Source organism: Somniosus microcephalus, chromosome 31 (assembly GCF_052327205.1).
Source record: "Somniosus microcephalus isolate GS21.2 chromosome 31, FLI_Smic_1.0, whole genome shotgun sequence".
NCBI lineage: Eukaryota > Metazoa > Chordata > Chondrichthyes > Squaliformes > Somniosidae > Somniosus > Somniosus microcephalus.
The window spans coordinates 23,362,077-23,434,165 of NC_141017.1; the positions used below are offsets into that span (position 1 = coordinate 23,362,077).

At 47.2% G+C, this 72,089-nt stretch overlaps 1 long non-coding RNA gene across 1 annotated transcript; it reads left to right on the top strand.

Moving 5' to 3' along the window:
* Nucleotides 1–6,921: 6,921 nt before the first annotated feature.
* On the top strand, nucleotides 6,922–54,235 carry LOC147097641 (uncharacterized). The gene is made up of 3 exons (XR_015074297.1): nucleotides 6,922–7,425; nucleotides 25,647–25,710; nucleotides 53,947–54,235. It is a non-coding gene; the product is annotated as an uncharacterized LOC147097641 (long non-coding RNA).
* Nucleotides 54,236–72,089: the final 17,854 nt, after the last annotated feature.

Consider the following 72,089-nt stretch of genomic DNA (forward strand, 5'->3'; position numbering starts at 1 on the left):
TGGTATATTATGGGATTTTATAGTGAGGACTGTCGTATATTATGGGATGTTATAGTGAGGAGTGTGGTATATTATGGGATTTTTACAGTGAGGACTGTTGTACATTATGGGATGTTATGGTGAGGACAGTGGTATATTCTGTGATGTTATAGTGAGGAGAGTGGTATATTATGGGATGTTATATTGAGGCGTCTGGTATATTGTGGGATGTTATAGTGAGGAGTGTGGTATATTATGGGATGTTACAGTGAGGAGTGCGGTATATTACGGGATGTTATAGTGAGGTGTGTGGTATATTATGGGATGTTATAGTGAGGTGTGTGGTATATTATGGGATGTTATACTGAGGGCAGTGGTATATTATGGGATGTTATAGTGAGGACTGTGGTATATTATGGGATGTTATAGTGAGGACTGTGGTATATTATGGGATTTTATAGTGAGGACTGTCGTATATTATGGGATGTTATAGTGAGGAGTGTGGTATATTATGGGATGTTATAGTGAGGACTGTGGTATATTATGGGATTTTATAGTGAGGACTGTGGTATATTATGGGATGTTATGGTGAGGAGTGTGGTATATTATGGGATGTTATAGTGAGGAGTGTGGTATATTATGGGATGTTAAAGTGAGGAGTAAGGTATATTATGGGATGTTATAGTGAGGCAGTGTGGTATATTATGGGATGTTATAGTGCGCAGTGTGGTATATTATGGGATGTTATAGTGAGGAGTGTGGTATATTATGGGATGTTATAGTGAGGCAGTGTGGTATATTATGGGATGTTATAGTGAGGAGTGTGGTATATTATGGGATGTTATAATGAGGCAGTGTGGTATATTATGGGATCTTATAGTGAGGAGTGTGGTATATTATGGGATGTTATAGTGAGGCGTGTGGCATATTATGGGATGCTATAGTGAGGTGTGTGGTATATTATCGGATGTTATAGTGAGGACTGTGGTATATTATGGGATGTTATCGTGAGGAGTGTGGTATATTATGGGATGTTATAGTGAGGACTGTGGTATATTATGGGATGTTATAGTGAGGACTGTGGTATATTATGGGATGTTATAGTGAGGAGTGTGGCATATTATGGGATGCTATAGTGAGGTGTGTGGTATATTATGGGATGTTATAGTGAGGAGTGTGTCATATTATGGGATGTTATAGTGAGGCGTCTGGTATATTATGGAATGTTATAGTGAGGACTGTCGTATATTATGGGATGTTATAGTGAGGCGTCTGGTATGCTGTGGGATGTTATAGTGAGGAGTGTGGCATATTATGGGATGTTATAGTGAGGAGTGTGGCATATTATGGGATGTTATAGTGAGATGTGTGGTATATTATGGGATGTTATAGTGAGCAGTGTGGCATATTATGGGATGTTATAGGGAGGAGTGTGGTATGTTATGGGATGTTATAGTGAGGAGTGTGGTATATTATGGGATGTTATAGTGAGGCATCTGGTATATTATGGGATGTTATAGTGAGGAGTGTGGTATATTATGGGATGTTATAGTGAGGAGAGTGGTATATTATGGGATGTTATAGTGAAGACTGTGATATATTATGGGATGTTATAGTGAGGTATGTGATATATTATGGGATGTTATAGTGAGGAGTGTGGTATATTATGGGATTTTATAGTGAGCTGTGTGGTATATTATGGGATTTTATAGTGAGGGCTGTCATATATTATGGGATGTTATAGTGAGGAGTGTGGTATATTATGGGAGTTTTATAGTGAGGACTGTTGTGTATTATGGGATGTTATGGTGAGGACAGTGGTATATTCTGTGATGTTATAGTGAGGAGAGTGGTATATTATGGGATGTTATATTGAGGCGTCTGGTATATTATGGGATGTTACAGTGAGGAGTGCGGTATATTATGGGATGTTATAGTGAGGTGTGTGGTATATTATGGGATGGTATTGCGAGGCGTGTACTATATTATGTGATGTTATAGTGAGGACTGTGGTATATTATGGGATGTTATAGTGAGGAGTGTGGTATATTATGGGATGTTATAGTGAGGCACAAGGTATATTATGGGATGTTATAGTGAGGACTGTGGTATATTATGGGATGTTATAGTGAGGAGTGTGGCATATTATGGGATGCTATAGTGAGGTGTGTGGTATATTATCGGATGTTATAGTGAGGAGTGTGTCATATGGGATGTTATAGTGATGACTGTCGTATATTATGGGATGTTATAGTGAGATGTGTGGTATATTATGGGATGTTATAGTGAGGAGTGTGGCATATTATGGGATGTTATAGGGAGGAGTGTGGTATATTATGGGATGTTATAGTGAGGAGTGTGGTATATTATGGGATGTTATAGTGAGGAGTGTGGTATATTATGGGATGTTATAGTGAGGACTGTGATATATTATGGGACGTTATAGTGAGGCGTGTGATATATTATGGGATGTTATAGTGAGGAGTGTGGTATATTATGGGATGTTATAGTGAGGAGTGTGGTATATTATGGGATGTTATAGTGAGGAATGTGACATATTATGGGATGCTATAGTGAGGTGTGTGGTATATTATGGGATGTTATAGTGAGGAGTGTGTCATATTATGGGATGTTATAGTGAGCTGTGTGGTATATCGGATGTTATAGTGAGGAGTGTGGTATATTATGGGATGTTATTGTGAGGAGTGTGGTATATTATGGGATGGTATTGCGAGGCGTGTACTATATTATGGGATGTTATAGTGAGGACTGTGGTATATTATGGGATGTTATAGTGAGGAGTGTGGTATATTATGGGATGTTATAGTGAGGCACAAGGTATATTATGGGATGTTATAGTGAGGACTGTGGTATATTATGGGATGTTATAGTGAGGAGTGTGGCATATTATGGGATGCTATAGTGAGGTGTGTGGTATATTATCGGATGTTATAGTGAGGAGTGTGTCATATGGGATGTTATAGTGAGGACTGTCGTATATTATGGGATGTTATAGTGAGATGTGTGGTATATTATGGGATGTTATAGTGAGGAGTGTGGCATATTATGGGATGTTATAGGGAGGAGTGTGGTATATTATGGGATGTTATAGTGAGGAGTGTGGTATATTATGGGATGTTATAGTGAGGCATCTGGTATATTATGGGATGTTATAGTGAGGAGTGTGGTATATTATGGGATGTTATAGTGAGGAGAGTGGTACATTTTGGGATGTTATAGTGAAGACTGTGATATATTATGGGATGTTATAGTGAGGTATGTGGTATATTATGGGATGTTATAGTGAGGAGTGTGGTATATTATGGGATTTTATAGTGAGCTGTGTGGTATATTATGGGATGTTATAGTGAGGTCTGTGGTATATTATGGGATTTTATAGTGAGGACTGTCGTATATTATGGGATGTTATAGTGAGGAGTGTGGTATATTATGGGATTTTTACAGTGAGGACTGTTGTACATTATGGGATGTTATGGTGAGGACAGTGGTATATTCTGTGATGTTATAGTGAGGAGAGTGGTATATTATGGGATGTTATATTGAGGCGTCTGGTATATTGTGGGATGTTATAGTGAGGAGTGTGGTATATTATGGGATGTTACAGTGAGGAGTGCGGTATATTACGGGATGTTATAGTGAGGTGTGTGGTATATTATGGGATGTTATAGTGAGGTGTGTGGTATATTATGGGATGTTATACTGAGGGCAGTGGTATATTATGGGATGTTATAGTGAGGACTGTGGTATATTATGGGATGTTATAGTGAGGACTGTGGTATATTATGGGATTTTATAGTGAGGACTGTCGTATATTATGGGATGTTATAGTGAGGAGTGTGGTATATTATGGGATGTTATAGTGAGGACTGTGGTATATTATGGGATTTTATAGTGAGGACTGTGGTATATTATGGGATGTTATGGTGAGGAGTGTGGTATATTATGGGATGTTATAGTGAGGAGTGTGGTATATTATGGGATGTTAAAGTGAGGAGTAAGGTATATTATGGGATGTTATAGTGAGGCAGTGTGGTATATTATGGGATGTTATAGTGCGCAGTGTGGTATATTATGGGATGTTATAGTGAGGAGTGTGGTATATTATGGGATGTTATAGTGAGGCAGTGTGGTATATTATGGGATGTTATAGTGAGGAGTGTGGTATATTATGGGATGTTATAATGAGGCAGTGTGGTATATTATGGGATCTTATAGTGAGGAGTGTGGTATATTATGGGATGTTATAGTGAGGCGTGTGGCATATTATGGGATGCTATAGTGAGGTGTGTGGTATATTATCGGATGTTATAGTGAGGACTGTGGTATATTATGGGATGTTATCGTGAGGAGTGTGGTATATTATGGGATGTTATAGTGAGGACTGTGGTATATTATGGGATGTTATAGTGAGGACTGTGGTATATTATGGGATGTTATAGTGAGGAGTGTGGCATATTATGGGATGCTATAGTGAGGTGTGTGGTATATTATGGGATGTTATAGTGAGGAGTGTGTCATATTATGGGATGTTATAGTGAGGCGTCTGGTATATTATGGAATGTTATAGTGAGGACTGTCGTATATTATGGGATGTTATAGTGAGGCGTCTGGTATGCTGTGGGATGTTATAGTGAGGAGTGTGGCATATTATGGGATGTTATAGTGAGGAGTGTGGCATATTATGGGATGTTATAGTGAGATGTGTGGTATATTATGGGATGTTATAGTGAGCAGTGTGGCATATTATGGGATGTTATAGGGAGGAGTGTGGTATGTTATGGGATGTTATAGTGAGGAGTGTGGTATATTATGGGATGTTATAGTGAGGCATCTGGTATATTATGGGATGTTATAGTGAGGAGTGTGGTATATTATGGGATGTTATAGTGAGGAGAGTGGTATATTATGGGATGTTATAGTGAAGACTGTGATATATTATGGGATGTTATAGTGAGGTATGTGATATATTATGGGATGTTATAGTGAGGAGTGTGGTATATTATGGGATTTTATAGTGAGCTGTGTGGTATATTATGGGATTTTATAGTGAGGGCTGTCATATATTATGGGATGTTATAGTGAGGAGTGTGGTATATTATGGGAGTTTTATAGTGAGGACTGTTGTGTATTATGGGATGTTATGGTGAGGACAGTGGTATATTCTGTGATGTTATAGTGAGGAGAGTGGTATATTATGGGATGTTATATTGAGGCGTCTGGTATATTATGGGATGTTACAGTGAGGAGTGCGGTATATTATGGGATGTTATAGTGAGGTGTGTGGTATATTATGGGATGTTATACTGAGGGCAGTGGTATATTATGGGATGTTATAGTGAGGACTGTGGTATATTATGGGATGTTATAGTGAGGACTGTGGTATATTATGGGATTTTATAGTGAGGACTGTCGTATATTATGGGATGTTATAGTGAGGAGTGTGGTATATTATGGGATGTTATAGTGAGGACTGTGGTATATTATGGGATGTTATAGTGAGGAGTGTGGCATATTATGGGATGCTATAGTGAGGTGTGTGGTATATTATGGGATGTTATAGTGAGGAGTGTGTCATATTATGGGATGTTATAGTGAGGCGTCTGGTATATTATGGAATGTTATAGTGAGGACTGTCGTATATTATGGGATGTTATAGTGAGGCGTCTGGTATGCTGTGGGATGTTATAGTGAGGAGTGTGGCATATTATGGGATGTTATAGTGAGGAGTGTGGCATATTATGGGATGTTATAGTGAGATGTGTGGTATATTATGGGATGTTATAGTGAGCAGTGTGGCATATTATGGGATGTTATAGGGAGGAGTGTGGTATGTTATGGGATGTTATAGTGAGGAGTGTGGTATATTATGGGATGTTATAGTGAGGCATCTGGTATATTATGGGATGTTATAGTGAGGAGTGTGGTATATTATGGGATGTTATAGTGAGGAGAGTGGTATATTATGGGATGTTATAGTGAAGACTGTGATATATTATGGGATGTTATAGTGAGGTATGTGATATATTATGGGATGTTATAGTGAGGAGTGTGGTATATTATGGGATTTTATAGTGAGCTGTGTGGTATATTATGGGATTTTATAGTGAGGGCTGTCATATATTATGGGATGTTATAGTGAGGAGTGTGGTATATTATGGGAGTTTTATAGTGAGGACTGTTGTATATTATGGGATGTTATGGTGAGGACAGTGGTATATTCTGTGATGTTATAGTGAGGAGAGTGGTATATTATGGGATGTTATATTGAGGCGTCTGGTATATTATGGGATGTTACAGTGAGGAGTGCGGTATATTATGGGATGTTATAGTGAGGTGTGTGGTATATTATGGGATGTTATACTGAGGGCAGTGGTATATTATGGGATGTTATAGTGAGGACTGTGGTATATTATGGGATGTTATAGTGAGGACTGTGGGTATATTATGGGATTTTATAGTGAGGACTGTCGTATATTATGGGATGTTATAGTGAGGAGTGTGGTATATTATGGGATTTTATAGTGAGGACTGTCGTATATTATGGGATGTTATAGTGAGGAGTGTGGTATATTATGGGATGTTATAGTGAGGAGTGTGGTATATTATGGGATGTTATAGTGAGGACTGTGGTATATTATGGGATTTTATAGTGAGGACTGTCGTATATTATGGGATGTTATAGTGAGGAGTGTGGTATATTATGGGATGTTATAGTGAGACGTCTGGCATATTATGGGATGTTATAGTGAGGAGTGTGGTTCATATTTCACGCGGAAGATTGTTCATAAAATTAAAGTATATGTCACCTTGTGCAGTTGGTGTCTGAACTATTCGTTACTGAGTCTTTTTCTGCATTGTACATTATTACTTCAAATGCAAATTCTTTCTGGCTGCAGCAATCCTTCCGAGCATGCCAGCTAAGGTCTGGTGACTCAAAGGGTTAATGGATGGCAGGCTGCCAAAACACACACGGGCATCTAGCGACATCTAAAAAAAGCCAAACTGTTCCATTCTCCCGGCCCCCGGCCCAATACCCAGTCGATGCTTTTGGTTTAACCAATCCCTTAACGACGTCTGCAGACCACCGCCTCCGCCACCCCCCCCCCCCCCAAAACCCTCCGCTCCTCCTTCCCCTTCTAGTTCCCGCCTCACACATCAGGGGCGTATAAAGCAGGCAAGGATTAATGTTCAGCTGGGAGAGCTCCATCATTGCCTCAGCTGAACTATATTCAGATGTGTGACAGGCAGCCAAGCAGTCTGGCTTCCTTTCAAAAACACAGCTCGCAGCCAGAAGAAAGAAAGCGGCCCAGCTTTTTTTTTCCAACCGAGTGAAAGGCAAGGAAGCAGAATGTGGGACCGCGGAAGAACCTGCTGAGGGAAAAAAAAATCCTCTGGTGGAACAACTCCACGTTTGTCTCTCTTGCAGTAAGTACATCAACTTCATAATTCAATCACCTTTCTTTTAATTTAAAAAAAAGACAGATTCGGCGCTCCCCCCCCCCCCCCGCAATGTGCCAGTTCTAAACCCACCCCTGGCATAAGTTGCTGTGTACATTCATTCCTGTTTTGGCTGACAGAAATATTAATTAGCGTCACGTTTCCAGTAGATCTCCTCTTGGCCGCAAAGTTTTATTCGCTCACTTGTAAAATATTTGAAGTTTAAAGAGAGCGCTGGCGTTGACCCCTTTGCGTAATTTATAATGAAAGCGAACAGGGGGGGACCCCCCCCCCTCACCCCATCACATTTTTTATTACCACATTTTTGGAAGCAGAGTTCAAAACAGTTGTAAACTAATAATGCGGCTTGAATGTGGTGAGATGTGCTCCGGGGTCTGGGGTTGATAAGGACGCACAGTTAGCGAGAGTTACCAGAAAAAAATGGAACAGCAAATTGAAAAAAAATTAAGCTTCCTCTTTCGTTTGTTTTCCTGCCCTCCCATCTCCTCAAGATGTCTCAGGTAATCTGCATCCCCCCTCCCTCCCTTTGCAGTGTCGCCTGTGCATTTATTCCACACAGGTTTGTGGATCCTGCTTCCTCTCCTTAACAAAGGAAAATATACACGGCTTAAACATGGGATTTTTCTGCTCCGCAGGTTTCCATGACTGTGACACTATGATTAAGTGGGAGGTTTCAGTGAAAATGTGCCACAGATGTGTAGACCCCATGTCTGCAACATTTTGTGTTTAACCCTCTCTCACCATCCTAGTTTCAGTCAGTGTGTATCCCACCCTGGGCACTGTGACATGTAACCTGGGACGAGTGCGACTGTCTTTATGAACTGTTTCTCGGCCGTGGCAAGAAGATTTGTCCAGGGCTAAAATCTACTGGGGGGTGACTAAAGACAAAGATCACTGGCTAACCCTGTCGCCATCGTTAAAGTAGATTAACTGGCCTCTCCGTGCCCTCCACTTCTCTGTACAGCTCTGCAGACCCCACTGATTCATGCTTTGGTAGGATGGCGGTAGCCAGTCAGTACCTGGCCAAGCAGTCATTCTTCAGGCGTGATCAAGGGCAGCAGCAGATGTCAGGCTCTTCCGCTGTGGAAGGCATCACATTCAAGCCCTATCCTAATGTCCACCAATGTGAACGTTCTCTCGGGGGAGGGAAGGGGGCGTGGGGAGGGGTTGGGTCACCGTAGAGGGATTGATAGCAGGAACGGCGGCTGTTTTTCCTCCCCATTCTCACCCCTGTCCATTTCTCTCTCTCCATCTCACTCTCTCTCCATCTCACTCTCTCTCCATCTCACTCTCTCTATCTCACTCTCCCTCCATCTCACTCTCTCTCCATCTCACTCTCTCTATCTCACTCTCTCTCCATCTCACACTCTCTATCTCACTCTCTCTCCATCTCACTCTCTCTCCATCTCACTCTCTCTCCATCTCACTCTCTCTCTATCTCACTCTCTCTCCATCTCACTCTCTCTATCTCACTCTCCATCTCACTCTCTCTCCATCTCACTCTCTCTCCATCTCACTCTCTCTCTATCTCACTCTCTATCTCACTCTCTCTCTATCTCACTCTCTCTATCTCACTCTCTCTCTATCTCACTCTCTCTCTATCTCACTCTCTCTCTATCTCACTCTCTCTCCATCTCACTCTCTCTATCTCACTCTCTCTCTATCTCACTCTCTCTCTATCTCACTCTCTCTCCATCTCACTCTCTTTATCTCGCTCTCTCTCTATCTTACTCTCTATCTCACTCTCTCTATCTCACTCTCTCTCTATCTCACTCTCTCTCTATCTCACTCTCTCTATCTCACTCTCTCTATATCTCACTCTCTCTCTATCTCACTCTCTCTCTATCTCACTCTCTCTCCATCTCACTCTATCTCACTCTCTCTCCATCTCACTCTCTCTCCATCTCACTCTCTCTCTATCTCACTCTCTCTCCATCTCACTCTCTCTCTATCTCACTCTCTCTCTATCTCACTCTCTCTCTATCTCACTCTCTATCTCACTCTCTCTCTATCTCACTCTCTCTCCATCTCACTCTCTCTCCATCTCACTCTCTCTCTATCTCACTCTCTCTCCATCTCACTCTCTATCTCAATCTCTCTATCTCACTCTCTCTCTATCTCACTCTCTCTCCATCTCACTCTCTCTCTATCTCACTCTCTCTCTATCTCACCCTCTCTCTATCTCACTCTCTCTCTATCTCACTCTCTCTCTATCTCACTCTCTCTCTATCTCACTCTCTCTCTATCTCACTCTCTCTCCATCTCACTCTCTATCTCACTCTCTCTCTATCTCACTCTCTCTCTATCTCACTCTCTCTCCATCTCACTCACTCCATCTCACTCTCTCTCACCTCACTCTCTCTCTATCTCACTCTCTCTCTATCTCACTCTCTCTATTTCACTCTCTCTCTATCTCTCTCTCTCTATCTCACTCTCTCTCCATCTCACTCTCTCTCTATCTCACTCTCTCTCGATCTCACTCTCTCTCTATCTCACTCTCTCTCTATCTCACTCTCTCTTCATCTCACTCTCTCTATCTCACTCTCTCTCTATCTCACTCTCTCTCTATCTCACTCACTCTATCTCACTCTCTCTATCTCACTCTCTCTCTATCTCACTCTCTCTTCATCTCACTCTCTCTATCTCACTCTCTCTCTATCTCACTCTCTCTCTATCTCACTCTCTCTCTATCTCACTCTCTCTCTATCTCACTCTCTCTTCATCTCACTCTCTCTATCTCACTCTCTCTCTATCTCACTCTCTTTCTATCTCACTCACTCTATCTCACTCTCTCTATCTCACTCTCTCTCTATCTTACTCTCTCTTCATCTCACTCTCTATCTCACTCTCTCTCTATCTCACTCTCTCTCTCGTCACTCTCTCTCTATCTCACTCTCTCTATCTCACTCTCTCTATCTCACTCTCTCTATCTCACTCTCTCTATCTCACTCTCTCTCTATCTCACTCTCTCTCTCTCACTCTCTCTCTATCTCACTCTCTCTCTATCTCACTCTCTCTCTATCTCACTCTCTCTATCTCACTCTCTCTCTATCTCACTCTCTCTCTATCTCACTCTCTCTCTATCTCACTCTCTCTCTATCTCACTCTCTCTCCATCTCACTCTCTCTCCATCTCACTCTCTCTCCATTCTCACTCTCTCTCCATCTCACTCTCTCTCCATCTCACTCTCTCTCCATCTCACTCTCTCTCTATCTCACTCTCTCTCCATCTCACTCTCTCTCCATCTCACTCTCTCTCCATCTCACTCTCTCTCCATCTCACTCTCTCTCCATCTCACTCTCTCTCCATCTCACTCTCTCTCCATCTCACTCTCTCTCCATCTCACTCTCTCTCCATCTCACTCTCTCTCTATCTCACTCTCTACCTCACTCTCTCTCTATCTCACTCTCTCTCTATCTCACTCTCTCTCTATCTCACTCTCTCTCTATCTCACTCTCTCTCTATCTCACTCTCTCTCTATCTCACTCTCTCTCCATCTCACTCTCTCTCCATCTCACTCTCTCTCCATCTCACTCTCTCTCTATCTCACACTCTCTCTATCTCACTCTCTCTCTTTCTCACTCTCTCTCTATCTCACTCTCTCTCTATCTCACTCTCTCTCCATCTCACTCTCTCTCCATCTCACTCTCTCTCCATCTCACTCTCTATCTCACTCTCTCTCTATCTCACTCTCTCTATCTCACTCTCTCTCCATCTCACTCTCTCTCTATCTCACTCTCTCTATCTCACTCTCTCTCCATCTCACTCTCTCTCTATCTCACTCTCTCTCCATCTCTCTCTCTCTATCTCACTCTCTCTCTATCTCACTCTCTCTCCATCTCACTCTCTCTCTATCTCACTCTCTCTCTATCTCACTCTCTCTCCATCTCACTCTCTCACCTCTCTCTCTCTATCTCACTCTCTCTCCATCTCACTCTCTCTCCATCTCACTCTCTCTCCATCTCACTCTCTCTCCATCTCACTCTCTCTCTATCTCACTCTCTCTCCATCTCACTCTCTCTCTATCTCACTCTCTCTCTATCTCACTCTCTCTCTATCTCACTCTCTCTATCTCACTCTCTCTCCATCTCACTCTCTCTCTATCTCACTCTCTCTCCATCTCACTCTCTCTCCCTCTCACTCTCTCTCCATCTCTCCATCTCACTCTTTCACTCTCTCTCCATCTCGCTCTCTCTCCATCTCACTCGCTCTCCTTCTCTCTCCATCTCACTCACTCACTCTCTCTCCATCCCCTCTCCCTCTCTCTCCATCTCCCTCTCTCTCTGCCTCTCACTCTCTCACCCCTCTCACTCTCTCTCCATCTCCCTCTCCCTCTCTCACTCTCTCACCCCTCTCACTGTCTCTCCATCTCCCTCTCCCTCTCTCCATCTCTCCATCTCACTCTTTCACTCTCTCTCCATCTCGCTCTCTCTCCATCTCACTCGCTCTCCTTCTCTCTCCATCTCACTCACTCACTCTCTCTCCATCCCCTCTCCCTCTCTCTCCATCTCCCTCTCTCTCTGCCTCTCACTCTCTCACCCCTCTCACTCTCTCTCCATCTCCCTCTCCCTCTCTCACTCTCTCACCCCTCTCACTGTCTCTCCATCTCCCTCTCCCTCTCACTCTCTCACCCCTCTCACTCTCTCTCCATCTCCCTCTCTCCCTCTCACGCTCTCACCCCTCTCACTCTCTCTCTAGCTCCCTCTCCCCCTCTCTCACCCCTCTCACTCTCTCTCCAGCTCCCTCTCTCCCTCTCACTCTCTCACCCCTCTCACTCTCTCTCCATCTCCCTCTCTCCCTCTCACCCCTCTCACTCTCTCTCTAGCTCCCTCTCTCCCTCTCTCACCCCTCTCACTCTCTCTCTAGCTCCCTCTCACCCCTCTCACTCTCTCTCTAGCTCCCTCTCTCACCCCTCTCACTCTCTCTCTAGCTCCCTCTCTCCCTCTCTCACTTTCTCTCCAGCTCCCTCTCTCCCTCTCACTCTCTCACCCCTCTCTGCTCCCAGCAGGTTACCGACACTGCGTACTCCTAACATTCTCTTTAAATGTGCACAAACTGTGCTTTCCACCATTTTGTTCATGCCTCTGTGAGGATTATTCACATCCTACCAGCTCCTGTAAAGCACAGCAATGTTCAGAAGCCGGCGGACTCGGGAAAGCACAGTGCCCACACAATAGAGCAGTCTCTGGCGGTCGAGCTCCAATTAACCCCGTGAGACCCACTGCACCGAGACCTAAAGTGCAACGAGGCTGCAATTTGGGCCGTTAATTACACAGCTGGCTCGGCTCATTTCAGTGATTCCCACCTTCCTAATGTTCAAAAACTGCACAAAGAAAGGAGAACCAGTCTGCAGTTAGCCCCGCGACAGAAACGTGGGTGTGAGGGGCTTGCAGGGACTGAGACAGCGCCAGTGTCCAAATGGTTAATGCCCTCTCAGCAGGCAGACCCAGTGAAGCAACAAAATCCTGATCGGATCACATCAAGAGTGGGGAACGTGCAATCCAACGTGTGATTGTCTTCAGTTTACCTCTGCATCCGATGTAACAGATGGGAGGACAGCATAGAGTGGGATCTGTGGGTTACACATAAATGTGATTTGCGACTATGAACTTGACATGATTAAGAAAGTGACTGCAAATTGATTTCTGATTATAAACTGACAGCTGATTACAAAGCAGTTGGCTTGTGCTGCTAAACTGAGGGGCGATGATGAGGATTATGAAGAATTGTGCGGCTGACTCTTAAGATGACGTGCCATTATAAACTGGTGGGATGTGCAGCAGCGCGATCTAACCGCGTCTGGCTGTCGGCAGCCTAACGGGGCGTCGAGCTAGATGTGTTATTCGGGGGAGCAGATAAAAGGGATTCGACTTAAATTGGGGGGGGTGTCGGTTAACCTGCTGCTTACTGTACAGGGCTGCGGCACGGTGCATGTGCAGTCAAGATATCCTCCTTAGACTGTGAATGGACTCAACACTACAGGGGAACACGGGCCCTGGGGGAGGGGGACAGGGGCTTCAAACTACATCTGCTGCCAGAGTAAAAATACAAAGCAATTTTTACTTGGAATTTAGTGAAGGAGTCTTGTTATTATGCATTCTGAGAACCAAACCAAAACCACGTTTGAAAATTTACCAGGGGTAGGAAACTTAAGGGGGAAAGATTTATTAAAGGGTTCAAGGGATATGGGGAGAAGGCAGGGACAGGGTACTGAGTTTGGATGATCAGCCATTGAATGGCGGAGCAGACTCGAGGGGCCGAATGGCCTACTCCTGCTCCTATCTTCTATGTTTCTATGTTAAAAAGACTTGCGTTTATGTAGTGCCTTTCGCGGTCACGGGACGTCCCACAGCGCTTCACAGCCAGGGAAGCACTTTTTGAAGTGTGGTCACTATTGTAATGTGGGAAACGCGGCAGCCACTTTGCGCACAGCAAGCTCCCACAAACAGCAATGCGATAATGGCCAGGTAACCTGTTTTTAGTGATGCTGGCTGGGGATAAATTCTGGCCGGGGAAAAATTCTTCAAAATAATGCCGATAAAAAGAAAATCAAAAGACTTGCATTTATATGGGGCCTTTCGTGACTGCTGGGCGCCCCACAGCGCTTTACAACCAATGAAGTACTTTTGAAGTTGGAATGTAGGAAACGTCTACCAAAGAGGGCCTCGATTTAACGTCTCATCCAAAAGACGTTAATGGGTTCAAGCCAGCATCTTTTAAAAAAAAATGTTTAAGACAATGGTTTCCCCAGAAGCTATGCATTCTCTGGTACTGCACCAAGGGGTCATTCTTCATGTTGGTGGGGACAGATATCACACAGCCCAGCCCAATCCTGGCTTTGCCCCGGTGTCCTGGGGCCAATATTTATCCCTCAACCAACATAACAAAAACAGATTATCTGCTCATTATCACAGTGCTGTTTGTGGGAGCTTGCTGTGCGCAAATTGGCTGCCGCGTTTCCCACATTACGACAGTAACCACACTTCAAAAAGTACTTCATTGGCTGTAAAGCGCTTTGAGACGTCCGGTGGTGGTGAAAGACGCTATAGAAATGCAAGTCTTTCTTTTTCTTTCTTAATTCTATCCACACACACGTTCCGCTAGAAGCCACCCTATAGCAATCAGATGTGGGACCCCAGGCTGATTTCCAAGCCCCTCCGTAGCCCACTGGCTTCAACTGCAACCCAGCTGATATCAGTGAGCCCAGCACAGACTCTAGGGACAAACCACATTCCATCAAATACGACCGGGAACCGACTGGAATCCAAGTCATGCCGATGACACATTGACAGGGAAATGCCTTGAGAGTGGGTGGCTCCAGTAGAAGACCAGGCACGGGTGTGGTGGGCAGACCAGACTCCCTCTGCGCTGTCATTTCTAGGATTGTGCGACTGGTGAAGCGCTAACCTGCTGAAGCTCTGCTAACTGCAATCCTCACCCTCAATATTTTGTTTGCTGTCTGAATGTTAATGGCAATGCCAATATTTACCAGCCTAGTTGGTGAGGATTAACTCTGGACTGTGGGTTAAATCTGGATTGTGGGTTATTTCTAATTCTAACTGCAATTATATAGGGCCCTGGTGAGACCACACCTGGAGTATTGTGTACAGTTTTGGTCTCCTTACCTAAGGAAGGATATACTTGCCATAGAGGGAGTGCAGTGAAGGTTCACCAGGCTGGTTCCTGGGATGGGGGGATTGTCCTATGAGGAGAGATTGAGTAGACGAGGCCTATATTCTCTAGAGTTTAGAAGAATGAGAGGTGATCTCATTGAAACATACAAAATTCTTACAGGGCTTGACAGGGTAGATGCAGGGAGGATGTTTCCCCTGGCTGGGGAGTCTAGAACCAGGGGTCACAGTCTCAGAATAAGGGGTCGGCCATTTAGGACTGAGATGAGGAGAAATTTCTTCACTCAGAGGGTGGTGAATCTTTGGAATTCTCTACCCCAGAGGGCTGTGGAGGCTCAGTCGTTGAGTATATTCAAGACAGAGATCGATAGGTTTTTGGATATTAAGGGAATCAAGGGATTTGGGGATAGTGCAGGAAAGTGGAGATGAGGTAGAAGATCAGCCACGATCTTATTGAATGGCGGAGCAGGCTCGAAGGGCCGAATGGCCGACTCCTGCTCCTATTTCTTATGTTCTTATTTCTTATGATACCCAAAATTAGAAAACTTTTGAGTCTGATGTGAGTGAGGGAGCTGAATTAATACAGGTAATAAAATAAAAATTTGTTTCTGCTGAACGAACTTGTGTGAAGTACCTTGAACAATTTCAACAAAGTAAAATGCCATCTGAAAGCATGGATTATTATTTATTGTTACTGATATCTGTAGTGTTTCCCTCACTCACACCCATAGTAATTTCTCAGTTCGGCTCCCTAGCAATGTTGCTCATGCTTATGGTTTTAAGAAAACAAATTAACAAGTGCACACCGAGATTAAATGATAGTCAAGTTAATGTTAATGTCAAAATATAAATTGTGCCTGAGTTGAAAGAAAGAAAGACTTTCATTTATATAGTGCCTTTCATGACCTCAGGATGTCCCAAAATGCTTTACCAATAAAGTACTTGTGCAGTGTAGTCACTGTTGTAATGTAGGAAATGCAGCAGCCAATTTGCCCACAGCAAGCTCCCACAAACAGCAATGTGATAATGACCAGATAATCTGTTTTAGTGATGTTGGTTGAGGGATAAATATTGACCAGGACACCGGGGATCATTCCCCTGCTCTTCTTCAAAATAGTGACATGGGATCTTTTACATCCACCTGAGAGAGCAGACGGGGCCTCGGTTTAATATCTCACCCAAAAGACGGCACCTCCGACAGTGCAGCACTCCCTCAGATTCTGCACTGGAGTGTCAGCCTGGATTATGTGCTCAAATCTCTGGAGTGGGACTTGAACCCACAACCTTCTGACTCAGAGGTGAGAGAGTGCCGCCCACTGAACCACAACTATGCAATAGGGGCAGAGAGTGGATTCATAGGAACGTAGGAATTGCTAGATGAAAAAAGCCCACGGTCCATTTAGTTCGCCTTCTACCATCCTGGTAGTCGCACGATACAATGATAATGGAGTTGGTGGCCAGTCCTAGCAATCAATCGCTATCGATTAGTGGACAACAGACCTAGACACTCATGGCTGGAAATCTTGCACATTCTTTGCTGATGGTGAAAAGTGACTAACAATCTTAATAACGTTTATAACTAAGGATTTGATCGCCCTTGGCGTTGCACATGGGGAGTGAAGATCAAGTGTAGTCTTCAGGTGAAGAGGCATTAGAGGGCGGGGATAATTGGACCAGGACGTGCAGACATTTTAACAAGGGGATTGAATACATTCCGTCAATTTAATATTTCTACAAATGTTATATTTTTCTTATACATTCCTATATCCACGTTTCTAATAGAAACTACCCAAGTAACTTGCCACATTGTAATTACAGCATCTTGCCAGTGGTTGTGCTGCAGTGCCTTCACTGGAGGGAGAGTGTAATTACAGCATGACAAGTTTACATAGATAGTTCCCATTATAAATGTGAATGTAGGGATTTATAAAGGGGTAAGTGGCCAGGAGGTGGATGCAGAGATGCATATATATTATGTTAAAAAGAGAGATAATACCACTACATCATAAAACATTGAAGTAAGTAAAAAAAGACGACTTCTATTTATAAAGCAAACCAGTTAACAGTTTAGAAATTTCTGGACAGCCCATTCAAACTGCAAAAAAATCACGAGGAACAGCCTTAACCCTACCTACAACCATCTAACCTCAGTCTCCTGCTCACTCCCATACCCTTTAATATCCCATCCAGTCTAATCCCACTCTCCTGCTCGCTCCCCACACCCTTTAATATCCCACCCAGTCTAACCCCACTCTCCCCCTCACTCCCCATACCCTTTAATATCCCACCCAGTCTAACCCCACTCTCCCCCTCACTCCCCATACCCTTTAATATCCCATCCAGTCTAACCCCACTCTCCTGCTCACTCCCATACCCTTTAATATCCCATCCAGTCTAATCCCACTCTCCTGCTCGCTCCCCACACCCTTTAATATCCCACCCAGTCTAACCCCACTCTCCCCCTCACTCCCCATACCCTTTAATATCCCACCCAGTCTAACCCCACTCTCCTGCTCACTCCCCATACCCTTTAATATCCCATCCAGTCCAGCCCCTCTCCCACTCACTCCCCATACCCTTTAATATCCCACCCAGTCTAACCCCACTCTCCCCCTCACTCCCCGTACCCTTTAATATCCCACCCAGTCTAACCCCACTCTCCTGCTCACTCCCCATACCCTTTAATATCCCACCTAGTCTAATCCCACTCTCCTGCTCACTCCCCGTACCCTTTAATATCCCACCCAGTCTAATCCCACTCCCCTGCTCACTCCCCATACCCTTTATTATCCCATCCAGTCTAATCCCACTCCCCTGCTCACTCCCCGTACCCTTTAATATCCCGCCCAGTCTAACCCCACTCTCCTGCTCACTCCCCATACCCTTTAATATCCCACCCAGTCTAACCCCACGCCCCTGCTCACTCCCCATACCCTTTAATATCCTACCTACAACCATCCATTAAACATTCTTCTGCCTGTTTCTGAAAACTGCATGGTTGCACAAGTTGTTTCCATTTCAGTCGAGTGTTTCTGTCGCTTGCTGAGTTCTGGTCATGTCAATTTCGAGCGTGGTTTCACCCTGTATAGAAGTCAATCAGCCTTGGGGTGCACCTGTAGTCACAACCTTTAACAGGCGGTTCCCAACCCCCGCCCCAATGGCTGGCAGCAGTAAATACAAAGCAGTGCCTTCCTTGCCCCGACTTCATTAATTCTGGGGTTGGAGGCTGCCGCCCACCTTCAAGTTAAGATTGTGCTTGAGACGGTTTCTTGCCGCCAGTTTGTATTCTTCCCCTCCTGAGCCTTGCTCAGTGCGATTCCGCGTGCACTGGATGCGCTGCAGTACCTCCCCGAAATCGCCAGGTCCCAGTGTGTAGACACAAACAGCAGAGGTACCGTGTGCCGATTCCTCCCTCCTCCCAGCACCGGGAAGCACTGGCGCCATGCAACAAAAAACCTCTGCAACTGCAGCCGGCTGAGCCGATCAGGCTGCCCGTCGAACCCTTCCTCACCGGGTCGCCAACCCTCCAGGATTGGCCCTGGAGTCTCCAGGAATTGAAGGTTAATCTCCCGGACATTCCGCTGTCAGCCACACCCGGGGGGAAAATCACAGGGGCATTAAAAAAATGTGATTTTCTTTCCCTCTTCGTTTTCTTTCTTTTGTTAGTTATAACAATATTGGAGACGGTGAGGGGGGTGCGGGGAATAAAACTGTTTGACCCGGCGGGGTGGTTGGGAGTGGGAGGTCGTGTGACAAAACCGCCAGGAATACAGCCAACCAGAGTTGGCAACCCCCAGTTGTACAGAGCCTTGGTGTGACCACACCTTGAGTATTGTGTGCAGTTTTGGTCACCTTATCTGAGGAAGGATGCTCTTGCCATGGAGGGAGTGCAGCGAAGATTCACCAGGCTGATACCCGGGATGGCAGGAATGACGTATGAGGAGAGATTGTGTCGATTGGGCTTATATTCGCTGGAGTTTAGAAAATTGAGAGGGGATCTCATCGAAACCTATAAAATTCTGTCAGGCCTGGACAGACTAGATGCAGGAAGGATGTTCCCAATGGTCGGGGAGTCCAGAACCAGGGGTCACAGTCTAAAGATAAGGGGTAAGCCATTTAGGACTGAGATGAGGAGGAATTTCTTCACCCAGAGAGTGGTGAACCTGTGGAATTCTCTACCACAGAAGGCAGTGGAGGCCAATTCATTAAATATATTCAAGAAAGAGTTGGATATATTCCTTAAGGCTAAAGGGATCAAGGGATATGGGGAGAAAGCAGGGACAGGGTACTGAGTTTGGATGATCAGCCATGATCTCATTAAATGGCGGAGCAGGCTCGAGGGGCCGAATGGCCTACTCCTGCTCCTATCTTCTATGTTTCTATGTTTCTATGGTCCACACAAGGCAGTGCGATTGGCCGCTCAACCATTCGCCATTTTGAGAAGTGCCGCTATTAAGACAGAAACGAGTTTGGGGGGGGTGACTAGGGATTGTTTTACTTTTAAAAGTCTTTCCCCATCTTTTCCCTTCAAGTGTCAGCCGTGGCTCAGTGGGCAGCACTCTCTCTCGTGCCTCTGAGTTCAAGCTCCCACTCCAGAGACTTGAGCCCAAAAAACTAGGCCCACACTCCAGTGTTGTGCTGAGGGAGTGCAGCACGGTGGCATAGTGGTTAGCACTGTTGCCTCACAGCGCCAGAGACCTGGGTTCGAATCTGACCTCGGGCGACTGTTTGTGTGGAGTTTGCACATTCTCCCCGTGTTTGCGTGGGTTTTCTCCGGGTGCTCCGGTTTCCTCCCACAGTCCAAAGATGTGCGGGTTAGGTTGATTGGCTATGATAAATTGACCCTTAGTGTTAGGGGGATTAAATACGTGGGGTTACAGGGATAGGGTGGGATATGTGTTGGTGTAGGGGTTACGGGGATCGGGTGGGATATGTGTCGGTGCAGGCTCGATGGGCCGAAATGGCCTCTATCTGCACTGTGGGGTTTCTGTGAGGTGCCGCCTTTTAGGCAAGCCCAGGGTCTGTCTGCTCTCTCAGGCGGACGTTAAAGATCCCACGGCATTATTTTGAAGAAGGGCAGGGGGGAGTTCTCCCCGCTGTCCTGGCCAATAGTTATCCCTCAATCAACATCACTAAAACGCAGATTATCCCATTGCTGTTTGTGGGAGCTTGCTGTGCGCAAATTGGTTTCCTACATTACAACAGTGTCTACACTTCAAAAGTATTTAATTGGCTGTAAAGCGCTTTGGGACTTCCTGAGGTCGGGAAAGGCGCTATAGAAATGCAAGTCTTTCTTTCTGTTCCTTGTCTTTGTCCCACCTGGGGCAGGAAGGCTGGATGGCTGAGCTAGGCCCAGGCCGCTCTAAAAGCCTCCGCGAGGAGGTGTTCAACGTGACCACTACACCCTCTCACCGATCCCGTGCTTTCCCTTTCCCTCCCACCCCAGCACCCACCACCACCCACCCCACCCCGCCCTTCACCCAGTGGGGATGCAGCTGGACCTTGCACGGCCAGATCCACACCACGGCATTCCTGAGCCTCGACGTAATGTTACCCCGCCTCACCCGAGCTCCCAGCCTGGCACGTGGCTGCACCAGTGGACTGTGCCAAAAAAAGCACAGCGGGCTTTAAGTTAGCTGAAAGAAAACGGTAAAATATCTGGAGAGCAGGAAATGGAACTCTGGCTACCGTGGGTCACCGGCCAGACTCTTTGATCCTTGTATTTCAATCTGACAATGCAGAAATGATCCTTTAAATTCAAAGGAAAATCTATTTCATTTGATTTAAATGTATTATAATGACCCTCTATCACGGCGCTCCCTCCCACAACTGATGCAGTGTAGTGTACTGTCGTTACATTATACTTGAGGTTGAAAATTCATAATTGCTCTAAGTTCTGCAGCTTAGCTGAATATAGAACTACCGTCTCTGTAATTTATACCTCAAAGTATTCATTTACCAAAACAACTTCCCCCTTTATTACAGAGCCCAGGGTCGGTACCAAGTTTGGGGTCGAAGGTCGCAGACTGTTCGGGTCACTGCGCTGGGGCGCGGGTGACTGAAGGTGTTAGGAAAACAGCCTGAGGGGGGGTTTTGGGGAGAACAGTCACCAGACACTGTCTAGCAGATAAGGGAAGTGCGGGAGTGAAGTCAGGTTATTTGACTCGCCCTGGACCTGCTGCACTCGCTCTGTGCTGGGAGGCATCGGAACTGGGTTCAGTAAGAATGTCCTTAATATCTCACCGCGCACAGCAAGCGGGATAAAAACTTTCCTCCATTCTCGATCAGGCCCTTGGTCGGCACGGGAGCTGACCATTTTCTTTATCGCTCTCCTGCCAGTGTGGCAAACTCCCCCGTGGAATTGGGAAAGAGGTCTATTTCCTTTATAAAAGGAAAGAAAGACTTGCATTTATATAGCGCCTTTCACAACCACCGGACGTCCCAAAGCACTTTACAGCCAATGAAGCACTTTTTGAAGTGTAGTCACTGTTGTAATGTAGGAAACGTGGCAGCCAATTTGCGCACAGCAAGCTCCCACAACATCAATGTGATAATGACCAGATAATCTATTTTAGTGATGTTAATTGAGGGATAAATATTGGCCAGGGCACCAGGGAGAACTCCCCTTGCTCTTCTTTGGAATAGTGCCATGGAATCTTTTACGTCCACCTGAAAGAGCAGACAGGGCCTTAGTTTAACGTCTCATCCGAAAGACGGCACCTCTGACATTGCGACGCTCCCTCAGCACTGCACTGAGAGTGTCAGCCTAGATTTATGTGCTCAAGTCCTTGGACTGGGACTTGAACCCACAACCTTCTGACTCAGAGGCAAGGGTGCTACCTACTGAGCCACAGCTGACAGAGCCACAGGTAAAAATGTTACGACAGTTGTTGTATGTCACTAGAGAGCACGGGGATTATTTTTCCGATCGGGGAAGTTCAGGTACGGAAGCTTGATGCGCTTGTGCTACAGAGCTCCGTGTACTATTTAAGCTTTAAGCTTTCGTAACTCGAGTCTCACCGATCGGAAGATCTACCCTTACAGCTCCATAGGTAATCGGCACATTGGCGATCTCAGTGAATGCGTCACAGAGCGATAAGGATGTGAACTTGTGTCCACAGTTCCCCAAACAACAACAAATTGCATTTATATAGCGCCTTTAACGTAGTAAAACGTCCCAAGGTGCTTCACAGGAGCGAATATCAAACAAAATTTGACACCGAGCCACATAAGGAGATATTAGGACAGGCTTGGTCGAAGAGGTAGGTTTTAAGGGGCATCTTAAAGGAGGAAAGAGAGGTAGAGAGTCGGAGAGGTTTAGGGTCCAGAGCTTAGGGCCCAGACAGCTGAAGGCACGGCCGCCAATGGCGGAGCAATTAAAATTGGGAATGCGCAAGAGGCCAGAATTGGAGGAGCGCAGAGATCTCGGAGGGTTGTAGGGCTGGAGGAGGCTACAGAGATAGGGAGGGGCGAGGCCATGGAGGGATTTGGAAACAAGGATGCAAATTTTAAAATCGAGGTGTTGCCGGACCGGGAGGCAGTGTAGGTCAACGGGCACAGGGGGTGATGGGTGAACGGGACTTGGTGTGAGTTGGGACACGGGCAGCAGAGTTTTGGATGAGCTCAGTTTACGGCGGGTGCACAGTGGGAGGCCGACCAGGAGAACATTACATGGAGAATTACTCCATCTGAGAGCAGCCAATAGATTGTGGGATCATACCCTACCATGATTGAAGAAAGAGATGGGGTAATTGAGGAGAAATAGTGTAGCAAATATACTGGCCTCTGTTCATATGTGTTTTTTTTAATTCATTCATGGGATGTGGGCGTGACTGGCAAGGCCAGCATTTATTGCCCATCCCTAGTTGCCCTTGAGAAGGTGGTGGTGAGCCGCCGCCTTGAACTGCTGCAGTTCGTGTGGTGAAGGTGCTCCCATAGTGCTGTTAGGGAGGGAGTTCCAGGATTTTGACCCAGCGACGATGAAGGATCGGCCGATATATTTCCAAGCCAGGATGGTGTGTGACTTGGAGGGGAACTTGGAGGTGGTGTTCCCATGCGCCTGCTGCCCTTGTCCTTCTAGGTGGCCGAGGTCGCGGGTTTGGGAGGTGCTGTCGAAGAAGCCTTGGCGAGTTGCTGCAGTGCATCTTGTAGATGGTGCACACTGCAGCCACGGTGTGCCAGTGGTGGAGGGAGTGAATGTTAAAGGTGGTGGATGGGGTGCCAATCAAACGGGCTGCTTTGTCCCGTACCATTTAATTACACAAAGGTTTCCAATCCTGAGCCCTTGTAATTAAGAGGGAGGGTATCCGTAAAGCATTTAGTAACATGGTCGTAGAGATTAATTGAAACTCCCATAAACTGTTTATTTTTAATTAAATCTAACCTCTCTCTGCCAAACCTGTAAGTTAGCTTATTATTGAAGTCTGGTTAAAATCTGAGGAGCAATTGAAGCAGGGGGTTTGACTGGGGAAACAAAATCCAGCTAAACTGGTGACATCACATCAGGAAGCAGCCTCTATAAATCTCCAGCTTTTGTCCCGAGCCTTTGTCAGTTGCAAGCATTAGGAATTGTAACGAGCGAAATGAAAGCAATTACCATGTGTAACAATTACATCCTGTGTTCAGCAGCAGCACTACCCCAGTCTCCGTTTGTAAAGCTACAGGATCCCTTTTTTTTTGTTTGCCAGGATTGTCAGTTTGCGGTCAATTTTATTCATTTTGGAATCAACTTTACTGAACAGTGACCCTTGCACAGAAGAGGTGGGAAAGACAGGGTTCTGGAGCCGAGAGAGGAAGGGAAAGATAGGTTGCTGCAGATAGGAAAAAAAGGAAAGGAAGACTTTAGTTTATACAGTGCCTCTCGTGACCTCAGGCCATCCCAAAGTGCTTTACGGTGAATGAAGCACTTTTTTGAAGTGGAGTCACTGCTGTAGGGTGGGAAACGCGGCAGCCAATTTGTGCACAGCAAGCTCCCACAAACAGCAATGAAACAAATGACCAGGCAATATCTTTTGGTGTTGGTTAAGGGACAAATGTTTGCCAGTGTCAGCCGTGGGCTACACCATTGCCCCTGAATCAGAAGGTCGAGGGTTCAAGTCTCACCCCAGAAGACTTGAGCACATAAATCTAGGCTGACACTCCCAGTGCAGTGCTGAGGGAGTGCCGCACTGTCAGCGGTGCCGTCTTTGGATGAGACGTTAAACCGAGGCCCCGTCTGCTCTCTCAGGTGGATGTAAAAGGTCCCGTTGTAGGAATTGTCTCTAATTCCTATCTAAGAACCGAGTTCGACTCAGGCGTTCAAACAAACGAGTTTTAATGCAGAACTAACGAGTTTAAACAGTTTGTACAGGAGAACCACGCAAACAGGTCTTTGCTGGTCGGAGGCTCCACGAGGACTGCCAGGGCGGTCCCGTGGATGGCGTCATGATATCACGTTTCTCCCGCGCTTGGGTGGTCACGTGATTAGCGGCATGACGTCATCGCGTTTACCCGCGCTTTGCCGCAGTCTTAAAGTCTTTACGAGTCCTCCCAACATTTATTCCAATGTTGGGAGGACTCGTAAAAATCAACATTTCATTGTGCAGTACACACGTCTGCTGCATATATGACAAATAAAATTGAATTGAATTGAATTGAAAGGGACCACACCCCGTACATGCAAACAGTACGTACAAACACAGAAATCACTAACAGACTGGTACAAGCTTAGGTTGGAGTAAAACCTCATTAAAGGGAATTATGTACAGTTGCTCAAAGTCCCTCAGTGGCTCTGCCACACCGTGGCACTATTTCGAAGAAGAGCAGGGGAGTTATCCCCGGTGTCCTGGCCAATATTTATCCCTCAATCAACATAACAAAAACAGGTTCTCTGGTCATTATCACATTGCTGTTTGTGGGAGCTTGCTGTGTGCAAATTGCTGTGTTTCCTACATTGCAACAGTGACTACTCTTCAAAAATAAGTACTTAATTGGCTGTAAAGCACTTTGGGACATCCGGTGGTTGTGAAAGGCACTATATAAATGCAAGTTTTTATTCAGGACAACTCCCCTGTTCTTCTTCAAGTAGCACCATGAGGATCGTTTACTCACTCCCTCAGCACTGCACTGGAGTGTCAGCCTAGATTTTTGTGCCCAAGTCTCTGGAGTGGGACCTGAACCCACAACCTTCTAACCCAGAGGCAGAGAGTGTTACCCACTGAGCCACAGCTGACACTGGCTAACATTTATCCCTTAACCAACCCCCAAAAAACATTGTCTGGTCATTGCAGTAGAAATTGATGAAAAAGATGAGAGAGAAATATCATCAATTTCAGGTCAAAAAGAAGAAATGTTTCTTAGTTTGGAGTGGAGAGTGTTACTGATCCACGAGCAGTAACAAACAAAATATTTTGCTACGCTGATTAAATTTTATGGTGACAAGTGAAAAAAAAATCAATGCTTTTCCCATCTTTGGGAAGAGCTTAAAAACATCTCGGATAGTTGAGTCTGGTTAGATTCCCAAATGCGGTTCATCCACAAAGCATGGAGCTGACATCTTTCTTTCTTTATTTGACATAGAGTCAATACTGGGGGACCACAACACCAGAGCAATTCTCAGCTGCAGGACTGAGCTGCAATCGATGTAAGTATCTCAACAATTTCCCCAATACACTGCAACTGCTTCAGATGAGAGCAAGAGAACAGTAACAGGACACCCCATAGACCCAAACGCCTGGCCAACAGAACCATGAATAGCCACAGAATCCCAATGGGCTAACCCCCTTCCCATTCAGTCATTATATAGAATCCCAATGGAACAACCCCCTTCCAATTCAGTCATTATATAGAATCCCAATGGGCTAACCCCCTTCCCATTCAGTCATTATATAGAATTCCAATGGAACAACCCCATTCCCATTCAGTCATTATATAGAATTCCAATGGAACAACCCCATTCCCATTCAGTCATTATATAGAATTCCAATGGAACAACCCCATTCCCATTCAGTCATTGTATGGAATCCCAATGGAACAACCCCATTCCCATTTAGTCATATCGACTCCCAATGGATCAAACCCCTTCCCATTCAGTCATATCGACTCCCAATGGACCAAATCCGTTCCCATTCAGTCATTATATAGATTCCCAATGGACCAAACTCCTTCCAATACAATTATTATATAAATTCCAATGGATCAAACCCTTTGCTTTTTACTTCCACCGTACATAATTTTGTAGAATAAACACCTTCCTATTCACTCCTACTGCACATAATGACAGTGTATGGACCCTGTCCCACTCATTCTCAATTTATAGACTCCCAATGTACCAAACCCCTTCTCATACACTAATTGTACACAATTCCAAGGGATGAAACCTCTTCCCATGCACTCCCATCATGTGGACTGCCATTGCAGCAAACCCTATCCCATTTCCAACACAGTTAGCCACGTCCTGAAGTCGACTAGAGACAATCGCAGAACATTTCAGAAGTTTGAGACTGCGTGTAGAATCTAATTCTGTTCAGTGTCTTGTGCTTTGAATCGAACTGCTGACTGAATGATTAAATGGGCTGTGAGGGACCAATTTGTCAATTAATTAGTTTTACCCAGAGCTTGTAAAAATCCTAATCCAAGCGAGAGTCTAACCATCGCCCCATGACATTCAATAGCATTACCATCGCTGAATCCCCCACCATCTACATCCTGGAGGTCACCATTGACCAGAAACTTAACTGGACCAGCCACATAAATACTGTGGCAACAAGAGCAGGTCAGAGGGTAGGTATTCTGCGGCGAGTGTCTCACCTCCTGACTCCCCAAGGCCTTTCCACCATCTACAAGGCACAAGTAAGGAGTGTGATGGAATACTCTCCATGTGCTTGGATGAGTGCAGCTCCAACAAAGCACTCAAGAAGCTCGACACCATCCAGGACAAAGCAGCCCACTAGATTGGCACCCCATCCACCACCTTAAACATTCACTCCCTCCACCACCGGCGCACCGTGGCTGCAGTGTGTACCATCTACAAGATGCACTGCAGCAACTCGCCAAGGCTTCTTCGACAGCAGCTCCCAAACCCGTGACCTCTTCCACCTAGAAGGACAAGGGCAGCAGGCGCATGGGAACACCACCACCTCCAAGTTCCCCTCCAAGTCACACACCATCCTGACTTAGAAATATATCGCCAATCCTTCATCGTCGCTGGGTCAAAATCCTGGAACTCCCTCCCTAACAGCACTGTGGGAGTGCCTTCACCGCACGGACTGCAGCGGTTCAAGAAGGAGGCTCACCACCACCTTCTCAAGGGCAATTAGGGATGGGCAATAAATGCTGGCCTTGCCAGCGACCCCCACATCCCATAAACGAATAATAAAAAAATAATCCTGATCCAAGGATAACTTTCCTTAACAAATGTGCTGTAGCTTAGGGTCCAACATCACCAAACATCCCACGGCACCTGTAAGACCTGAATAGGGTCACTGGGAGTAAAATATGCATGGTGCAATAGATTCGAGTATAAAATTAAGTGGCTTGTATTGGGGCTCTTGCACATTATTTCAAAAGGAAACAGAACATTTTGGGGATATGCCGATGTTTTCATGCTATATTATATTCTAAGCCATATTTACAAAGTTTCCTGGAAAAGACTGACCACAGGGCTTCCTGATAACTCACTAAATAAATGCAGTGCCTGGTGTAAAACATGGACCAGGAAGATCCCATATTCAACCCTCAGTCTGTGCTGAGCTGACTAGTTTCAGCTAGGCTGGCTGCTCCACAAATAGCCTCAGAACCTCCCAAGTTAGGAAAGAAAAAAAGAAAATCCCAGTTTCGGTCACGGTCCGACATTCCCTGCCAACCCTCCAGGCTTGCCCTGGAGTCTCCAGGAACTGCAGATGAATCTCCAGGACATCGCTGGGCGCAACCCAGGGAGAAAAACCATAGAATAGCACAGCACAGAAGGAGGCCATTCGGCCCATCGAGTCTGCACCGGCTCTTTCGAAGAGCAATCCAGTCAGTCCCACTCCCCCGCTCTTTCCCCATATCCCTGCAATTTTTTCTCCTTCAAGTATTTACCCAATTCCCTTTTGAAAGCTAGGGGCATTAAAAAAAATCAGTTGCTGTCAACACTTTTTGTTATAGCAGTTCTAAAAATGTTGGAGTTGGGAAAGGAAAGGCTGGTTGACTGACAGTCAAGAATCATCCAATCAGGTAACGAAGAGTCTGAGAATGGACATGTTGGGCAACCAATGGGGTGGGGGGGGGAGCAGGGCAGTTGGAGGGAGGAGGTCATGTGACGAAAGCAGGATTACATCCAGCCAGAGGTGGTAACCCGAGCTCGTATGTGAACACAAGGTCAGCTGTGACCCCACGGACAAGTCGCCTACTCACTCTCTAGGCTTGCAAATCAAAAATGGCCGACCAGCACTCATGCAACCATAGCCCAGAAAGAGTTTGGGATCTTCAGGAGAGAAGGTAGACAACTTGGAAGGAAACGGAACCCACTGGGATTATTTGCCACAGTGTTGTTTGTAAGACAGCAGATTGCGTACGGCTGGCTATGCCTGGGCCGCCTTGTGCTGCCTCTCTGTTGCGAATAGAGGTCCAGTTGCTTTAGATAGTTGGACAATACATTGAGAAGAACAGGAAAAGCAATAAAGCTTGGTTAATGACATGACACAGTCCAATTCTGTAAGATTCGGGTCAGGCAAGTGGGTGTTTTGGAGCATTATACAGAAGAATTGTATCCATTCTGAACTGAATGTCCATTGTGGCTGAGGAATGAACGGTTTTATGTCCCACAATACCTCCTGATTGATATTGTGCTGACATTGCAGTACTCCTTGAATATAGTTGTACAGCTTTCTTTTCTTTGTCCTATTTTATTTCCCTGTCCTCTCCTTTGCTTCCCTCTCCCATGTCACAGTCCCCAGTCAATGGGTGATGGGTCCCCAGTCATGTATCAGTGCCATTCTAAACCTCCCGACCGGAAGTGAATGGGAATTGTTGAGTATGTTGGACAGTATGAGTGCATTGTAAAAATGCTCTCGGACGTGGCGAGAGCATGACAAAAATATTGTCTTCTGAGTTCATCTTCCCCAGATTGGTGACCAGTCTTTTAGCACCAATCAATTCATGGAATAGAATTATAGGAGACCATTCAGTCCATCGTGCCTGTGCCGGCTCTTTGAAAGAGCTCTCCAATTAGTCCCACTCCCCTGCTGTTTCCCAAAATCCCTGCAAATTTTTCCTTTCCAAGTATATAATTCCTTACAATTGATAATAAAATGATCAGATTTTCACCCTGTAAAACCTGGACACATTAGCCTTTCCTTACTCCTTCAATTACGAGACTTTAATTGTGTCATCTAACCACTTCTTCTTGATTTACCTCATCTTATAGAACCATAGACTAGTACAGCACAGAAGGAGACCATTCGGCCCATCGAGTCTGCGCCGGCTCTTTCGAAGAGCAATCCAGTTAGTCCCACTCCCCCGCTCTTTCCCCAGATCCCTGCAATTTTTTCTCCTTCAAGTATTTATCCAATTCCCTTTTGAAGGCTACTATTGAATCTGTATCCACCGCCCTATCAGGCAGCGCATTCCAAATCCTAACCACTCGTTGTATAAAAGAGTTTTTCCTCATGTCGCCTCTGGTTCTTTTGCTAATCACCTTAAATTTGTACCTTCTGGTTAGCGACCCTGGAGTGTCAGCCTTGTCTCAGTGGGCAGCACACACTCTCTCTCTCACCTCTGAGGCAGAAGGTTGTGGGTTCAAGTCCCACTCCAGGGACTTGAGCACAAAAATCTAGGCTGACACTCCCAGTGCAGTGCTGAGGGAGTGCTGCACTGTCAGAGGTGCCGTCTTTCAGATGAGACATTAAACCGAGGCCCCGTCTGCTCTCTCAGGTGGAGGTAAAAGATCCCATGGCACTATTTCAAAGCGGAGCTGGGGAGTTCTCCCCGGTGTCCCGGCCAATATTTATCCCTCAATCAACATCTAAAACAGATTATCTGTTCATTATCACATTGCTGTTTGTGGGAGCTTGCTGTGCACAAACTGGCTGCCCCATTTCCTACATTACAACAATGACTACACTTCAAAAGTACTTCATTGGCTGTAAAGCGCTTTGAGACGTCCAGTGGTTGTGAACGGCGCTATAGAAATGCAAGTCCTTCTTTTTCTTTTTTCTTCAGCCATTGGAAACAGTTTCTCTTTATTTACTCTATCTAAAACCTTCATGATTTTAAACACCTCGATCAAGTCTCCTCTTAGCCTTCTCTGCTCCAAGGAGAACAACCCCAGCTTCTCTGGTCCATCCACGTAACTGTATTCCCTTCTCCCCGTCACGTTTCAACCTTGGTGACGTATTATTCTACAGGCCTTGGCTACTGATCTAGGTTTCCCAGTTAAAGAAATACATTATGTAGCAAACCCAAAACACCTCACTGGATGAGTGAGAGAAAGAAAGAAAGACTTGCATTTCTATAGCGCCTTTCATGACCACCGGACGTCTCAAAGCGCTTTACAGCCAATGAAGTACTTTTTGAAATGTAGTCACTGTTGTAATGTGGGAAACGCGGCAGCCAATTTTCGCACAGCAAGCTCCCACAAACAGCAATGTGATAATGACCAGATAATCTATCTTTAGTGATGTTGATTGAGGGATAAATATTGGCCAGGACACCGGGGATAACTCCCCTGCTCTTCTTCGAAATAGTGGGCGTGGGATCTTTTACATCCACCTGAGAGGGCAGAAGGGGGCCTCGGTTTAACGTCTCATCCGAAAGTCAAAATTATTAGGTGGCTCAGTGGGCAGCACTCTCTTGCCTCTGCGTCAGAAGGTTGTGCGTTCAAATCCCATTCCATGAGACTTGAGCACAAAAATCCAGGCTGACACTCCAGTGCAGTGCTGAGGGAGTGCTGCACTGTTGGAGGTGCCGTCTTTCAGATGAGAAGTTAAACCGAGGCCCCGTCTGCCCTCTTGGGTGGACGTAAAAGTGACCACGGTGCTATTTTGAAGAAGAGCAGAAGAATTCTGCCTGGTTTCCTGGCAAATATTTCTTCTTCTTCTTAGGCAGTCCCTCGGAACCGAGGCTGACTTGCTTCCACATTAAAAATGAGTTCTCAGGTGACTGATGAGCCCAATGTGGGACCTACAGTCTCTGTCACAGGTGGGGCAGACGGTGGTTGAAGGGGCGGGTGGGTGGGGTGCTTGGGTTGACGTGCGCTCCTTCCGCTTGCTCCAGGCGAAGAGACTCGAGGTGTTCGGCGCCTTCCCGGATGCTTCTCCTCCACTTTGTGCGGTCTTGGGCCAGGGATTCCCAGGGTGTCGGTGGTGGGGATGTTACACTTTTTCAAGGAGGCTTTGAGGGTGTCCCCTTGAAGCGTTTCCTCTGCCCACCTGGGGCTCTCTTGCCGTGCCGGAGCTCCGAGTAGAGCGCTTGTTTTGGGAGTCTCGTATCGGGCATGCGGACATTGTGACCCGTCCATCGGAGCTGATCGAGCGCGGTCAAAGCTTCGATGTTGGGGATGTTGGCCTGGGCAAATATTTACCCCTCAACCACACCTAAAACAGATTATCTGGTCATTATCTCATTGCTGTTTGTGGGATCCTGCTGTGCGCAAATTGGCTGCCATGTGCTTTAAATTACAACAGTACCTACACTTCAAAAGTACTTCATTGGTTGGAAAGCACTTTGGGACTTTGAGGTCGTGGAAGTTGTTATCTTTCTTTCTTTCTATTCCAGCTACATAGGACACCTGGTTCCTGATACATCAGAAAGCTCTGAATAAAAAAAAAACATATTTAAGGTGGTATAGCACCTTATCACATCAGCAAATTATTTCAAAGATCTCACAATGGATTACTTTTCGAGTCGAGTGACAATTAAGTGGGCAAATGAGGCAGCCATTGAGTACTGGCCGTGTCCAACATACAAATAGCGATAACGGATCAGTTAATCTTGTTTGATGGTATGAGATGGAACAAATTAAAAAAGACAAATCTCATTCATATTATGGATCAATGTGGGTTCCAGTTCTGACGGAAGTTCTGAAATTAATAACTTGCCGTTGTGTTTGATGATGTGAGCTGGTTGATTAAGGAGACAGACAGTTGATGTGTTAAAGGGCAATCTTTAACATTTGAATATTTCTCTCTTACAAGGAGCCCTCTGACAATTAACCACAAATTAACGACAGCGTTTTTCCACGATTTATGTTTTCAAATGTTTGATATTATAACCTTGGACTAAATTTAAAAGAAAATTAAATTGAAGCTTTACCTAGTATCCAATGAATTCTGATCAAATTAATTTTTTTGATAAGTAATAAAAATGTGCTTTTGTGCAGGTTATTCGGACAAAATTCATCTGTTTTAGTACTGTGACACACACACTGAGAGAGAGAGACCGCAGAAAGAGAGACCGAGAGAAAGTGAGAGTCAGAGAGGAAGATGGGCTCGCGCAGAGAGAAAGACCATCAGCGAAAGGCATAAACAAAGGGAGAGATATCGAGAGAGGGAGACTGAGGGAGATAGCAGAGGCAGAGAGAAAAAACTGAAAGAGTGTGACACACATAGTGAGATAGTCTGAGAGACAGAGTGCAAGGGAAAGAGGTAGAGAGAGGCAGAGGATAGAGATACCGAGAGCGAGAGGGATGGACATCGACAGGTACAAAAGGAAAACAGAGACAAGCAGGCAGGGAGAGAAACCAAAGAGACCGAGAAAAGGGAAAGAAAGATAGAGACAGAGAGAAAGAGAGATACATGCTCACAGAAAAGCAGAGAGAGAGATTTGAGACAGTCAGACAGAGACACACAATGGAAGAGACAAAAGGCAGACTGAGAAAGAGAAAAAGGGACAAAGGAGATAGAGGGGAAAGAGTACAAGACAGAAAGAGAGGGAGGAAAAAAGAATGAACAGGTGTCAAGGCAAATAATCCCCGAGGAGCTGTCTAGACATTTTTAATGCCTTATTATCCAGCAATGTTGGTGAGGGTTGACCTTTAACCTCCCCCCCCTCCCCCCACCTACAGCAGCAGGTGCTGTTGCTGCCTTTGCCCAGCTCGGGGACCCGGATGACCGGGTGGCGGAGCAACATCGCTCCCTCCCATCACCGCCACAATGGGTCCCTTTGTCACTGTGGTGGCTGTGTTTAAATACTGCTCTTATTCAGTGCAACTCCATGATTTTTAGTCTTTCCCCCCCCTCCTCCTCCTCTCCAGTCTCCTTAAGCAAGCAGGGAAGTGAGACGGGGGAGGGGAAGGGAAGAGGCATGAGTGTTACACATTGAATATTAAAGAGTCTCACAGTCAATAAGTTCTCATTAATCTGTCTAGTCTCCAAATAGTCTATTGATATAGCTTTGTGCTTCATCTCTGCCGCCAGACCCTGATAGACTGCTCTATATAAAATAAAATGAAACATTTAATGGCACAACCGTCTCATTTGTCGGCTGCCCGTGTCCCGAACTCGCACCAAGTCCTGTTCACCCGTCACCCCCTGCGCTCGCTGACCAACATTGGCTCCCGCTCCGGCAACGCCTCGATTTTAAAATTTGCATCCTTCTTTTCAAATCCCTCCATGGCCCTCGCCCCCTCCCTATCTCTGTAATCTCCTCCAGCCCTACAACCGTCCGAGATCTCTGCGCTCCTCTAATTCTGGCCTCTTGCGCAATCCCCGATTTTAATCGCTCCACCATTAGCGGCCGTGCCTTCAGCTGTCTGGGCCCTAAGCTCCGGAATTCCCTCCCTAAACCTCTCCGCCTCTCTCTCCTCCTTTAAGACGCTCCTTAAAACCGACCTCTTTGACCAAGCTTTTGGTCACCTGTCCTAATATCTCCTCATGTGGCTCGGTGTGAAATTTTGTTTGATAATCGCTCCTGCCAAGCACCTTGGGACATTTTACTACATTAAAGGCACTATATAAAAGAAAAGAAAGACTTGCATTTATATAGCGCCTTTCACGACCACCTGACTTTACAGCCAATGAAGTACTTTTTGAAGTGTAGTCACTGTTGTAATGTAGGAAACGCGGCAGCTAATTTGCGCACAGCAAGCTCCCACAAACAGCAATGTGATAATGACCGGATAATGTGTTTTAGTGATGTTGATTGAGGGATAAATATTGGCCCAGGACACCGGGGAGAACTCCCCTGCTCTTCTTCGAAATAGTGCCACGGGATCTTTTACGTCCACCTGAGAGAGCAGACTGCGCCTCGGTTTAACGTCTCATCCGAAAGACGGCACCTCTGACAGTGCAGCAGTGCACTGGAGTGTCAGCCTAGATTTTTGTGCTCAAGTCTCTAGGGTGGAGACTTGAACCGCACAACTTTCTGATTCAGAGGCGAGGGTGCTGCCCGCTGAGCACGGCTGACACCTTAACTGCACGTTGTTGTTGCGTCTGGAGCAGGGAGCAGGCTTCCTGCGTGTGATCTATTGTACACTGCAGTGGGAGTGCGTGAAGGAGTCTCAGCACCAGGTTCTGGGGTTTGGCCAACAGGTAGAAACTAAAGGCGGATCACCCCATGGCCGGGACAGCGCTGATCAGCTATGGTTGACAGATGCTGCGACATTCACTGTCCAGGATTACAGGCGCCAGGACACTGGCTGCCGAGGGCTCGCGTGCAGCGATCCATACAGTGACTTTATTCGCTCGGCGTGATGCGCGCTGAATCGGCCTTCAGCAAAGAATCTGTTTTTCACTGCACTCCCCTCCCTCCCAAAAGCCCCGAGTTGCACCCGGGCACTGGGGCCCTCCGGGGTGCTTCCTCCGTCTCCATATACCAGCCGACACGGTGAGTGACAGCAGGCTGTTCAACCGTACAGTGCATCGCAACCTAGCCGGATCTTGTCCTTATCAAACATTGGAAGGATATGTGGACAGGGTTAGATGAAGCGGGGTGGGAGGGGGCTCGTGTGGAGCATAAACAGCGGCATAGACCGAATGGCCTCTTTCTGTGCTGTAAAGAAAGACATGCATTTCTATAGCGCCTTTCATGACCACCAGATGTTTCAAAGCGCTTTACAGCCAATGAAGTACTTTTTGAAGTGTAGTCACTGTTGTAATGTAGAAAACGCAGCAGCCAATTTGCGCACAGCAAGCTCCACAAACAGCAATGTGATAATGACCAGATAATCTGTTTTTGTTATGTTGGTTGAGGGAGAAATATTGGCCCCAGGACACGATGTAACATCCACGGACTCTCCAACAAGAGCCAATGGGTAATAGCAGGTAGGAGCAGGGGCCCTGGCTGATTTAGCGCTCCCCCCAGCCCAGAAGCACCCCATTAGAGTGGGCCGACTCTCGCCCCCAATTGATTGATCACAGACCAAGGATTGATCCGGGGCTTCTTGCTGGCCTGTACGGCTCGGTTCCATAGCACCAAGTGCGTCTACCCACCGGGGGAGCCGCGGTTATTTTCCTGAGGACGCCAATGCGGCCAACGAAGTTCACGGAGTTGTCCAGGCGCAGTTCCCGTGTTTTTTTCCCGTTGTTCGCCAACTGAAAAGAAAATATTGTTGCCATTACGGAGAAAACCCTTCCGGAGAGAAAGGCGGGGCGAGGGCTGGTGAAAAGAGATCGCTGCTGCCGAACAGAGCCGCGCTGGGAAAAGAGAACCTGCAGCAGCAAAATGCAGTAGACGCCCATTTTAATTCATTTTCTTATTTTTATTAATTTTTTTATTTTTATTAATATTTTATTTATTATTAATTTTTTTAATTTGTATTATTTTTAATTTTATTAATTTTTATTACATTTTTAAACTTTTATTAATTTTTTTAAAACAATTTAAGTTTTTATTAATTTTTTATTTTTATTATTTTTTATTTTTATTATTTTTTGTTGTTGATTTTTTTAAATTTTTATTAATTTTTTGTTTTTATTAATTTTTTAATTTTTGTTAATTTTTCTCTCCTTTCCCTTCACAAGGAGCTCACGCGCCATACAAATAAATCTCCGCAACCCTCCCCCTGTGAAAATATCATACATTAATACTTAAATCAGCCCCGCGCTACTATTATACATTATTAAACTGAGGTACAGAGGGATCTGGGGGTCCTTGTACATGAATCACCGAAAGTTAGCAAGCGGGTACAGCAAGTAATTAGGACGGCAAATGGAATGTTGGCCTTTATTGCAAAGGGAATGGAGTATAAAAGTAGGGAAGTCCTGTTACAACTGTACAGGGCGTTGGTGAGACCACACCTGGAGTACTGCGTACAGTTTTGGTCTCCTTATTTAAGGAGGGATATACAAGAAATTTCGCGATATCCGGCACCGACGGGACCGGCATGATGCCGATCTATGAAAACTTCCAGACAGACCAGCACTAATGTTGAAGGATACGGAGGTTTTCATCTCTGTATCTGACAGCAAACACTGTTGTTTAGCAACAGCATGTAAACAGTCGGCCCATACCTTGGAAGTGTCTCTGTAGCTTAGCAACAGCTTCAGAGAGGCTTTCCAGAGACTGACTGTTTAAAAAAATGCTAGGAGAAGAAAAAAAAGAAAAAAAACCTAACAAAATGGCTGCTGATTTCTGCCATTAGATCGAGGTTTCCGGACATACAACCTCCGGATAAACCAAAGTTTCCTGTACTTGCATTGGAGGCAGTTCAGAGAAGATTCACGAGGTTGATTCCGGAGATGAAGGGGTTGTCTTATGAGGAAAGGTTGAGCAGGTTGGGCCTGTACTCGGAGTTTAGAAGAATGAGAGGTGATCTTATTGAAACATATAGGGCTAAAAATTCAGTTTGGGGCGCCAAGCTCGCCTGGGCGCCGGAATTACCACTGCGCGCGGAGCCACTTGCGCCATCGGGATATTCAGTTTCTGCGCCCCAAATGGAAGCCGGCCGCTAAATGAGGCTTCCCGCGCCCCGCTTGGGGCGCTGAAACTGAAAATCGGTGCGCAAAGTGCCGCAGCGCCACCCGCTGCGGCACGGCACTCTGCGGTACTGCAGGCCTTCCTCCCACTGTTAAGGGGGAGGTGGCTGCAACAGCGAGATCCCCGCTCGCGAGTGCCGGCAAATGAGCCCGGCACCAAGGAGAAGTGCCGGGCTCTCGGGAAACAGCCGGCAATGCCGCGGTGGGGGGGGGGGGTGTAGGAGGCCGGGGACTGAGGTGCGGGCAGGCGGCCGCCGAAAAAGCGGCCTGCCGCACCTCCACCTTAACTCGCTCCACTACCGCCACAGGTTGGCCCCTGTGTACCAGTCGCTATTTGCAGCCGGCGCGGAAGAGGCGGGCGCGACCTAATATGGCGTTCGGGGCGGTAGCGGGGCGCTGCGCACACCGATGACGTCATCGGTGGCGGCGCAGCGCTACAGGCTAACGCTGCCATTAGCGCCCCGCTAAATATCGTGGTGGTTGTGGCCAGTGGCGCTAAAGCCTCTGAGTGGCCTCTTTGGGCGCAAACTGGTGGCGCAAGCAACTGAATTTCTAGGCCATAAGATTCTGAGGGGGCTTGACAAGGTAGATGCAGAGAGGATGTTTCCCCTCGTGGGGGAATCTAGAACTAGGGGGCATAATTTCAGAATAAGGGGGCACCCATTTAAATCGGAAATTAGGAGGAATTTCTTCTCTCAGAGGGTTGTGAATCTTTGGAATTCTCTTCCCCAGAGAGCTGTGGAGGCGGAGTCATTGAATATATTGAAGGTGGGGATGGACAGATTTTTGAACGATAAGGGAGTCAGGGGTTATGGGGAGCGGGCAGGGAAGTGGAGTTGAGGCCAAGATCAGATCAGCCATGATCTTATAAAATGGCGGAGCAGGCTCGAGGGGCCGAATGACCGACTCCTGCTCCTACGTCTTATTGTTCTTATAAACCAACCCATAGCTCCATAGATTCAGGCATGCGATATGACTATATTATTATACATTCATACTTAAACCACCACAGATTTATGCGCAGAACGCTCTGCGCAGCTTCCGGTGCGTTGGCAGCAGTCACTCCGTTTTCCTAATGGGAGAGTCTCAAATCTGAGCCCACCCTTTGTGATCCGGGTCCCAGAAGAAGCGGAATTTTCAGTCCCTGGAGCCGCCTGTTCTAACCACCCCTTGGTAGCTGCCTTAAATCGGCAAATCCCATTGGACCTGAAGCTTAGACTTGGCTCCCTGCAGTGCCAGCTTTATATCTGACGGGTATTTCTTCAAGGGCCATGCTCTTGGCTTGTGCAGCCACTTCACCTACACTGGATGTTGGTTAAGAACAAGGCATCCATCCACCAGCCAGTGTTGATCTACACCGTTGAGCTTCTAGTCCCAACTTATTCTGTAAACGCCAGAATGTAATCCGGGCGCTGAACCTCTGCCCGCCTCCTTTCTCCGCTCTGCTCCGTTTATATTTCACGGGGAACATAACGGGGTGAGATTCCACGAGGTTCGCCCGCCGCAACTTTGGCGGAAGAGACACGGAACCCCCTCCGCTGCACCCCCCCACCATTGAAATTCACGCCCTCCCTAGACTTTACTGATACTCCACTGCAGACTATTAGGTAAATTCAGCGGTTCCATGAACCCCAGCATGAAGCCGTATTTGAAGGGAGTGTGCGTTGGAGATAGGGCTACGACACCGTGCGCTAATTCCCCCCTCCCGCCACGCGTGGCTCTCCCCAGGGAGCGTGGGGGCGCCGAATTTACTCTTCCCCATTTCAGTTGAAGCCGCGCCAAGCACCGTAATCCTCTCACGCACGTGTCGCCAGCGACTGCACCGGCAACCACTTCTAAGGCTAAAACTGGCTCAACATTAAAATTAAAAACTCCATGAAATGTACACTCCACCCGACAAATCAGAACATGGCTTCTCTCTTACAATTTAATCAAAGTGGACACAAATGTTGGCCTTTATTGCAAGGGGGATGGAGTATAAAAGTAGGGAAGTCTTACTACAACTGTACAGGGCGTTGGTGAGACTACACCTGGAGTACTGCGTACAGTTTTGATCTCCTTATTTAACGAGCGATATACTTGCATTGGAGGCAGTTCAGAGAAGGTTCACGAGGTTAATTCTGGAGATGAAGGGGTTGTCTTATGAAGAAAGGTTGAGCAGGTTGGGCCTGTACTCATTGGAGTTTAGAAGAATGAGAGGTGATCTTATTGAAACATATAAGGTTCTGAAGGGGCTCGACAGGGTAGATGCAGAGAGGATGTTTCCCCTCTTGGGGAAATCTAGAACTAGGGGGTATAGTTTCAGAATAAGGGGTCACCCATCTAAAACGGAGATGAGCAGGAATTTCTTCTCTCAGAGGGTCGTGAATCTGTGGAATTCTCTTCCCCAGAGAGCTGTGGAGGCGGAGTCAGTGAATATATTTAAGGTGGAGATAGGCAGAGTTTTGAACGGCAAGGGAGTCAAGGGTTATGGGGAGCGGGCAGGGAAGTGGAGTTGAGGCCAAGATCAGATCAGCCATGATCTTATTGAATGGCGGAGCAGGCCCGAGGGGCCGAATGGTCGACTCCTGCTCCTGTTTCATATGTTCTTATGTATTTAAGCTCTTGGGATAATTGACATTTGTGCTGCTGGGGCTTTGCTCACTGTGAGCCCGTAGGAAAGGAAAGAGCTTACAGTTATACAGCGTCTTTCACAACCTCAAGACAGTCCAAAGTGCTTCACAGCCAATGAGGCAGTTGGAAGTATAGTCGCCACTGCAATATAGGGAAACGCAGCCGCTATTTGCGCACAACAAGATCCCACGGGCAGCTCTGAGATAGTGACCAGGTAATCTGTTTCAAATCAAATCAAATCAAATCAACTTTTATTGTCATTGTTAGTGCACAAGTGCAGTACAACGAAATGTAGGCTTGCGGCTCCCGAGAGTGTCCAATTTGGATTAGGACACTTAAACATTTCAACATACATTTGTACATATATATTAGCATAAATATGACCATAATAAAGTGCATCGGCAGATGTGCAGGCTTTAGTGTTTATTTGTGGAGTTCAGTAGGATGACAGCCCTGGGAAAGAAGCTGTTCCTAAATCTGGTCGTACGGGTGCGAATGCATCTGTAGCGTCTTCCAGATGGTAGGAGGGCGAACAGACTGTGGCTGGGGTGGGTAGGGTCTTTGATGATGGTCCGTGCCCTCCGTAGGCAGCGTTTCTGATATATATGTTCTCTGGTCGGTAGCCGGGTGCCGGTAATGCGTTGGGCAGTTGGTTGAGGCCTCCCTGACTCCTCATTGAAATTGTGCCGTGGGATCTTTTACATGGAGGGAGCAGGTGGGGGCCTCAGCTTACCGTCTCACGGACGGGAATACGGCCATACTCCCCGTGATTCCCCGCAATCACCCTGGATGGAAAAATTCCCTAAACATGCACGCCTGCACTGGGAACTCGGGTTAATAAGATTATCCCTCGTGCAGCCACACCGGCCCAGCTGCATTTGTAGGCAAGGCAGCGTCTGAGCGCCTTAATTAGATTCCGGATGTAACCCACTCTGCGTTCGTGTTCCATCCACTGCAGAGAGCGGAGCCACTGAGGGATTTCTTTTGAAAAATACAAGGGTTTGCGGCCTGCGATCGTTCTGCTCCTGTGCACAAAATACGTCAATCATATAATCAAAATGGCTGCCATGCTTCCCAGAACGCACCGTGAATCCGGTGCACTGCCAATATCTAGTTAAAGAAAACAGCAAATTGAGCAAAGTTCCCGGAACATCTCAGTGTAATAAACAGTTAAAGAGCATTATTTGACAGTGATGTAAAGTTGAAATTGTTTCGTTGCGAAATTGGTAAAACAAATTACCCAGGGGTACGTTGCTGATCTGTGTGTGGTAGTTCTGTGAGACGGCTGGTTTAGATAATCTGCGGGAGAGTTTGGAAGGTTTGTTTTTAACAGTACGTTGGCCTGCGGTTTTTCTTCCTTTGGGTTTTCTCTCCTATCTGGACTATTCCAATGCACTCCTGGCCGGCCGTCCACCTTTGCACCCTCCGTAAACTTCCAGCTCATCCAAGACTCTGCTGCCCGTTATCATAACTCGCACCAAGTCCCGTTCACCCATCACTGATCCCTGTGCTCGCTGACCTACATTGGCTCCCGGTCCGGCAACGCCTCGATTTTTAAAATTCTCGCCCCTTCCCTATCTCTGTAACCTCCTCCAGCCCTACAACCCTCTGAGATCTCTGCGCTCCTCCAATGCTGGCCTCTTGAGCATTCCAGAGTTTAATCGCTGTACCTTTGGTGGCCGTGCCTTCAGCTGCCTCGGCCCTAAGCTCTGAAATTCCCTCCCGAAACCTCTCCGCCTCTCTCCCTCTCCCTCTCTTGTTTTAAGACGCTCCTGAAAACCTACCTCTTTGATCAAGCCTGTCCTAATATGTCCATATGTGGCTCGGTGACAAATTTTGTTTGATAATGTTCCTGTGAAGCGCTTTGGGATGTTTTACTACGTTTAAAGGCGCGAAATAATCATAGAATCATAGAACTGTACAGCACAGGAGGAGGCCGTTCGGCCCATCGAGTGTGCGCCGGCTCTTTCGAAGAGCAATCCAGTTAGTCCCACTCCCCCGCTCTCTCCCCGTATCCCTGCAATTGTTTCTCCTTCAAGTATTTATCCAATTCCCTTTTGAATCTGTATCCACCAGCCTATCAGGCAATGCATTCCAAATCCTAACCAAACTATTGCCTGAGCAGTGCGGGGCGCGGGAGACCATGAGGTCTTCCCGGATGGACGAAGTAAGGTGGGCTGAATGGCCTCTGTCATACATAGTGATCTGGTGATTGTGTGACTGAGGCTGGTGAGAATGTGCCCCAACACTGGGGGTTTTCCACACCTCAGGCTGGATTTTGCCGACGCTCAGAGGGCGGGTTTGGAGGGGGGTCCACTGTCAAAAATAGCAAAGATTGACAGCAGGTAGGAATCCCGCTGTCAACCCTCCTCCACTCGAGTCTCCCAGGTGTCGGGTCTGTCTGCGCAGAACTGAGGGTGAGTGTGAGGGGTGGCTAGTGAGATGGGGATGTGATAATGTAGATAGGGAGGGATGGGTGGAGGTGCAAGGTAAGTTGGTGTGAGTAAGGCTGTGCAGGAGTAGGGTAGGGAAGGCAGAGTGATGGGGATGTGATGGCCTCCGCAGGAAAAATCCAGCCCCTCATGTCTGGATCTATTGTAGACTAAAGACTAGAGATTGATTGCCATGATTAGTCAACAACTCCATTATCCTTGTATCATGCGACCACCAGGATGATAGAAGGTAAACTAGATGGGCCTTGGCCTATTTCTGGTCTAGCATTTCCTATTTTCCTATGAACACTCAAGCAGAGTTAATCCACTGGCCGCTGCTTTCCTCGTCTCCTTTACCCTGATTGAAGACAACATAGAAACATAGAAACATAGAAGATAGGAGCAGGAGTAGGCCATTCGGCCCCTCGAGCCTGTTCCGCCATTTAATGAGATCATGGCTGATCATCCAAATTCAGTACCTTGTCCCTGCCTTCTCCCCATACCCCTTGATCCCTTTAGCCTTAAGAAATATACCCAACTCTTTCTTGAATATATTTAATGAATTGGCCTCAACTGCCTTCTGTGGTAGAGAATTCCACAGGTTCACCACTCTCTGGGTGAAGAAATTCCTCCTCATCTCTGTCCTAAATGGCTTACCCCTTATCCTTAGACTGTGACTCCTGGTTCTGGACTCCCCCGCCATCGGGAACATCCTTCCTGCATCTAGTCTGTCTAGTCCTGTTAGAATTTAGTAAGTTTCAATGAGATCCCCTCTCATTCTTCTAAACTCCAGCGAATATAAGCCTAATTGACCCAATCTCTCCTCATACGTCATTCCTGCCATCCCAGGTATCAGCCTGGTGAATCTTCGCTGCACTCCCTCCATGGCAAGAACATCCTTCCTCAGATAAGGCGACCAAAACTGCACGCAATACTCAAGGTGTGGTCTCACCAAGGCCCTGTACAACTGCAGCAAGATATCCCTGCTCCTGTACTCGAATCCTCTCGCTATGAAGGCAACAACTTGTATTTATGTAGCACCTTTAACGTAGTAAAACGTCCCAAAGTGCTTCACAGGAGCATTATCGGGCAAAATAAGACACTGAGCCACATAAGGAGATATTATATGACACAAAGCTTGGTCAAAGAGGTAGATTTTAAGGAAAGTCTGAGAGGAGGAGAGAGAGGTAGAGAGGCGGGGAGGTTTAGGGAGGGAATTCCAGATCTTAGGGCCTCGGCAGCTGAAGGCACGGCCGCCAATGGTGGAGCGATTAAAATCGGTGATGGCAAGAGGCCAGAATTGGAGGAGTGCAGAGATCTCGGGGGGTTTGTAGGGCTGGAGGAGGTTACAGAGATAGGGAGTGGCGAGAATTTTAAAATCGAGGTGTTGCCGGACCATATAGTTTGCACTATGACACGCACTCTGTCAAATTCACTGCCCTAGGGACATGCTGTCTTACCTGCAAACGCTGCTTTCTGGTGTGGACTCTGGTTTAACTGTGTCCATCCCAGTTATATCATTACTGGCCCTCAAGTTATAACAACCCCCCCTACATCCTGCATAACCAGCGTTTAGAAAGAGCTTTGATTTGTCTTTGACAGAGTATAAATATAGGTTACTGCTGGGAATAGGTTTGCGTCCTTTGAAAGCCCTGGCTTCAGTACGGTTGACGCCAAAGCTAATTAAACACAGCCAGATACAGGAAATCATGAAAAATTAAAAACTACCCCACTGTCCTTCTTTATGCGATGAAATGATTGCCAATATTTCCCGGGGAGCACTTGCTAGGTGCCTGGGAATGTGCAGCATGCTCGCTGATCTGAAGGAGAGCCTGCATTAGAGCTGGGGTCATTACTGAATCCATGGGGAGCGGCTGGTTATGGATGAGGCTCACCACACCCACCTCCCCAATCCTTGATCTTCAACATTGGCCGACAGCCAGATTAGTCTGGCGGTGTCTGCTCTCGGCAGGGGAAGTGGAAGGGTCGGCGTGCCCATGAGGGAAAGATAACCGGCAGCACGCGCATTCCAGTCACGTCTGACGGCTCAACTCTCGCCCGAAGTTGGCCAAACTCTTTCACCTTTTTCTCCTGGCCACGTTTTTCTTCCCCCATCCTCTCCTGAAGGCGTTTAACCCTCGCTGGGGAGGGTTACGGCTTGTCATGTGCCAGCAGCTCTCTTCCACCACACCCACGCACCCCCCCCCCACCTTCTGGCGATGGGCCAGCCTGGACATTGAGTGGTTTTATCTTTAAGAAATCTAGCGTCCATCCTAAAAGAGTACAACAACTTGTCTGAGGAAGGATGTTCTTGCCATGGAGAGAGTGCAGCGAAGATTCACCAGACTGATACCTGGGATGGCAGGAATGACATATGAGGAGAGATTGAGTCGATTGGGCTTATATTTGCTGGAGTTTAGAAGATTGAGAGGGGATCTCATTGAAACTTATAAAATTCTAACAGGACTGGACGGACTAGATGCAGAAAGGGTGTTCCCGATGGTGGGGGAGTCCAGAACCAGGGGTCACAGTCTAAGGATAAGGGGTAAGCCATTTAGGACTGAGATGAGGAGGAATTGCTTCACCCAGAGAGTGGTGAACCTGTGGAATTCTCTACCACAGAAGGCAGTAGAGGCCAACTTATTAAATATATTCAAGAAGGAGTTAGATATATTTCTTAAGACTAAAGGGATCAAGGGATATGGGGAGAAAGCAGGGACAGGGTACCGAATTTGGATGATCAGCCGTGATCTCATTGAATGGCGGAGCAGGCTCGAGGGGCCGAATGGCCTACTCCTGCTCCTATCTTCTATGTTTCTATGTTCCTAACAACAACTTGCATTTATATAGCACCTTTAACGTAGTAAAACGTCCCAAGGCGTATTTTAAGACAAATAAAATTTGACACCGAGCCACATAAGGATAAATTAGGGCAGGTGACCAAAAGCTTGGTCAAAGAGGTCGGTTTTAAGGAGCGTCTTAAAGGAGGAAAGAGAGGTAGAGAGTCGGAGAGATTTAGGCAGGGAATTCCAGAGCTTAGGGCCTAGGCAACAGAAGGCACGGCCACCAAGTAAGCAGAGAAAGAAAGAAAGACTTGCATTTCTATGGCGCTTTTCACGACCTCAGGGCATCCCAAAGCGCTTTACAGCCAATGAAGTACTTTTGAAGTATAGTCGCTGTTGTAATGTTGGAAATCTGTGCACAGCAAGCTCCCACAAACAGCAACATGATAATGGCCAGATACAGGAAACTCTTTTTTATCCGGTACCGACGGGACCGGCGGGGTGCCAGTTTATCAAAAAGTCCGGATTACAGAGAGGTGTAGTAAAAGGTACGAGAGCCCCGTACACGGCCACAGATCCAGGCATCCTTGTTGCATGGCAACAGGTGCAGGAACCCCGGCCACAGACCAAGCGTCCCTGTTGCATAGCAACAGGTGCAGGAACCCCGGTTACACGGCCACAGATCCAGGAACGGCCACTAATATGAAGTAAAACTTACCTGAACCTACTCCTGAATTTTGCCGGTTAACAGAGATTTCCGGTTATTTAGGTGCCAGTAAATCGAGAGTTTCCTGTAATCTGTTTTTGTGATGTTGGCGATAAATATTGGCCAAGGACACCGGGGATAACTCTTCTTCGAAATAGTACCATGGGATCTGTTACGCCCACCTGAGGGCAGACTGTGTCTTGGCTTATCTGAAAGACAGTGAAACTGGTGCCAAAACCCGAGAAGGTAAAATAATAAACAAACGTTTTTCAGAAGAATTCACCGCACTGAATTGCTGTCCAATTTTTACAGTACACCCAATATCCTCGCTGACTTAAGAAATCAGGATGGGACGGGTACTTAATAAATAGCAAACATCTTGGTATATGACCGAGGTTTTGGATGGAGCCAAGGAGGGGAGTTTGTAGGTCAGTGCTGATGGTCATGAATTGAGAACTAGGAGAAGCTCTACAGGGCTGGAGAGCAGTAGAGCCTGAGGATTTAACACAGGGCTTAGAGCAGCTAGGCAACAAATTAGACAAATGGCAAATTCAAGTTAACACGGGTTCTAAGCACTCCTCGTAGATCATTAATAATATGCACCTCATTAAACACCAATGATATACCATAAAGTATATAATGCACAGATTTACTAAGGCTTCACAACGCACTGGTCAGGTCACACTCGGAGAATCATAGAATCTTACAGCACAGATGGAGGCCATTCGGCCCATCGTGCCTGTGCCGGCTCCTTGAAAGAGCTCTCCAATTAGTCCCACTCCCCCCTGCTTTTTCCCGAGCCCTGCAAATTTTTCCTTTTTAAATATTTATCCAATTCTCTTTTGAAAGTTACTATTGAATCTGCTTCCACCGCCCTTTCAGGCAGCACATTCCAGATCACAACAACTGCGTAAAACACATTTGCCTTATATCCAGCCTGGTTCTTTTGCCAATTATCGAAAATCTGTGTCCTCTGGTTACCGACCCTCCCGCCAATGGAAACAGTTTCTCCCGATCTACTCGATCAAAACCCCTCGTCATTTTGAACACCTCTATTAATTCTCCCCTTAACCTTCACTGCTCTAAGGAGAACAATCCCAGCTTCTCCAGTCTCCCCACACAACTGAAGTCCCTCATCCCATGGACACTTCTGGTAAAGCTTCTCCGCACCCTCTCCAAGGAGAAGTGTATTCAATTTTGATCACAGCATAAAAAACACATTGGATAGCATGCAGAGCAAAGCACAGGACTGAATCCCAACCAAGAACTAGAGCAATCTGAGCTCTGCAGTCCTAAAAGGAAAGAGATTAAAGGGGGAACCTTATTGTATATAAAATATTAAATGGTACAGAAAAGGGCAACCCAAAATATTAATTTAAACTACACCGGGAAAGTAAGACCAGAGGGACGTAAATTTAAATTGCTGAAAAGTAGATTTAGAAGAGATATTCAGAAGCATTCCTTTACTCGGAGAGAGCTAAATGGAATAATCTGTTAGGTGGGGTTGACTATTAAGGGCATTTAAAATGCATCTGGATGCTATAATAGTATAACCCTATAATATTAGGGGTAGGGCACTAGAAGGTTGCGACAACTGGTCTTTTCTCATCCTTGATATTTCTTATATGTCAGTAAGCTGTTTGACAGGGCCCCAGCTAGCTAAGCACGGGTGGGGATTGAACTTGGGACTTTCTGGTCTGTACGGCTTGCGCGCTAGCCAATGGAGGGGAGCCTCTTCATAAAATACTTCATCAACTCTGTAAACGATCTAGTCGTGCAATGACGTCATAGTGCTACATTTAAAAACTTGACAACTAAAAGCCAAACTCTAAAAACAACAACAGCTTGCATGTCTACCGCGCCTTTAATGTAGCAAAACTGTCGGCCGTGGCTCAGTGGGCAGCACTCTCTCTCGCCTCTAGAGTCAGAAGGTTGTGGGTTCAAATCCCACTCCAGAGACTTGAGCACAGAAAAGCTAGGCTGACACTCCAGTGCAGTGCGGAGGGAGTGCTGCACTGTCGGAGGTGCCGTCTTTCGGATGAGACATTAAACCGAGGCCCCGTCTGCTCTCTCAGGTGGATGTAAAAGATCCCGCAGCACTATTTTGAAGAAGAGCAGGGGAGTTCTCCCCGGTGTCCTGGGGCCAATATTTATCCCTCAATCAACATCACTAAAACAGATTATCTGGTCATTATCACATTGCTGTTTGTGGGAGCTTGCTGTGCGAAAATTGTCTGCCACGTTGCCCACATTACAACAGTGACCACACTTCAAAAGTACTTCATTGGCTGTAAAGCGCTTTGAGATGTCCGGTGATCATGGAAGGCGCTATAGAAATGCAAGTCTGCCTTTAAGGCGGCTTCACAGGAGTGTTATCTGACAAAATTTGACACCGAGCCACACAGGAGCACTAAAGCTTGGTCAAAGAGGTGGCTTTAAGGAGCGTCTTAAAGGAGGAGAGAGAAACGGAGAGGTTTAGAGAAGGAATTCCAGAGCTTAGGGCCGAGGCAGCTGAAGGCACGGCCGCCAATGGTGGAGCGAAGGAAATAGGGGAGGGACATGCTTATTCAAGCCAGTGCTTGCTCTAAGTGTACCAAATTATTATTTTTTTTGCAAGCATAACATTGTTCTGTTTAATGCCTTGTTCATGGTTTTAAAACTGATGTTCAGCTGATCCCCGTTGGGTTAGAGTTATGGGACACTACATTTGCCCACAGCTCCCAGGGGAAGAAATTGTCTGTGGCTCCCACTCCTGATCGCTTGTCTGTGCTAGGAATGTCAGTGTGGGTGACGGTTAAGGACAGGAATGGTTTGTGCTGTCATTCCCCTCCTTGCCTCGGCATGTAGCCTGGCATCCAGGCACGCAATTGCTGAGTGGCCACTTACTAATTCAAGCATTTACACTTTAAGCATTCACTCCCTCCACCACCGGTGCACCGTGGCTGCAGTGTGTACCATCTACAAGATGCACTGCAGCAACTCGCCAAGGCTTCTTCGGCAACACCTCCCAAACCCGTGACCTCTTCCACCTTGAAGGACAAGGGCAGCAGGCGCATGGGAACACCACCACCTCCAGGTTCCCCTCCAAGTCACACACCATCCTGACTTGGAAATATATCGGCCGTTCCTTCATCGTCGCTGGGTCAAAATCCTGGAACTCCCTCCCTAACAGCACTGCGGGAGCACCTTCACCACACGGACTGCAGCGGTCCAAGGCGACGGCTCGCCACCACCTTCTCGAGGACAATTAGGGATGGGCAATAAATGCTGGCCTTGCCAGCGACACCCACATCCCATGAACGAATTAAAAGACCAACTTGGATGAGGTAGTGGAGGGTTAATAGCCTCCTTGGAACTGTATCAACATGAGTTCAGGGCAGTTTGGAAAATTGAACAGGGGGGACAGAAAAGGTGTTTTCTCGTTTTTCTGTTTCCACTTTCCCCAGCTGTGTGCGTCGTGTCTCGACCAGGAGTCCTCACCCTCAGGCCTTTGCTTTCTAATTGACTGTGTGGAGGTGCATGTGTGGCCCGAGGCTATTTGTCCCTAAAATTCCGCTTTCCCCGAAGGCGCGAACCCTGACCCTGCTTCTCCGTAGCGTGGTGCATTGAACCCGACTTCAAACTCTGTGCCCTTTGCAAATTTGGAACAATGTGGGCTCTTTGGAAACAACCTTGGTGCACAAGTAATCAGGCAAATGACAAGAAGGAATCGGTTGTCAGAAGGGAGGAGGGGCTTCAGGGATGCCAATTCTGGTTGGGCGTGTGCCCTGGAGGTTTCATCACTGACCTCTCACCTCCAACCTCTGCACTCCCGCCATTGGTCAATTGGGTGCCCGACACGTCCATCCTAGCACCTGCCGACCCACGCCAGTTGGAAAGTTAGCAGACTCTTTGTTGCCTGATCGGACGACTCTTGGCTGTCTGTCAAACACACCTTCCCCCCCCACCCCCCATCTCCATTAACTAATAAACAAGCGTTCAAAGAAAAAAAACAGAATTTTTTTTATTTTAATACCCCTCCTCTGATCTTTCTCCAGGGTTGCTTTCAGCAGTGTCCAAGAGACTAATCTTTCATTCCTGGAGACTGCAGGGCAATCCTGGAGGCTTGGCGGCCCTACAACAACAACAACTTGCATTTATATAGCACCATTAACGTAGTAAAACATTCCCAAGGCGCTGCACAGGAGCGTTCTAAAAACAAATTTTAACACCGAGCCACATTAGGAGATATTAGGGCAGAAAGCCTGGTCGAAAAGGTCAGTTTTAAGGAGCGTCTTGAAGGAGGAGAGAGAGAGGCGGAGAGGTTTAGGGAGGGAATTCCAGAGCTTAGGGCCGAGGCAACTGAAGGCACGGCCGCCGATGGTGGAGCGATGGAAATCGTGGCTGCTCCAGAGGCCAGAATTAGAGGAGCGCAGAGATCTCGGAGGGTTGTGGGGCTGGAGGAGAGAGTACAAAGATAGGGAGGGGCGAGGCCATTGAGGGTTTTGAAAACAAGGACGAGAATTTGAAAATCCTAAGGGGATTTGGCTTGCATGTCAATTTGAATTGTAAAATCCCAGCGCCCGTGACACCCGCATTCCAGCTGCCTTCTGAGTGTAACGGCAGAGCAGTCAAAAAACCCTTTGAGCAATCTGTGGCCTTTTGCAGCATCAGAGCTACACGCACCATCCCTGTCACATAGGATCTGCAGAGAGATGATGGGATGGATTTTCATTGGGCCGTGGAGGCGGGATTGGAGGCGTGTGGGGGGTTAAAATCCCGAAATCGGGGGGGGCACGAACCCATCCCGCACCCAACCCGCCTCCATGCCAGTTTCAAAGGAGGCGGGTACCCGAAGGGATTAGTGCCAATTAACTGCCTGTTAACAGGTAGTTAACAGGCAGTTTTTAGCCTAATCCTTATTTTTATTGCTGAAGTGTGGGATTCCTGACGCCAAGTTAGCGGGCTGAAGGGCTTGGAGGGTTCGAGATGTCCGGTGTTCAGGTGAGTGATGGGTGCATGAGTGCAGAGGTAAGTGTGTTTGGTGTGTTTAAAGTGTTTAAAGAAGTTTTACTTACCTTTACGGCCTTCCTTCCTTCAGGTCTCGGGAGTCCCTCATCTCACCGGCACAGAAAGCAGAATGGCTGCGAGCTGTCAAAAATTGCAGCATTCAGCTTTCTGTTCTGGAGAGATCCTGAGAGGAAGGAATTAACTTGGAGTACAGATTGTCAGTGTTTGACAGCTTCAAACAGCTGTGAAACGCTGATATTTCATCTGTCAAAAGGTCTTGACAGATGAAATGTCAATCTGTGACGTCACCTGTTGCCGGGTGGCCCTCTAATTGGCCTGCTGAGCCCGCTGGGCGGGTTTAACAAGGTCAATCAAGTCAAAATCGCGTGGGTTGGCTAGAACTCGATGGAGGCGGGACTACAACCCCGAAAGTTGTAGTCCCGCCTCCTACCCGCCTCCTCAATGAAAATCCTGCCCGATATCTCCAAAGGCTGGACTGCGCCAGACAGAATGTCGAGCAGTGTCGAAGGCCTCCCGGGCCACAACGTTTCCACAGGGAGACAATCAGTGAGCAGACTAGCCATGCCGTGTAAGGACTGCGTTGTGCTGTGACCTGTCATCAGCACTCAGTGAGCCACTCCCATCAGAGGACATTCACTGCACTGGAGGTCTTTCATTCTAACTTGGGTAATAGTGTAAAATTAGCTGCCCATTGTATAAAACGAGTCTAACCACCTCCCCTTGACATTCAACGGCATCACCATCACCGAATCTCCCACCATCAACATCCTGGGGGTCACCATTGACCAGAAACCTAACTGGACCAGCCACATAAATACTGTGACAACAAGAGCCGGTCAGAGGCTGGGTATTCTGCGGCGAGTGTCTCACCGCCTGACTCCCCAAAGCCTTTCAACCATCTACAAGGCACAAGTCAGGAGTGTGATGGAATACTCTCCACTTGACTGGATGAGTGCAGCTCCAACAACACTCAAGAAGCTCGACACCCTCCGGGACAAAGCAGCCCGCTTGATTGGCACCCCGTCCACCACCTTAAACATTCACTCCCTCCACCACCGGCACACCGTGGCTGCAGTGTGTACCACCTACAAGATGCACTGCAGCAACTCGCCAAGGCTTCTTCGGCAGCACCTCCCAAACCAGCGACCTCTTCCACCTAGAAGGACAAGGGCAGCAGGCGCATGGGAACACCACCACCTCCAAGTTCCCCTCCAAGTCACACATCATCCTGACTTAGAAGTATATCGCTGATCCTTTGTCATTGGGTCAAAATCCTGGAACTCCCTCCCTAACAGCACTGTGGGAGTACCTTCACCACACGGACTGCAGCGGTTCAAGAAGGAGGCTCATCGCCACCTTCTCAAGGGCAATTAAGGGTGGGTAATAAATGCTGGCTTTGCCAGCGACGCCCACATCCCATAAACGAATAAAAAAAATGTTTCTTTCCACTGAAGTCGATAGAAGGGGGAATCAGGCGGGGGCATATACTGGGCAACCAATTCGATATCGCCAATTTTACTCCGTCACGCAAAGTTCAAATTACCCCCACTGCGTTCACTTTTGATTTTTTATTGATTTATTTTTTAAAAAGGAAGGTTATTTTAATTCTGCGTTGACTCTCGGTTGGCGTGAGGAATCGCAAACGCCTCCCCCCAGCTCATACCATTCCTACCCTGCCCCAACGCCTCACCCTCAGTCTTTCATGATTATGTTTTGGGTTAAAGTCTGGAAGGAAAAAAAAATGACATAAAGACTCTGGAAAACACTCAGTGAGGACTTAGCTTCCCTGGTTTAGGATTTCGTGTACTCCCTAAGACTGGTAAATCCTGTGACGCACTCCAGCTACATTTTACTGGATCTTAGCTCATCCTTTGAACTGGAAAGATTACATTTCATATTTGCATTCCAAATTTTGAGCAGCTTGAAGAGGCATCATAGACAGGCTTTGATTCTGCCCTCAGAAAATGCTGGAAACACTCAGCAGGTCAGGCAGCATCGAGGAGAGAGAAACATAGAAACATAGAAAAATAGGAGCAGGAGTCGGCCATTCGGCCCTTCGAGCCTGCTCCGCCATTCAATATGATCATGGCTGATCCTCTCTCTCAATACCATATTCCCGCTCTCTCCCCATACCCCTTGATGCCTTTTGTGTCTAGAAATCTATCTACAGGAAACTCTCGTTTAAACGGCACCTAAATATCCAGAATTCTCTATTAACCGGCAAAATTCTCGCTCTGAAAACAACACCTCAATAACCAGCAATGTTGCCGAGTCCGAGTCTCCCGCAGTGGCCGAGTTAGTCAGTGGGGGTGATTCTCCAAACTGCCACTACTCGGCTTCTTGGCGCTGTCGGAAGTCCAAACACCTCAATAACAGGAGTCTGACTCTCCCGCGCTGCCGGGAGTCTCTTCTGATCCGCCATTTTACAGGGGTACTGTGTGTCTCCCACGCTGCTGGTAGTCATTGCATTGCATTACCCTCAACTGGCAGTCCTGTACTTAATCAAGCATCTTCCACCATCCATTTAACACAACATTCTGTGGGTGACTACCCAATTACTGTATACTGCACATTTCTTGATTTTTTAATTTTTCTTTGTTAAAAATAGCCTCGGTAGATAACCCTCTCCGTCATCCGGAATTTTTGATCAACCGGCAACACGCCGGTCCCATCGGTGCCGGATACCAAAGAGTTTCCTGTATCTCCTTCTTAAATACATTCAGTGACTTGGCCTCCACAGCCTTCTGTGGTAGAGAATTCCACAGGTTCACCACCCTCTGAGTGAAGAAATTTCTCCTCATCTCAGTCCTAAATCTCCTACCCAGTATCCTGAGACTGTGACCCCTCGTTCTAGACACCCCCCCAGCCAGGGGAAACATCCTCCCTGCATCCAGTCTGTCTAGTCCTGTCAGAATTTTACATGTTTCAATGAGATCCCCTCTCATTCTTCTAAGCTCTAGTGAATACAGGCCTAGTCGACCCAATCTCTCCTCATACGACAGTCCTGCCATCCCAGGAATCAGTCTGGTGAACCTTCATTGCACTCCCTCTATGGCAAGTATATCCTTTCTTAGGTAAGGAGACCAAAACTGCACACAGTACTCCGGGTGTGGTCTCACCAAGGCCCTGTACAACTGTAGTAAGACATCCTTGCTCCTGTACTCAAATCCTCTCTTAATGAAAGCCAACATACCATTTGCCTTCCTAGAGAGAGAACCCGAGATCTGTCGACCCGAAATGTTGACTCTGTTTCTCTCTCCTCGATGCTGCCTGACCTGCTGAGTGTTTGCATCATTTTCTGTTGTTATTTCAGATTTCCAGCGTCCGCAGTGTTTTGCTGTTGTATTGATTCTGCCCTCACCTGATGTCCCCATACGTCTGTTTTGGCAGTGTGCCTCGGGGCCAGCGTTCTAAAAATGTGTTCCTTTACTGTCATTGTAGGCCTGGAACAGCAGCCCGCCAGCAGTGGTACAAGGCCGCACCTCACCACACCCTCTCCCTGACGTCGCTGCACACATCCAGCGAGGTAGCATTAGTGAGCTTAAAGAGCTCGCACGGCGGAGTCAGAAAGCACAGGTGAGAAGTCGGAAGTGTTGGTGCGGAGGATAAGCACGAATCTGATGCCCAATGGCCATACAAAAAGAAAGAAGGATTTGTACTACTTTAGCGCCTTTCACGACCTCAGGACGTCCCAAAGTGCTGTACGTCCGCTTTTAAAGTGTTGCCACTGTAGGAAACGTTCGCCAATTTGCGCACAGCAAGCTCCCACAAACAGCAATGTGATAATGACCAGATCATCTGTTTTAGTCACGTTGGTTGAGAGATAAATATTGACCAGGACTCCCCCTTGCTCTTCTTTGAAATAGTGGCTGCGGAATCTTCTACATCCACCTGAGAGGGGCAGACGGGGCCTCAGTTTAACATCTCATCTGAAAGACGGCACCTCTAACAGTGCAGCACTCCACTGGGAGTGTCAGCCTAGATTTTGCGCTCGAGTCTCTGGAGTGGGACTTGAACCCACGACCTTCTAACTCAGAGGCGAGCGGGCTACCAAATGAGCCACGACTGACTTGGCTAGTATCAGTGACCTATCTGCTTTGGAAAATACAACAGTGTGTGGACATCGGGCAGCCTTGTTCTGCTGTTTTTGATGTTCGGTGGGAAAGGTAGTGAAAATTCTAGCTATGTTTATTCAGGGCATCAGTTAGCTGTTTGATATAATAGACTTGCATTTCTATAGCGCCTTCCACGACCACCGGACGACCCAAAGCGCTTTACAGCCAATGAAATACTGTTTGAACTGTAGTCACTGTTGTAATGTGGGAAAAGCGGCAGCCAATTTGCGCACAGCAAGCTCCCGCAAACAGCAATGTGATCATGACCCAGATATTCTGTTTTTTGTTATGTTGATTGATAAATATTTGCCCCAGGACACCGGGGAGAACTCCCCCTGCTATTCTTCGAAATGTGATCTTTTACATCTGCCTGAGAACGCAGACGGGGGCCTCGGTTTAACGTCTCATCTGAAAGACGGCACCTCCGACACCTCGTAGGTCATAGAGTCATAACGGCACAGAAGGAGGCCATTCAGCCCATCGAGTCCGTGCCGGCTCTCTGTAGAGCAATCCAGTCAGTCCCATTCCCCCGCTCTATCCCCGTAGCCCTGCAAGTTTATTTCCCTCAAGTGCCTATCCAGTCTCCCCTTGAAAACATTGAGTGTCTCCGCTTCCACCACTTCCGTCGGCAGCGAGTTCCAGGTCCTCACCACTCGCTGCGTAAAAAAGCTTTTCCTCACATCCCCCCTGTATCTATTGCCCAAAACCTTAAATCTGTGTCCCCTAGTCCTTGTACCATCAAGTAGTGGGAACAGCCTTTCCCCGTCTAGCCTATCCAAACCCATCATAACCTTGTACACCTCTATCAAATCACCCCTCAACCTCCTTTGCTCTAATGAAAACAAATCCAGCTTCTCCAACCTGTCATTGTAGCTAAGATCCCCCATCCCCGGAACCATTCTGGTAAATCTCCTCTGCACCCTCTCAAGGGCCTTCACATCCTTCCTAAAGTGTGGTGACCTGAACTGGACGCAATACTCCAGTTGTGGCCTAACCAGCGCTTTATCAAGGTTCAGCATAACTTCTCTACTTTTGTACTCAATACCCCTATTTATGAAGCCCAAGATCCCATATGCTTTGCTAACCACTCTCTCAATATGTCCCACCACCTTCAGGGACCTATGCACATTAACTCCCAGGTCCCTCTGTCCCTGCACACTCTTTAAAACTGTGCCATTAAGTGTATATTGCCTCTCCCTGATCCTTCTGCCAAAATGCATCACCTCACACTTCTCTGCCCATTCTGCTAGCCTTTCTACAGTATGTCCTGTTGCAGTCGACTGGTATCATCCTCACTGTTTGCCACAACCCCAAGTTTGGTGTCATTGGCAAATTTAGAAATTCTACTCTGTATTCCAATTTCCAGGTCATTTATATATATATAAAAAAAAGCAGCGGCCCCAGCACTGACCCTTGGGGAACACCACTGTCTCCTATCCTCCAGTCTAAAAAACAGCCATTTACCACAACTCGCTGTTTTCTGTCTTTCGGATGAGACGTTAAACTGAGGCGCCGTCTGCTGTCTCAGGTGGATGTAAAAGATCTCATGGCACTATTTCGAAGAAGAGCAGGGGAGTTACCCCCGGTGTCCTGGGGCCAATATTTATCCCTCAACCAACATCACTAAAACAGATGATCTGGTCATGAGCACATTTGTTGTTTGTGGGAGCTTGCTGTGCGCAAACTGGCTGCCACGTTTCCCACATTACAACAGTGACTACACTTCAAAAAAGTACTTCATTGGCTGTAAAGGGCTTTGGGACGTCCTGAGGTCGTGAAAGGCGCTATAGAAATGCAAGTCTATTATTATTCTTGGGAAATGTTCTCTTTATTACCCTTTGAATGAGACAGTTGCACCCAACCTCCCTGGCACTCGAACCCTTCACTACATACACAGCGAGCAGTTGGCATGGATCAACTTTGCCAGTCCCTTTTGTAATCTGAAACAAAACTTCAAGTAGGTCACAGTCAAAGAAAACAAGGGCACTTTCCTTTAGCCTCGTCAACATTTGCAGCTGCGCAGTCGAATCTGTATTGAATTCATGCCGGGGGTGGGGCGGTGAAGAAATAGCCAACCGGGGTGTAAACTGGGTCCGGCACTTGCGAAACGGACGCACTTAGATTACACTCTAAGGACCTCACAGTATTCGAAGTAAAAGATCACCGCGGATTGAATCCCCCCCCCCCCCCCCGCCCGCCCCGCTTTCTAATCTGCACAGACGTGCATTGCTATTCAGGGGCGGATTAGGGCAAACATGCGTGCGTCGGGCCCTGTGCATTTCCTCAGCTGGCAACTTCTCCAGCAGAAAATGGGTCAGCACGCATTGAGACTGTTGTTCATCCGTGCGCGCATTATCTCTTAAAACATAACTTTGCCGTCGGTATTTTTATTCTGCGATAAAATATTCACGAACCGTGTTATTTTTATCCATTATTCTAATTTGCCAGCTCTTTCTTTTAAAGTAACATATTAAACTTTAAAAACCCTGCCCAGCATCTACGAAAGCCATCTATTTCTTTCATGACTGTACGTGTGTACATGCGCTGAAATGCAGTGGAGAGAGGCCCCTGCGATAGCGCGGTGCGCTGGAGCGTCCAGGCGTGAACGCAGAGCGGTGGGACACTGCCCGACTCTCACACAATGGGATGATAGCAAAATACTGCAGATGCTGGAAATCCGAAATAACAACAGAAAATGCTGGAAAAACTCAGCAGGCCAGGCAACATCCGTGGAGAGAGAAACAGAGTTAACGTTTCAGGTCGAAACCCTTTGTCAAGAGTCTTGACAAAGGGTTTCGACCTGAAACGTTGACTTTATTTCTCTCTCCACGGATGTTGCCTGGCCTGCTGAGTTTTTCCAGCATTTTCTGTTGTTATTTCTCGCACAATGGGACTTTAGAAAACAAAAAAATCCTCCTCAAAGGACGTAGACGCGTTCTGGAGAACGGTTTCATCGGTAGCGGGAGCCTCTCTGGTGCCTCGCCCAAGTGTTGTCGGCCGTGGCTCAGTGGATAGCATCTTGTGCCTGCGTCGGACGGTCGTGGGTTCAAGTCCTCCCACCTGAGCCTTGGGTGCATCATCTAAGCTGGCACTCCCGGTGCGATGCTGAGGGAGTGCCGCACTGTCAGAGGTGCCGTCTTTCGGATGGGACGTTAAACCGAGGCCCCGTCTGCTCTCTCAGATGAACGTAAAAGATCCCGCGGCACTATTACGAAGAAGAGCAGGGGAGTTGTCCCCGGTGTCCTGGCCAATATTTATCCCTCACTCAACATCACTAAAACAGATGATCTGCTCATTATCACGTTGCTGTTTGTGGGAGCTTGCTGTGCGCAAATTGGCTGCCGCGTTTCCTGCAGTGACTTCACTTCAAAAATGTTTAATTGGCTGTAAAGCGCTGTGGGACGTCCTGAGGTGATTTCTTCTTTTTACACAAGCAGCCATTCCTCTCGTGCCAGCTCACGCAGTGACCGCTGGCAGGGCATTCGACCATGGAAGGCACACGCCCAACATTCTCGAGTTTGCATTTTCCAGCGAGGGCTTTGCCGCGATCGAGAGCAGAAATCCTGATCTATCCCCCTCCCCCTCTAATTCTAGCGGGGGAGTTGCTGAGACCAATTACAGCACTCCTGCTGTCACTCCACCCAACACAAGGTGGACCAGGGGTCAAACCTAGCTCCCCGTGCGTTGTGTGCCTCAGTATCAAACGGGGTGGTGCATTAACCCAGCACATTTACAGGAAAGGCAAAGCCAGAAAATCACCCCAAAAAACGCCACTGTACGTATCCTGTCAGCCCATGGCTCAGTGGGAAGCATCCTCGCCTTTGATATCAGACGGTTGTGGGTTCAAATTCCCACTTCAGAAACTTGAATATAAACATCTAGGCTGACACTCCAGTGCAGTGCTGAGGGACTGTCGGAGGAGCCGTCTTTTGGATGAGACGTTAAACCAAGTCTGCTCTCTCAGGTGGATGTGAAAGATCGCATGGCACTAGAAGAGCAGGGGGAGGTGTCCTCGGCCAATAGTTATCCCTCACTCAACATCACTAAAACAGATTATCTGGTCATTATCACATTGCTGTTTGTGGGAGCTTGCTGTGCGCAAATTGGCTGCCGCGTTTCCCACATTACAACAGTGACTACACTTCAAAAAAAGTACTTCATTGGCTGTAAAGTGCTTTGGGACGTCCGGTGGTCGTGAAAAGGTGAGATATATATGCAAATCTTTCTTTCTATCCTTGCTGCTTGCCCAGGGAGATGTTGGAGGTTGCAGCTATGCAGAGTGGGTGCAGGCGGCAGTCAGCGACAGTGCTGCGGTGACAAGCAGCGAATGAGTTAACGGGGATTCATTTAAGTGGAATTGACTGGATTTACGTACTTGAGAGCTCGGGGTTAGAATGTGCAGTTATCTGTTCTCTCCTCCTGTCATATTTGGTCTGATCATTGCTTTGAGCTCGACTGCAGACGACGGTGCCTTTGTGAAACCCTGCGGTCATCACTCGTCTTATTAATTTGTAACAATGCGGCCAGTCCTTAGTGAAATTCTTCAGCCAGATGTCTACTGGGAAAGCAGGGGTGTTATATAAGGATGAGTCAAAGGATCCCAATTCTCGGCCTCTTTTAATTGGGCCGGTTAGATTGAATTATTACTTTGGTCGGAAACAAATGTTGTCATTGCAGTTTAAAAAAAAAAGAAAGACTTGCATTTCTATCGCGCCTTTCACAACCTCAGGATGTCCCAAAGCACTTTACAGTCAATGAAGTACTTTTTTTGAAGAGTTGCAATGTGGGCAAACTAACCATTTTTTAAGAAGTCATTGAAGATTAGGTTAAAATGCGATAAAGGGAAGCAGAAACTCTATTTTTTTTCTTGATATCCCCCCCAGGTTGGATTCCACTACCAGGCTAACCCACGGCTCTCCTGACTCGCCGTGAGGTGTTGTCTTTCCCGTTGGGCTTTGGAGCAGAGGGTGACCCTTTCTCGGTCACATTCTCCTGCCTCGACGGCAAGCATTCTCTTCCCCCGCCCTCGCACCGAGTCCCGTTCACCCGTCTCCCCTGTGCTCGCTGACCTACATCGGCTCCCGGTCCGGCAACGCCTCGATTTCAAAATTCTCATCCTTGTTTTCAAATCCCTCCACGGCCTCGCCCCCTCCCTATCTCTGTAATCTCCTCCAGCCCCACAACCCCCCCGGAGATCTCTGCGCTCCTCTAATTCTGCCCTCTTGAGCATCGCTGATTATAATCGCTCAACCATTGGTGGCCGTGCCTTCTGTTGCCTCGGTCCTGAGCTCTTGAATTCCCTCCCTAAACCTCTCCGCCTCTCTACCTCTCTCTCCTCCTTTAAGACGCTCCTTAAAACCTACCTCTTTGACCAAGCCTGTCATAATTTCTCCTTACGTGGTTCGGTGTCAAATTTTGTTCGATAACGCTCCTGTGAAGCACCTTGGGACGTCTTACTATGCTAAAGGCGCTATATAAATACAACTTGCTGTTGTAGCACTTCCTGTTCTTTTGCTTATCATTTCCAAATATTTCCACCTGCGTCCATGTCCTGGGTGGGGCCGGCGGGGGCGGGGGCGGGGGCGGGGGTGGGTAAAGCTTCAGATCCAGATCTTTTTCTCTATGATTGAGAAAGCAAGGAGCAGTGGAAAAGTCCAGAGCACTGAGACAGCACGCAGGTTGGACAAGTGGAAGCAGTGAGGCGTGGGCTCAAATCCCGCTCCAGCGGCTCGAGCACATAATCCAGGCTGATACTCTGAGGGCAGTGCTGCGCTGTCGGAGGTGCCGCCTTTCAGATGAGGTGATGAACTCGAGGCCCTGTCTGCCCCCTCAGGTGGCCGAGAACGATTCCACGGCGCTACTTCGAAGAAGAGCAGGGGGAGTCCTGGCCAACATTTATCCCTCAATCAACATCATTAAAAACAGATTATCGGGTCATTTATCTCATTGCTGTTTGTGGGATCTTGCTGGGCGCAAATCGGCTGCTGCATTTCTTACATTATGACAGCGACTACTCTCCTAACGTAATTCATTGTCTGTTAAGCACTTTGGGACCTGCGGTCGTGAAAGGCGCTATAGAAATGCAAGTCGAAGAGTTTTGAGATCCTGACATAGAATAAGCTACATGACAGTGGAATGAATCTTGACTACAACACAGTGAGGGTACGAGGATGATTCTCTGCGCAAGAGTTCTGGGTCAGAGTGTGTATCATCGCTACTAGCCTCAGGGAAAAAAGCATTCAAGAGGCTACTTTCCACCAACATTGAGTATCCTGCAGTGTGTACATCATCCCCCACTTTATTACTTCTACTCAATGCCAATGCGGCCCAGCTACTGCCATGGATAAAATCACACCAGGGATTTAGGGTAAGTAACAAAAGGCAAAGCTCTCCGCAGCACACCGACTTGCCTGTAACAGGAAACCAAGGCAACGTAAACAGAACTAAAATCTTGTTTTAATGAGCTCAACATAACTGCACCATATGAAATTGGAAAAGGTGATACTGCAAGAGGAACAGTGTGAAATTTGGTCCACTTTTCTTAGACCAATATTCGTTGCAGATGGTTGGGCTGAGAACAGAGCTCACCAAATAGGGTCAGTCGTGGCTCAGTGAGTATCACACTCACCTCCGAGTGAGAAGGTTGTGGGTTCACGTCCCACTCCAGAGACTATGTGCACATAAATCCAGGCTGACACTCCCAGTGGCAGTACTGAGGGAGTGCCACACTGTCGGAGGTGCCGTCTTTTGGATGAGATGCTAAACCCAGGCCCCGTCTGCTCTCTCAGGTGGATGTAAAAGATCCCATGGCACTATTTCGAAGAAGAGCAGGGGAGTTATCCCCGGTGTCCTGGGGCCAATATTTATCCCTCAATCAACATCACTAAAACAGATGATCTGGTCATTATCACATTGCTGTTTGTGGGAGCTTGCTGTGCGCAAATTGGCTGCCGCGTTTCCCACATTACAACAGTGACTACATTTCAAAAAGTACTTCATTGTCTGTAAAGCGCTTTGAGACGTCCGGTGGTTGTGAAAGGCGCTATAGAAATGCAAGTCTTTCTTTTCTTTTTACCATCAAAGGCCCTCACCCTACATGGGGAAGCCTATGGCGTTGCCCCAAACATGCTGCGCGGCCTTCGTTTTCCTATCCGTTTAGCTATTTGCTGGTGGAGTAAAGGGCAGGATTTTCATTGTGCCGTGGAGTCAGGATTGGAGGCGTGCGGGGGGTTAAAATCCCCAAATCAGGGGTCCCGACCCCTTCCCGTACCCAACCTGCCTCCATGCCAGTTTCAAAGGAGGCGGGTACCCGCCCCGCACTGGGACCCGCCTACCCGAGGCGGGAAGGGATTAGAGCCAATTAACTGCCTGTTAACAGGTAGTTAACAGGCAGTTTTTAGCCTAATCCCTATTTTTGATGTTGAAGTGTGGGATTCCCGACGGCTCCAAACCACGCCAAGTTAGCGAGGCGGGCCATCGGGTTGAAGGACTTGGAGGGGTCGAGATGTCGGTGTTCAGGTGAGTGATGTGTGCATGAGTGCAAAGGTAAGTGTGTTTGGTGTGTCTAAAGTGATTAAATAAGTTTTACATACCTTTTCTTACCTTTTCAGCCTTCCTTCCTTTAGGTTCGGGGAGTCCCTCATCTCACCGGCACAGAAAGCAGAATGGCTGCGAACTGTCAAAAGTGACAGCCTGCAGCTTTCTGTGCCGGTGAGATTTCTAACTGAGTCTGTGGAGAAGGACTCAGGTTAGAAGTCAGACTGTCAGTGTTTGACCGCTTCAAACAGCTGTGAAACACTGATATTTCATCTGTCAAAAGCTCTTGACAGATGAAATTTCAGTCTGTGACGTCACCTGTTGCCGGGTGGCCCTTAATTGGCCTGCTGAGCCTGCTGGGCGGGCTCACCAAGGTCAATCAAGGGAAAATCGCGTGGATTGGCTGCATCTCGATGGAGGCGGGACTACAACCCCCAAAGTTGTAGTCCCGCCTCCTACCTGACTCCTGAATGAAAATCCAGCCCAATGTATTTGCTTTCCGGATGAAAGGCACAGTGACTGGCAATGTTCCCTCTGATCTATTTTTCGGCCCATTCAAAAGCCCACGCATTGCGCGGTTTTTCCATTAAAAAGCCGGTGAGCCAGCTGCGCGGGACCTCAAGACCGCGGCGCGGCTGCGCGGCTTAACGGGGAACATTGGTGCCCGGCGGCTGAGCAGATAAATCCGCCGCCCCACTTGGTACAAGAGCCACATTTGCTCAGAAGGTCCCAGGTTCAATTCCCAGTCAGCGCTGAGATAGTTGACCTCAGCTTGAACCCTAAAATTGGCCTCTAATCTATCGGCCGGGAGCATCTGCCGGGGTTCCAGCTCCTGGTCACCAGCTCGCAATTTCAGCTAGAAAGTAGAGGCAAGTGTGGATGTCAGTCGAGGACAGGATCAAGCTTACCTGTGATGTCCACACTGTTGGTGGGATTGCAACACTCACTGTCTAGACGCACGCATAAAGTCAATAGAAATTTACGGCACAGAAGGAGGCCATTCGGCCCATCGTGTCTGCCGGCTGTAAAAGAGCTCTCCAGCCTAATCCCACTTTCCAGCTCTTGGTCCATAGCCCTGCAGGTTATGGCACTTCAAATGCACATCCAAGTACTTTTTAAATCTGATGAGGGTTTCTGCCTCTCCCACCCTTTCAGGCAGTGAGTTCCAGACCCCCACCACCCTCTGGGTGAAAAAAGTTCTCCTCAACTCCCCTCTAAACCTTCTACCAATTACTTTAAATCTATGCCCCCTGGTTATTGACCTCTCTGCTAAGGGAAATAGGTCCTTCCTATCCACTCTATCTAGGCCCCTCATCATTTTATACACCTCAATAAGGTCTCCCCTCAGCCTCCTCTGATCCAAAGAAAACAACCCCAGCCTATCCTCATAGCTAAAATTCTCTACTCCTGGCAACATCCTCGTAAATCTCCTCTGTACCTTCTCCAGTGCAGTCACATCTTTCCTGTAATGTGGTGACCAGAACTGTACGCAGTATTCGAGCTGAGGCCTAACTAGTGTTTTATACAGTTCAAGCATAACCTCCCTGCTCTTATATTCTATGCCTCATCCAATAAAGGCAAGTATCCCTTATGCCTTCTTAACCGCCTTATCTAGCTGTCCTGCTACCTTCAGGGATCTGTGGACATGCCCTTTGTCTCTGACGTTCTTTGTTGGTGATATTCTTTCTGTCTTTTTTTCTGTGAATTCGCTCCCCTTTCCTATTGCACTCCTGACACAGAGTCAGATCAGGTCCTGTATGCTGGGTGGAAGTTTCCTTTCTCCGCCGACTGTAATGAGCCTCCATACTGATGGCCTGAACCAAACCCTTGTGGGTGGGTGAGCAGTGAGCACCCTCGTCTACAAAGTGGCAATCTCAGTTATATCGGCTGCAAGAACAGGAACTTAGGACCAGGAGCAGGCCTTTCAGCCCCCTTTCCGCCACTCAGTTAGATCATGGCTGGTCTGTATCTTAACTCCCTCTACCCGCCTTGGCTCCGTAACCCTTAACACCCTCGCCCGACAAAAATCTCTCAATCTCAGTTTTGAAATTTTCCATTGACCCTCCAGCCTCAACATCTTCTTGGGGGAGAGAGTTCCAGATTTCCACCACCCTTTGTGTGAAGAAGTGCTTCCTGACATCACCCCTGAACGGCCTGGCTCTAATTTTAAGGTGATGCCCCCTTTGTTCTGGACTCCCCCCCCCAGAGGAAATAGTTCTCTCTGTCTACCCTATTGAATCCTTTAATCATCTTAAGCATCTTAATTAAATCACCCCTTAATCTTTTATACTCGAGTGAATACGAGCCTAGTCTATGCAACCTGTCCTCATAATTTAACCCTTTTAGCCCCGGTATCATTCTGGTGACTCTGTGCTGCCCTCCACTCCGAGGCCAATACATCCTTGCTGAGATGCAGTGCCCAGAACTGGGCACAGTGCTCTAAATGGGGTCTAACCAGAGCTTTATATAAAAGTAGAAAATGCTGGAAACACTCAGCAGGTCAGGCAGCATCTGTGGAGAGAGAAACAGAGTTAACGTTTCAGGTCGATGGCCCTTCGTCAGAACTGGAAAAAGTTGGAGATGTGACAGGTTTTTTAAGCAAGTGTAACAAAGTAAAAGAGACAAATGGAAATCCCGTCGGAGAGAATAGCAGAACTTCTTCAAGGTGGGAATTCCTAGAGTATTTCCAGCATTTTCTGTTTTTATTTCAGATTTCCAGCATCCGCAGTATTTTGCTTTTGTATTAGTGTTTGGTTCACTGCCACCTCTCTTCTAGGAATGCCTGCCTTGAAGAAGTTCTGCTCTTCTCCCCGACGGGATTTCCGTTTGTTTCTTTCACCTTGTTACACTCGCTTAAAAAAACCTGTTACATCGCCAGCTTTTTCCAGTTCTGACGAAGGGTCATCGACCTGAAACGTTGACTCTCTCTCTCTCTCTCTACAGATGTTGCCCGACCTGCTGAGTGTTCCCAGCGTTTTACTGTTTTTTATTTCGGATTTCCAGCATCCGCAGTGTTTGGCTTTTATACAAATGTAATGGGCTGTGCAATAAATGAGTGTCACCCCTGGTGCGGCCGGGGTCAGAGGTTGGAGGTGCGGCGCCCAATTGGCACGGAGCCCAGAGTTTCACTTTGCAGCAGATTCTCGTTATACCCCGTCTGGGAGCGCGTGATACCGACACGAATGGTAGAGAAATGTTCCACTGCGCAGCAACGGCACCCCTCATCATCTGCCAAAATAAATAAATCCTCATTCTCAAAATCTGAGCATGGATTTAATCGGCAGTGTCTTTCCATAATTGAGCACACTTGCAGGGTGGATGAAACTGGCATTTGATATTGCCTTCAATCGCCAGGCGCATACTTAATGCGATGGGGTGGCACACACGAGTGTCCATTATTGTCCTAAGTACACCAGGACTTTGTTGATTGGAGCAACTGCATTGAAATTTCATCAGGCGCTGAAGAGACATCTCCGGGAACACTGAGATGAGCGGTGGTAATTCATACAGTTTCCAAGGAAACGGGAATCTCAAGAGCCAATTGAGAAGCAGCTAACGAAACGAGCCGGTGGCACTGCCTTGGGATCGCACACTTCCAGGTCAGTGGACACTTGAATCTAATAGGAAGTGCTGTCTGTGTGTGTTTAAATATATAGTGCACCTTAGGCAAATGCACTTGTAAGGTCTGTAATTGTCTATCTTTATAAGATTAAAGTGATGTCTTGACAACTGGTGCATGAAAAGGATGGGACATTTATAGGTTATCTTGTTATTAAAGATGTTACAAGGAATTAAGCAGAAATCTACAGTCGTGTGTGGTGTCTTGGCATACTGAGGGCAGGCGGGAAAGTTGAAGGGCATCACTGAAGGTCGAGTTTATCAAATCTTTTAGCCAACCTCAATTTGGGCTGACAATACATCGCAACCCCGCGTCCGGGTGAAAGTGTGGGTCCTATGCCGGAGTGGAGGGACACAGAAGCCAATGAAAGTGCAAGACACCGACGGGAGTCGTGACTATTAAATAATGTTGGATTCATCTAACACTCCGGAGACTTGAGCACGAAAATCTAGGCTGACACTCCCAGTGCAGTGCTGAGGGAGCGCCGCACTGTCGGAGGTGCCGTCTTTCAGATAAGACGTTAAACCCAGGCCCCCGTCTGCTCTCTAAGGTGGACATAAAAGATCCCACGGCACTAATTCGAAGAAGAGCAGGGGGAGTTCTCCCTGGTGTCCTGGGCCAGTATTTATCCCTCGATCAACATAACAAAAACAGATGATCTGGTCATTATCACATTGCTGTTTGTGGGAGCTTGCTGTGCGCAATTTGGCTGCCGCGTTTCCTACATTACAACAGCGACTGCACTTCAGTAAGTATTTCATTGGCTGTAAAGCGCTTTGGGACGTCCTGAGGTCGTGAAAGGCGCTATAGAAATGCAAGTCTTTCTTTCTTTTCTTCTTTTAGCAGGAAGTACCTTTAAAATCGTGTTCAGACGCTCACAATCACCCACGCTGAAGAATTGAGATCCTCAGCTGTCTGCAGAAGGAACGTGCTGAGGAGAGGCGCTTCCCCAGGGGCGGGGGTGATCGTCACCGCGCCGCTCTTGTGATTGTAAAGGGCACTGTCAGGGTGCAAAGAGTCGGAGAGAAGGTAAGGTGAGGCAGTAAGTGATGCCAAGCATGGGTTTTAAGCGCCTGTAGATTGTAGGGGAAAGGGCTGATAGCGGGGCGTAAGGAGTTCTGGTTTTGTGGCCTTTTTGCTCAAAGGGATGCAGGTAGGAAATAGGGCTACAACCCAGTGAGGGAGTGGAGCATTTCGGATCACTGACTTTACCCTTTCATTTGGGAATATAGGAAAAGCAGGAAAAGCAGCCAAGTTGGAACGGGAGCATGAAAACCTACTGATAAGGTACAAACAGTAACATTTACAAACTGCAGCTAATGTCATCTGATCAAATGGGAATGGTAGTGTAGTGGTTGACGTAAGAAAACTACTAGGCACTTGGTCTAAGCGTTAAACAAAGCTTTAATCAACTGTTTTTCAACATGGAGGTCTAGTTGTGTCCTTCACTAGTTCCTGTTAAAGAATGTCCTGAGCAAGCTGGGCCCGTGCCCGAGTATTTATACTCTCCCTGGACAGCACCACCAGCAGGCCGCCCAGTATTATTTCATGTCATTTTCACATGAATGACAAGATTCATGTCAGTGGTAATGTCACTGGGCTTGTAATCCAGAGGCCTGGACTAATGATCCAGAGACATGAGTTCACCACGGCAGCTGTGGAATTTAAATTCAGTTAATTAAATAAATCTGGAACTTTATAAAGTTAGTATCAGTAATGGTGACTGACATGAATCAGTCATTCATGAAAGAAAGACTTATGAAATAATACTGAGCGGCCTGCGGGTGGCGCTGTCCAGCGAGAGTATAAATACTCGGGCACGGGCCCAGCTTGCTCAGGACATTCTTAACAGGAACTAGTGAGGGACACAACTAGACCTCCATGTTGTAAAACAGTTGATTAAAGCTTTGTTTAACGCTTAGACCAAGTGCCTAGTAGTTTTCTTACGTCAGTGACCATGAAACTACCGGAACGGTAACATAGTGGTTATGTTACTGAACTAATAATCTGAGAGATATGAATTCAAATCCCACCGTGACAGCTGTGGAATTTAAATTCAGTTAATTAAATAAATCTGGAATAAAAAGCTAGTGTCAGTAATGGTGACCATGAAACTACCGGATTGTTGTAGAAAACCCATCTGGTTCACTAATGTCCTTTAGGGAAGGAAATCTGCCGTCCTTACCCGGTCTGGCCGATATGTGACTCCAGACCCACAGCAATGGGGTTGACTCTTAACCGCCACTCAGTTGTGCACGGACTGCAGTGGTTCAAGAAGGCAGCTCACCACCACTTTCTCGAGGGCAATTAGGGATGGGCAATAAATGCTGGCCTTGGGAGCGACGCCCACATCCCAGGAAAGAATAAAAAAAGAATTGCACGATCAAATGTCACATGATTGACTGTCACGTGTTCAAACCTCCAGGAATAAGGCCGACCAGAGTTGGTAACCCTACCCCTCACGCTAACCAGGGTGACTGGCATTGAGCAATCCACCCAACCCCACTGCTTACCCAGTGAACAAGTCCCAAGATTTAATAACCTGCTCTTAAGGGGCCTAGCCACTGAGAAGGTTTGCGGTTTTATTTGTCATTGTGGAGGTGCCTGCTGCAGGACTTCTAACCTTCCTTCTTTGTAACTGACTTCCAGGAGGGTTCCTTACTTTCCTTAATCTCCCATCTTCTGAGTCAATGGCGGGCCCAGCAGGAGCAGGTTATTAAATGATGGGACTTGTTAACGAGATAAGCAGTTGGGGTTGGGTGGATATCTCAATGCTAGTGGGTTCGAGTCCCACTCCAGGGACTTGAGCACAAAAAGCTAGGCTGACACTCCCAGCGCAGTGCTGAGGGAGCGCCACACTGTCGGAGGTGCCGTCTTTCAGATGAGATGTTAAACCCAGGCCCCGTCTGCTCTCTCAGGTGGACGTAAAAGATCTATTTCGAGCACCTAAAATAAAAAATTCGAGGGAACGTTGCTTGCGAGGTCACTTCAGAGGGTATTTAAGAGTCTCAAACACAGCTCAAGTAATTTTTCCGCAAGTTATTAGTTTTATTGAATTCACATTTCACAACTTTCCTTGCTGGGATTTGAACTCTCAGCCTCTAGATTGTCAGTTCAGTACCAGAACCACAACAACACTGTGCCCAAACTGCTCAACAAATAACACTTTGACAGACTCTGTTATAAACTAACAACCAGGTTTATTTAGTCAATCACTAGATTCCAGTCAAAGAACATATCATTTCTCATCAAAGAAATCAAACAGGGAATTCAGAAGAAACTTCTTTACCCAGAGATAGAGTCAGAACGGCACAGAAGGAGGCCATTCGGCCCATCGAGTCCGTGCCGGCTCTCTGCAGAGCAATCCAGTCAGTCCCATTCCCCCGTGTGGTGAGAATGTGGAACTCGCTACCACAGCGGGTGGTTGAAGCGAATAGTATAGATGCATTTACAGGGCGGTTAGATAAGCATATGAGGGAGAAGGGAATAGAGGGTTACGCTGATAGATTTAGATGAGGAAAGACGGGAGGAGGCTCGAGTGGAGCATAAACGCCGGCATGGACTGGTTGGGCTGAATGGCCTGTTTCTGTGCTGTATATCCGATGTAATCCTATGTAAGAAGAGCAGGGGAATTATCCCCAGTGTCAATATTCGTCCCTCAACCAACATCATTAAAAGAGATGATCTGGTCATTATCACATTGCTGTTTGTGGGAGCTTGCTGTGTGAAAATTGGCTGCCGCGTTTCCTACATTACAACAGTGACTACACTTCAAAAGTACTTCATTGGTTGTAAAGTGCTTTGGGACGTCCGGTGGTCGTGAAAGGCGCTATAGAAATGCAAGTCTTTTATTTTTTTTTAATCTGCCTCTGCTCACCACTTCTCCCTGACGGGTTGACCGATATCGAGGACTTGGCTCAGAGGCCAAAAGCACTATTCCTCTGTGGCGCGGTGCGTTGGTCTGTGAAGATGCCGCTCTACCACATCTCCCCCCAGGGTGGGGGGGTTTGAAAATGATTTGGCGGAGTTCATTTCTCTGCGCTCCAGGGCTCAAAACATTCCACTGATTTCAAACCCTGGGGCTGGCGGTAAAAATAAACCCCATCCCCACCGAGTGCTGGAACTCGAGATAGAAGAAAGGTGGCAGTGCACCCAGGCATCTGAGAGAGAAAGATCGGTTAACATTGTAGGTGCAATCCTTTTGTCAGGGCTCAGTTCTATCAATCTCGCTCGGAAGCGTTTGTTCAGCAGTTCCTTTATCACGGTTGAAAAGAATTACTGTTGGTGAATCCTTATTTTTGAAATTGCTGTGGCACCTTGTCATCCTCGTGTGCTTATTTCAGGAGGATATGAAGCAACAGGCCCAGACGTCAGTGTCAGCAGCTTCTCCTGCCTCGTCTCCGATAGGCGGACATCACTGGGGCTGCCTGCCATCGTCTATCAAGCCGTAACCTTTCCACCTTCCATCAACCTACTCAAAATGGCTGCTCAGGTTGGCGTCAGCTTTCTTTTTTTTTTATTATTCATTCGCGGGATGTGGGCGTCGCTGGCAAGGCCGGCATTTATTGCCCATCCCTAGTTGCCCCTCGAGAAGGTGGTGGTGAGCCTCCTTCTTGAACCGCTGCAGTCCGTGTGGTGAAGGTGCTCCCACAGCGCTGTTAGGGAGGGAGTTCCAGGATTTTGACCCAGCGACGATGAAGGAACAGCCGATATATTTCCAAGTCAGGATGGTGTGTGACTTGGAGGGGAGCTTGGAGGTGAATAGTTATGAATTATTTTATATCTTACAAGGACTCTTTTCATTCGGAGTGACTGAGAACAAATCCTGCTCTCGTTACTGACCGCAGCTCTCCTCTGTAACTCACTCACTGCCTAGCGCAACATTGTACATTCACCATCGGCTTTTATTTACATCTCCCTCATTTTCCTCCATTAAATCTCCTGTGTGTCAGCCAGTAGCTCAGTGGGCAGCTCTCTCTCGCCTCTGAGTCAGAAGATTTGTGGGTTCAAGTCCCACTCCAGAGACTTGAGCACAAAAATTTAGGCTGACACTCCCAGTGCGCACTGTCGGAGGTGCCGTCTTTCAGATGAGACGTTAAACCGAGGCCCCGTCTGCTCTATCAGGTGGGTGTAAAAGATCCCACGGTGCTATTTCGAAGAAGAGCAGGGGAGTTCTCCCCGGTGTCCTGGCCAATATTTATCCCTCAATCAACATAACAAAAACAGATTATCTGGCCAATATCACATTGCTGTTTGTGGGAGCTTGCTGTGCGCAAATTGGCTGCCGTGTTTCCTACATTACAACGGCGACTCCACTTCAAAAAGTACTTCATTGGCTGTAAAGCGCTTTGGGATGTCCGGTGTTTGTGAAAGGCGCTATGGAAATTCAGGTCTTTCTTTTTGCCACACACGATAGTCTGCAGCGGGCTGGCCTGCTCTTTGCTCAGTGACGCTCCAAATGGAGCTGCTAGGGCCGCGCTGAAATAACGATTCCTCCTCTGTCATTGTGCAGACGCTGCCTGGGACCTCCCAGTACTCACAAGGCTTTTATTCAGGAACTTGGTAAGTGGATCCCCAATTAACCGCAACACGTGGGGGTTTCTTACGGGTTAGCAATCCCAGTTGATGTTCTTTTTAAAAAAAGATCGTTAGTGCTAATGACACCATATGAGGAATCGTGACAGTGCGAGGGAGCTGAATTCACATCAGGAGGTTGAAATAACTGTGCGGGATAAGTTAGAACAGAAGAATTAGGAGCAGGAGTAGGCCACTCGGCCCCTCGAGCCTGCTCCGCCATTCAATAAGATCATGGCTGATCATCGACCTCAACTCCACTTTCCCGCTCGATCTCCATATCCTTTGATGGTATTGAGATAGAGGATCAGCCATGATCATATTGAATGGCGGAGTAGGCTCGAAGGGCCGAATGGCCTACTCCTGCTCCTATTTTTCTATGTTTCTCTGATTCCCCTAGAGTCCAAATTGGGATATTTTAATGCTTAACCCATTTAATTTCAACCCCTGTTGTGGGGGGGCAGTGGGGGGCGGGGCGGGGTGGGGGGCGTGCAGTCAACATGCCTAGAGTGGATCAGCAATCACAGTGGCTGCATGAACATTAAAGGATTCAAGTGAGAAGTGACATAAGGCTGATCCCTGATGTCAGGGGTCTGAGTTATGAGGTCAGTCTGGAACGGAGGCATCTGAGGGGTTGAATTTCTAGCGGTATGTAAGATAGTCAGGGGAATGGAGAAAGTAAGGCCAGAATATTACTTTACGTTAAACTGCTGCAGTAGAACACGGGGTTCAAACAAGTA